The sequence below is a fragment of the Cryptomeria japonica genome, chromosome 7 (assembly GCF_030272615.1).
Source record: "Cryptomeria japonica chromosome 7, Sugi_1.0, whole genome shotgun sequence".
Lineage (NCBI taxonomy): Eukaryota > Viridiplantae > Streptophyta > Pinopsida > Cupressales > Cupressaceae > Cryptomeria > Cryptomeria japonica.
Window position 1 is genome coordinate 152,001,699 of NC_081411.1, and position 69,272 is coordinate 152,070,970.

The 69,272-nt window shown below is 37.4% G+C and overlaps 1 protein-coding gene across 1 annotated transcript; it reads left to right on the top strand.

Annotated features, from left to right (window-relative positions):
* Window positions 1–4,016: 4,016 nt before the first annotated feature.
* Window positions 4,017–60,382, top strand: LOC131078270 (uncharacterized). The gene is made up of 8 exons (XM_058015934.2): window positions 4,017–4,312; window positions 44,346–44,439; window positions 44,628–44,678; window positions 44,852–45,025; window positions 56,405–56,584; window positions 56,959–57,078; window positions 59,624–59,757; window positions 59,956–60,382. The coding sequence occupies exons 1-8, from the start codon at window positions 4,149–4,151 to the stop codon at window positions 60,011–60,013; spliced, it is 975 nt and encodes a 324-aa protein (XP_057871917.2). The 5' UTR covers window positions 4,017–4,148; the 3' UTR covers window positions 60,014–60,382.
* Window positions 60,383–69,272: the final 8,890 nt, after the last annotated feature.

Sequence of the window (69,272 nt, forward strand, 5' to 3'; positions counted from 1 at the left end):
CAGAGGAGCAATAAGGAGTGTGCGAACAAGATTTAGACAGATAGATAGATAGAGGATAGAGAAATAAAAAGATATAGAAAGAGGGAGAGAGAGAGAGAGAGAGAGAGAGAGAGAGAGAGAGAGAGAGAGAGAGAGAGAGAGAGAGAGAGAGAGAGATGCACAAAGAGGTAAGGAGATAGAGGTAGGGGAGAGAGATAGAGAGAGAAATGTGGAGATGGAGAGAGAGACACAGAGGAAGAAGGAGAAGGTAAATAAAGAGATATAAAGATGAATTAAATGTATTATATAAATTAAAAGAAAAATTCAAAATATAATTGTTCTAAAATAAATTTAAATTTTAATAAGATAAATAATTATAAATTAAATTAAGTGAGGTGATCCCACAACGCAGCGGTGAGCTGTGAGCCTCCTGCATGGGAGGTCTTGGGTTCGAGTCTACTCGAGGCCCATGTGTCCCACACACAAGTAATGGAGAGAGAAGGTGATGCCTAGGCGTGGAAGACAAGATGACACAAGGAGATATAAGGGTGTTCTTATCGAACATACATGACGATGAGGCCCCTCAAAAATATGGTCTCACTGGTTCATAGCTCCATTCAAAAGCAAACACTACTTCAACTATGATTGATTAAAAAAATTATAAATTCAATCAAGTCTAATAACTTTTTAATTATTATTTATAATTTCATAAAAATACATAATAATTAAAAATAAATTTCAAACTTAAGTCCGCCTGCTAATGGGCAATTAGGGTTAATCCTAGGAGGTATATGGAAGATGTGGAGTGGATCAAACCGGAACAAGGTTGGGTGAAGGTAACTTTTGATGGTGCCTTGAAAGGGAATCCTAGACCTTCGGGGGAGGGGTGTATTGCTAAGGACTTTGATGGAAACATCCTTGCCATAGATTCACATTAATTAGAGAATGGGATAAACAATGTAGTAGAGGTGCAAGCAACAACATTGGCAATTGATTTATCAAAAGGATCAAAGTTGATCAATTGCATCAAGAAGGGGATTCTCAAATAGTAATAAATGAAATTGCAAATGGGGGCGCCCATGATTGGAAAATTGACAAGTGGGTCAAAATTATTCAAAAAAAATTAGAAGGTTTCAAATCTTTCACTCTTTCGCATGTGTACATAGAAGGCAATGTTTTGGCCAACTTGTTGTCCAAGTTGGCGGTTGAGTTGGCAGGGTGAGCTTGATACCATTTATTTGACGTTGGTCTTGGTGATGTGTGGCATCAGTACGGGTCTTATTTCATTTATTTTTGGTAGCCTTAACGTAGAGAAGGACGAGATTTTTTGAGGTGGCAGAGTGTGGGAGCTCAGACATTATTGCCCACATGCTTTGAGGCTTTAGGTACGATATTGTGTTTATTTCTGATTTGTGTGCATTTGTGTTTGCTTGGATTTCGTCTGGAAATTTCCTGGAGAAGTGGTGTGTGGGTAATCTATTTCCATGGAGGCCAACTTTAGCATGAAAGTGAGTAAGCAACAAATGGCTTTTTGGGAGAAAATCACAACTGACCATTTGAAGAATGTATTCACTACAGATGACCACTTCTTTCTCATCCAGGTCAAGCAAGTTTTGGGATATTAATTTTTGCTGATAGGGTATATAAATACATTTTGTCCATGTTTTGTGCATGGGGCTTGGAGTGCAGTATTGTCCAAGAGGTGAAGAGAATAATGGAGCTTTGTGTGAAACCATAATGGAGGGTGGGATTGGATGCCTTGCTTGCATTGGTAGAGCTAGGATGAGGGTTTGTCAGGACTCTTAGTGATTAGGTGGCGGTTCCCGATTACCCTCCCAATGTGCATCCTTTCTTTCTATGGAAATCTATGGAGGGTAGAAATACTCGCAGGTGCATTGTCGTGGAGGGGTGGCAGAGTATCAGAGATTATATGATTGATTGGGAGAAAGTGTTGGCATCTGGACTGTCAAGGGAGATGATGGACCGGTCTCAACTCAAGTATACACTATCTGATTATTGGAGGGGTGGTCATCCACAGGGCAGAGGTAGGGGTTGAGGTGCGCATGGTCAAGGTGTCGGGGGGCGGGCATCAGACACAGAGCTCTTGCAAACAAAGTAATGCAGAGGTATTGCCTATTGATGGGGATGGTGAACAAGCATGAAGTTTTTTTAGTTGTTTGTTTTGTAAAAACTTTGTTCCTTTCCAAATAGTTTTGTTGTGGGTTCGTGGTAGCCTGGGTGATATTTTTTGTAATGCCCGCATGTTGGTAGGTAAGTATGGTAGGGTTTGAACTGGTTTTTGATACTACCAGTGATGTCATCTTTTGTATTTTGGACTTTTTAAATATTATTAATAAAATAAATATTTTACCAACCAAAAAAAAATAAATTCAAATTTAAATCTAAAATAAAAATAAAAATAGAATAATCTAAATGCAAAGTCAAAATATATAAGAATCAAAATATTAATAAAAATAATAATTTAAATTTTTTATAATAAATAATAAATATTTTAAATTAAAAAATAACTAAATAAAAATAAAACTACTTTTTAAAAAATTATTAGATCTAAAATATCAATAAAACGTGTACCTAAAAATATAATTAATAGATTGCAAACATTAGTAACATTAATTGAATCACAATGCAAATCCTAACCTTAAGATTTATCATATCTTAAATGATGCATAATGTAATTAGTTAGGCTATGTTCTTGCATTATTTAGATCAGATCTATTGTATTGTGTCTAATAACTTAACTATAATTATGATTATCTTTTTAAATTGGTTATGTGTGCAATGTGGGCTAGAATTAAACCATATCAAGTATTATAAGGGTTATGGTTAGGAGTATTATAAATTTAGCATTAATAATAAATATTTTATTTACTTTTAAGTACAATTTCATTTCTATGTGAGATTAAGTAATTGGATCTAAAATTATTAATCAAATCACCATAATAATTTTTAAGCTTACATTTAACTTTAAAATTAAAATAAATTGTAATTTTTAAAATTTATAAACATTTAGTATCTAATACAAATAAATTAAATGTCTATTAAAAAAATCAACAATGACTAATTATAATTTTAGAATAAGAAAAAAGACAAAAGCCTAGATTTAAAAGTAAACAAAAGTCTAGATTTAAAACTAACTTTCAATTCTAATTTATTCTCTTTTGTATGCAAATCATTTGAAATTTTAAATGATTAGTAAATTAAATAAAATTAAATATATAAAATGATATATATTCACTAAAAATCATTCTATTTTATTTAAAAAATCACTTTTAACAAGAAAATCAGCTTAAAATAAAAAAGAGTTTATGTATTTAATTATAAAAAAGCATTGTATTTTATCAAATGAAATTGTTTTTAAACAAAAATTTAAGTTAAATAAAATTTTGTGGGATTTATATTGCTTTAACATCTAATGGTTGTAAACGTTATAATCGTCTTGCAAGCCTCTAAGATGATATCAACCGTGGATCGTCCAATTGAGCTTGTAAATCTCACATAGGGAATAAAGACAAAAGTCTAGATTTAAAACTAAACAAAAGTCTAGATTTAAAACTAACTTTCAATTCTAATTTTTTCTCTTTTGTATGCAAATCATTTAATATTAGAAATTTTAAATGATTAGTAAATTAAATAAAATTAGATATATAAAATGATATATATTCACTAAAAATCATTCTATTTTATTTAAAAAATCACTTGTAACAAGAAAATCAGTTTAAAATAAAAAAGAATTTATGTATCTAATTACAAAAAAACATTGTATTTTATCAAATGAAATTGTTTTTAAACAAAAATTTAAGTTAAATAAAATTTTGTGGGATTTATATTGCTTTAACATCTAATGGTTGTAAACGTTTCAATCGTCTTGCAAACCTCTAAAATGATATCAACCGTGGATCGTCCAATCGAACTTGTAAATCTCACATAAAAGAAACGTCTTTGACCTAATTAAATTTTAGGTCTTGTAGATATTCAAAATCCTTCATTAAGGTTTAATTTCCCTCTCACACCCCTGCCCACCCAACTAAAAAAGCTTTCGAGATCTATTGAGTATTTTATATGGAAATACATCTCCTTTATAAAGAAGACAATCCGCTATTACTAAGTTGGAACTTCAGGAGGGTTTTTGTTGTTGTGTTGTCAAAATAATGTCGACAAACACAGAAGAGCGCAATGGATCTGCCATTAAAGCTACTGATAGTTCTCTTAAGGACCAAGGCAATGCGCTCTTTAAAGCAGGGAATTATCTCAAAGCGGCTGCTGTTTATACTCAAGCCATCAAAGCTGATCCTTTCAGTGCAACCCTTTACAGGTGCCTTTCTCAGAAAGAAAAATGCAAAACTCTTCCAATTAATTAAGTATTTTTATTCTGGAATTTTGATTTTTTGTTGGCGTGCGGTTTTTGTATTCGCTTCTAAATGGTTAAGTATTGTTCTACAGTATTAAACACAATTTCTGGTAGGGTTTAGTAATATTTCTGCTAGATATTAGGCGAGGATATGGGTTTCGTTTAACAAGATGCAGGGTAATTTTTATCATTAAAACTTATTCAATCTACATCTAGTGTACTCGGATAACCTTATGTCACGCTCGAATTTATGCCCACGATCGTAAACTTCGGTCCCTCTTTCACCCCTATGCACGCTCGTAATGCCATAAACTCGTCAAATCTGGGTCATGAGCTATGCTCTTTACGCCACAACCTTGTTAAACTTGGATGGCGCTCGAATGTATGCTAACATCATAACCTTATCAAATTTCGCTTGCGCTTGAATGTATGCTCATTATACTATAACCTCATTAAACTTGGATCATATTCGAATATATGCTCATCTCACCACAACCTCATTAAGCTTGGGTCATGCTGGAATATATGCTTATCTCACCACGACCTCATTAAGCTTGGGTCATGCTGGATATATGCTTATCTCACCACAACCTTATGTATGCTTGTTACACCATTACCTCGGTAAACTAGGATTGTGCTCAAATATATGCTCATCTCATTACAACCTCATTAAACCTGGTTCATGCTAGAATGTATTCTGTGTTCTGTACGCCACAATCTTACTAAACTGGGTTCAGACTTGAATGCACCCTATGTCCATTGTATCAGAGCCTTTCTATGTGTTCTCTGCAATAGCAGATTGTCTGATCACAGTAGAGCGATTTGAACCCAGGCCATGCTCTTAATGAGTCCCTAATTACTGAATGAATCACCATCCTTTAGAACAAGTTAAACGCTTGTTTGTAATGAATGTTGTAGGGTGAAAAAGATTACTACTTTAAAGCTCAAAATACATTATTTAAAGTTGGCAGGATGTGATGTATACACCCATTTGTATATTATCTTAGAAATGCTTAGTGATCCACTTGGCTATTTTCAAAGACGATTTGATGAATTTTTTCTTTCCCTATGTGCTTATGGCTGTTGAGTTGAATTTATCATTGCCATCCACAGTTGCAGGGTGATGAGTTGCCTTAATGCAATGAGAGGGATTGGAACTTGAGTTATGCTCTGATGTGTACCCCTTATAATACTACTCTGCAATCCCTTAGAATAAGTTACAACTTTCATTTTAGTGGATGTAGTAGAAACTAAAATAATTCCACACTAACGCTTGAAATGCATTTGTATAAGGTTGGCAGTGTCGGCACCATGCTCTAAAGCCATAACTTATCATAAATGGCTTAGTAATCCATGTTTCTATACGTAAAGATACTTTGATATATATTCTTTCCATATGTTGGGTATTTAAAATACTTTTGAAGACATTATTATACCTGTTCCTTTTGTATCTGTTCATGGGAATCGGGTTGAGCATATCCATACCATCCGAAGTTTCTCTGTGAATGCAAACCAGTTTCCCCAGGGATGTGTCCCCATAGTTTTCACCTTGTTCTTCTGAATAGAGGAATCCTGGGGGTGGCAAGATGGGGATGAAACATGTCCTTGCCCTGGTCCCACCCCCATAGGGGCTTGTCGTTGGGACAACACTGCACACATGAGGATGTTTTTGTGGATGCTTCCCCCACGGGGATTAAAAAAGCAGGCCCCTGCAACCAACAGCACCATAAAAGATTAAACACTAAAACCTAACCTTAGATGTAAAAGCATGTAATGTCCCTGAGCTAGAATGGCTGGATATTTATGATTTCTTTTTTTCTGATATTTTGAAACAAAGTAAAGAGAACAGTAAACTGGAAATTAAAAACAGGTACTCGAAAACCCTTAACAAATTTTCAAACAATATCCGTCATTAGATCTGAGTTGCATTACATCAAAAACAAGTGTTGGTTAACATACCTTAGATGCTCAAACCTATCAATCTCAATGACAAACATTAATTTCAATGAATATTATACTGCAGGTCTGGTATAAGCACCGATCACTTATGGAGGGATGATGTGATGAGTGGATCAAACCCTCTTAAATGATGACGGACTGTGGGTAATGTTAATTTAACACTTTCAGATTAACTAAAACTCAGAAAATCAGAATTTATTTACTAATTAGATTAATTAGATTAGAGTTTATAGTTTCAGATTTAACACAACAAGGAAAAATAAAGAAATAGAGACAAGACACAATTACCCTAGGAAAACCTCCTAGGAGGAAAAACCCAGCTAGAAAAGATCCTCAGATCTGATTATGGATTATAGTTATGCAAACATTACAACACTTATCTCATGTGCTTGTAGGTTCAGATTTTGCTGTCACTGGAGGTATGGTAGATCAAGGTGGCTGCCTTCAACATTTACTTGCTATTATGTGAGAGATGGATGCTGATGTTGCCTTAACCTAAATTGCAAACCTTCAAGGAATTTGCTGATTCCTTGTGGTGGATTTCACACCTCCTTCTAATGGCAGATGTTTGCTGTAGCTGTCATGATTTCGCACCTCCTTCTATATGTATGTCGCTGTAGCTGTCATGTATTTCGCACCACCTTCAATTTGCAGATTGTTTTAAGTGTAGATCTCTTGTGATTCCTTGGAGTTCGCATTAGGCATGTAGGTTTCCCATAAGGAAGCAGATTTAATTGATTTGATAATGATAAGATCTTTCCTTTACTTATATGTGGAGAGAAACCCTTTTGTGTAGGTCGGCTTCCTTAGCTTTAATTAATTATATTTGTTTTACTTAAATGCCTTGTAAGTAGGGTCGGCCCTATTAGCAACACGTTGAGTGTGTTTGTGAGGCGCAGTTTAAGGTTGTCGTGGGGATAGGGCTCTGCCCTATACGTTTGGGAAAAGGGCCCAGCCCTTTTGGGCGGATTCCAATGTTGCCTAAGGCAATTGGAATCCGCCATTCCCTAATTAATATCAACACTCCCTCTTAATTAGGGAGGAGAACCATAACTATAATCTTCCATCTTGCACACAAGCAAAGAATGGAATTACATAATGTAATCTTCCAACTTGCACACAAGCATAGACTGGATCCATCTTACATTGCTCGCAGAGGGTGGAGAGGATCTTTTCTACCATCTTACATTGCCCGCAGAGGATGGTCAATAATTACTCTTCTCCCTGAGGAGATTACAATACCATCTTACATTGCCCGCAGAGGATGGTTAACAATTACACTTCTCCCTGAGAAGATTACAATACCATCTTACATTGCCCGCAGAGGATGGTTAACAATTACACTTCTCCCTAAGAAGATTACAATACCATCTTACATTGCCCGCAGAGGATGGTTAATAATTATACTTTTCCATGAGGAGATTACAATACCATCTTACATTGCCCACAGAGGATGGTTAATATTTACACTTCCTTTTGAGAAGATTACAATACCACCTTACATTGCCTGCAGAGGGTGGTTTGATACAACATAATGAATTACTGAGATTGAGACTCCCTCTCAATTAAGGATTCATTTTCCACAATACCAAGTCTGTCCCTGAAGTACGCAAACTTCACTTTGGATAGAGGCTTGGTGAGGATATCTGCAACCTGCTCATCAGTGCTGACGTACTTCAGCTGAATAGCACCTCTTTGCACCATATCCCGAATCAAATGATAATGGGTTTCCACATGTTTTGACCTGTCATGAAACACTGGATTGACAGACATTTTGATACAACTCTGATTATCATAGTGAATAACTGTAGGATCCCAAGGTTGACCAAACAACCCAACAAGAAGCTTACGAAGCCACACAACTTCTCTAGAAGCTACACTTGCTGCAATATACTCAGCTTCAACAGTTATTTTCCACTGAGGATTGTTTTCTGCAAGCCCATGAGATCACTGCGGATCCCAAGCTAAAGCAAATACCAGAGGTAGTTTTCCTGTCTTTGACACTTCCAGCCCAGTCTGCATTTGAATAACCTTCCAAGGTTATTGAAGTGTTAAGTGGATACTTCAGCCCAAAACCAACTGTGCCTTGCAGGTACCTTAGGATGTGCTTGGCTGCGACAAGATGAACATGTTTGGGCATGCTCATAAACTGGCTAAGAGCATTCACAACAAAACATATGTCTGGTCTAGTGTCAACTAGATACATCAGTGATCCAATCAACTGTCGGTACTCTGATGGATCTGTAAAATCAGAGTTAGTTGCAAAAAGACTTAACTTCTTTAAGTTAGATTCCATAGGAGTAGACATAGGTTTACAATCCATCATTCTAAATCTTTTCAAAATGTCATTAGTATACTTTCCTTGACTTAGAAGAATTTCGTTAGATCTTTGCCATACTTCTAGACCTAGAAAATAATGCATTAGACCTAAGTCTTTCATTTCAAATTCTGAAGCTAGTTCTTCCTTGCATCTAACAATAAGTTCATTTTTACCAGTAAGGAATAAGTCATCCACATATAGAACTAGAATTAGCATTTCATCATTGACTGACTTAAAGTATATGTTAGAGTCGGCATCATTTTTATGAAAAACTAGACTTAACAAGTATTTATCAATTCTTTCATACCAAGCACGAGGAGCTTGTTTAAGGCCATACAAAGCTTTCTTCAACCTGCACACATGAGTTAATCTATCCTGAATCTCATAACCCTCAGGTTGTTCAATATAGACCTCTTCCTCAATGACACCATTAAGGAAGGCAGTCTTAACATCCATCTGATGTAGTTTCCAGCCTCCAGCAGCAGCAATAGCTATTATTGTTCTAATAAAAGTATATCTAGCAACAGGAGCAAAAGTTTCTTCATAGTCTATGCCTTCCTTTTGAGAAAAACCACGAGCAACAAATCTAGCTTTATATTTTTCAATACTACCATTAGCATTATGTTTAATTTTAAATAACCATTTAGAGGAAACAACAGATTTACCTTTGGGTCTGGGCACAATATCCCAAACATCATTTTTGATGATTGACTGATATTCTTCATCCATAGCAATCTTCCAGGCATGATGATTCTAGGCTTCTTCAACATTGCAAGGTTCAGTTCCGATGAGATTGCACATCAATGCAACGTAGTTGGAGAATACTTGTGGTCTCTTAGTTTCACGGAAGGTGCCACTGGGGGCAGCAAATCTTTCGGCTTCTTGAATGGTGTTTCTTACCCAAAGAGGCCTCTTTTTGGTAACGACAATGTCACTAGGAATATCAGAGGGATTCATGGGCTTTGGTGGATCATCATGTTCATCTTGAGGTGGAGGTTCAACCAGCTCCCTCTGAATCTCAGGGTTAGTATCAACATTCATATCTTGATTGTCATTAGCTTCATCAATAACACAAGAACCTTTTGATTTCTTAAAAGCAATATCTTCTTCAAATGTAACATCCCTACTTACCTCAACATACCTTTGACCAGGGATGTATATCTTGAATGCCTTGGAGGATTCACTGTAGCCGACTAGCATGCCTTTCTTTCTGGAGGGATCCAATTTGGATCGCTTTTCCTTGGGCACATGAATATAAACGGGACTTCCAAAAATTCCGAGGTGACTGATGTCTGGTTTGGATCCTGTGAAGGCTTCTTCAGGGGTCATGTTCTTTAGAACACGGTGAAGACATCTATTCTGGATATACATTGCTGTTCTAAAAGCCTCAGCCCATAGGAAGGTTTGCAAATCTTGATCGTGAATCATAGCATTTGCAGCCTCAACAATAGTCCTATTCTTCCTTTCAGCAACACCATTTTGTTGAGGATTGTATGGAACACAAAACTCCCTCTTAATTCCTGACTCAACACAAGTCATGAAAGCTACCGGAGGTGTACTCACCTCCATTGTCTGATCTTAAACATTTAATTCTTTTACCAGAGGAGTTTTCAGTTAATGCTTTAAATTTTTTAAATTTACTTAAGACTTCATCAGATTCTTTAGATTTCAAAAGTAGATCCAAGTTTTCCTAGAGAAATCATCTATGAAGATTACATAATAAAGAAATCCACTAGGAGATGCTATGGACATAGGACCACATAAATCAGAGTGAACAAGTTCTAGTTTGTCTTTAGCTCTATTTTCACTTTTATGAAATGGACTTTTAACATTTTTACCTATAGCACACCCTTTACAAGTGTTATCATGGATTTGACTGAGTTTAGGCATACCTTTGACTAGCTTTTCAAGGGATGGAAGAGCTTGATAATGCAAGTGTCCAAGTCTTCTATGCCATAACTCACAGGATTCAGGAACCTCATTAATGAGGGCTTGAATAGGGTTAGTAGAGAGCTTATAAAGACTATCATATCTATGACCAATTATACGAGCAGATTTAAAACTAGATTTCTTAGGCCAAGCAAGATCTTTTCCCTCAGAAAATGCAATTTGATAACCTTTATCTTCTAGAGTAGAAATGGAAATTAGGTTTCTTTCAATTCCAGGAACAAACAAGATATCACTGAGGTGCAAGAAAATACCAGAGTCTAAATTTAGAGAAGTAGAGCCAAAACCTCTTACTAAATAACGAGCGTTATCACCAATTACCACGTGAAGGCTGGTATCCTTTTCTACTAAGTCTGAAAGGTGATCACAGTAGCCTGTGATGTGTCTGGAGGCACCATTGTCAATCAACCATGTATTATTATTTGAAGGAACACTGCTAGACAGAGAGGAGATGAATAAGAAGTCATTATTTTGATCCGAGACTTCATTTAGGTTGGCTTCACTTTGGTTAGGGTTATTCTGACATTCTTTAGCATAGTGACCAAATTTGTCACATCTAAAACATCAGACACGTGAGGTATCTCTTGGTTTCTTCCAAGGGTGTTGGGAACTAAAAGGTCTGAATTTCCTATTTCTTTTTGGCTAAGGTTTCCTCCAATTTCCGCCTTTCTTGCATTGGGCTGCAAGCATGTGATGATCATCTACATGGGAACTTTTGGTTTGCCCTCTTGTGATGAGGCGAGACTCTTCTTGGATGCAATCATTCTTAAGGCGATCAAGGGTAGGTAACTCAGTCCTGCCACTTATGGTTTGGATAAATGACTCTCACGAGTGAGGTAGACCATTTAGGGCAATCATGACAAGGTCTTTGTCTTCCATGTTATGACCAATTTAACCTAGCCGATTCTTTAGTTCTGAAATTCTCATAAAATAGGAAATAACAGAATCTTCTTTTGCCATTTTGATATTAAGTAGTTGTTGTCTTAAAGTAATTGCCCTACTGAGATTGTTAACTTCATATGTACCTTTTAGATGGCTGAACATTTCCCTTGTAGTAGTAAATGAGGCAATAGAGGTGACTAGGTGGTCTTTGACTGAATCAATGAGAATCTTCCTGGCCTTGACAACATCCTTTTTGAATTGTTTTAGCTCAGCTGCATCTGTAGGTCTAGTTAGCTCTTTTGCTTCTATGAATTGGAGAAGATCTTCTTCCTCTAGAGCCAACTTGATTCGAATATTCTATGCAGTAAAATTGAGATTCCCATCAAGCCTATTTTCAACTTTCAGCCCCATTGACCTGACCTGTGAATGCAACAACAATCTGGAAATAAAGGAGTACTAAAATTCTAAAATCTGAAAGTTGATCTAGCCTATAGCTTTGATACCATGTTAATTTAACACTTTCAGAACTAAAACTCAGAAAGTCAGAATTTATTTATTGATTAGATTAATTAGATTAGAGATTTATAGTTTCAAATTTAACACAAGGAAAAATAAAGAAATAGAGACAAGACACAATTACCCTGGGAAAACCTCGTAGGAGGAAAAACCCAGCCAGAAAAGATCCTCAAATCTGATTATGGATTATAGTTATGCAAACATTACAACACTTATCTCATGTGCTTGTAGGTTCAGATTTTGCTGTCACTGGAGGTATGGTAGATCAAGGTGGCTGCCTTCAACATTTACTTGCTATTATGTGAGAGATGGATGCTGATGTTGCCTTAACCTAAATTGCAGACCTTCAAGGAATTTGTTGATTCCTTGTGGTGGATTTCGCACCTCCTTCTAATGGCAGATGTTTTCTGTAGCTGTCATGATTTCGCACCTCCTATATGTATGTTGCTGTAGCTGTCATGTATTTCGCACCACCTTCAATTTGCAGATTGCTTTAAGTGCAGATCTCTTGTGATTCCTTGGAGTTCACATTAGGCATGTAGGTTTCACATAAGGAAGCAGATTTAATTGATTTGATAATGATAAGATCTTTCCTTTACTTATATGTGGAGAGAAACCCCCCTTATTTGCTGTCTGCAGCCTGTGAATGAGCTGTTCAGGGCAGATGAGTGGCTGTTACATCAGAGGGTAATGTTGGTGCATAAAATAGGGCCTGGAATACGTAGATTCATCACAAATACCCAGTGTATGATCATCTCTCAATGATGATCCAGCCTTAATTCAGTCAAGATGTCATGAAAATACTCCCTATAACAGCTGTACTCACTTGAAGAGGATGATGTTGATCACTGTAGGTGATCAATAGTTCATCAAACTCAGAAACCAGCCATGGTGCCCTTAATATTTGCCTCCAAATCAAATTGGCCTGCTAAAAACTTGACATAAACTCTCCAAAATCAGCTCCAATGCAACCCTTGTATGAGGATGCTTTAGACAGGAATGATGGTTTTCATTTTCAATTCCAACCATGAAGTCTAAGAGGGTTTTTGCCCTCTCAAACCTCTGAACAGCCTAGGGTTTTCGTTCTTGGTTGTGAATTTAAGCACAAATGCTCCAAAGTGAAGAATACCGAAAATGAAATCTATATGCCAAAAGAAGCCAAGTGCTACCTTTTGTAATGTCCCCATTTTCAGGTTCTCTTGTAGTGCAGCTAGTGTTTGCTTTCTGGGTTGGCGTCAGCAGGATCAGAGGAGTATTTGATGTTGCCAGTTTGTTCAGACAGATTAATGGAGATGAACGACACACTTTGGAGTGATTTTCGATTTGTTTGGAACTTACTATATTTAGTAAATGTCAGTTCAGACATTGATTGTACTGTTGGGAGTTTTGGCTGACTTACTATTTTTAGCAATTATTATTTATAGTAAACACAATTTTTGGCGGCTGCTCATAGCTTCAGTCTCCTCTCAGCTTCAGCATGCAGTATCTTCAATTTCAGGGTTTGGATAGTTTTGTCTATTTCTAGCATATTACTATTTATAGTAAATGTTATTTTGGGTAAATGGTCTCAGTGTCAGCCTTTCCTCACCTTTAAAGTGCAGACGCTTCAGTTTTGGTACTTGGTGAATTTTCTAAGACTGGGAATATTATTCTATTATTTCACTTAAATATTTTAATAAAGTGGCTTTATCACTTAAGTGAAATAAAATTGATGTCAAAGCTAAGGAGGTAAAATAATATTTTAATAACATTTTTTGTGGCTTCCTAAAGTGAAAAGAAATTAAAAGATTAAAATGATATTTTAAAGAGCTAAAAAACACATTTCCAATAAGGCAGCTAAAAAGCAAAAAAATGTGTTTTTTTTTTTAAAATAGCAAAAAGGAAAAAAATTGTATTTCGGAAAAATAGTGAAAAACAAAAAATGCTTTTTTAAAAAAGCAATGAAAAAGGAAAAAGTGTTTTTTGGAAAAAATTGTGAAAAATTAAAAAAATTCATTTTCAAAAAGCAGCCAATAAGCTTGTATGCTTGTATGTGTTGGATTACTCCCATAGACTTTATCCCTTTGAAAAAGAGAAATCAAGCTATTTAGAGGTGATATTTATGGGCTATAGTAGCACAAATCTTTATCGTGCAGCCCCTCAAGTTTGAGCTTATCTCTCATGTTGAAGGCTTTTTACAGATAGCTGAAGACCTTAATGTTGGGTCAATTTCCTTGAGGCAACATTGAACACAAAGCCTCACATTTCTCTTGACTTGGTAGGAGTCTTGTCACATCAACTTCACATAGAGGCATATCATCATATCCCTTAGAAGGGAGAATTTGCAGATTTTGCATCATTCTTAGGTGGATACTAAAAGACGACGTTTTTAGGCTTTAGATTTTCAGGATTTTATGACATTAAGGGAACTACTACTGTTTTCTTAAAGATTATAGAGGTCTCCTATCTTGCTTTTTAGACTATTACGATTAGGGTTGCCTTGTCAAGAGGAAGTGATACTTAGGTGCAAACTTGCAAAGTTCAATTAGATATTTACTGTTGGATATTTTGTCATTGATGTCAAAGGATGATGATCAGGTTGTCTAGCAATTGCGTGTTTGAGTTGGTTGGTTGAGTTGTTTTAGCTACCTGGTTGAGTGCTTGAGCTACTTGCCTACTTGCTTGAGCTACTTGCCTATCTGGTTGAGCTACTTGGCTGTCTACTTGAGCTACTTGGGTGTCTACTTCAGCTGTTTGTCTGTGTGTTTCAGCTATCTACTTGTTTGGTTGAGCAGCTTGTGTGTGTGGCTAAGCTGGTTGTCAGCTTAAGTTGATTGTTTGTCTACCGCAACGGTTTGTCAGTTGCTTGCTTGTCTATGTGTGTGACAAGTCAGATTGACACATCATCGTTGGAGTTTTCTAAATAAACGATGGTCTGATTTTAATGTTAAATCAAGCAGTCTTAAGGAAATGGGCAGTGTGTGGAATATTGGTGGCTTCTTGAATGCAATATTTAGACTTCATGCAAGATGTAGTAAATAGAATAGTTATTAATGAACTGATGGTTTAAGGCAACAAGATCATTATTATGGCAAGCCTAATACATGTATGGGAAGGCATAGCATTCTCGTGAAACTCCAAAAAGAGGATGCTATAGCTAGATCGTGGGGTATTATTATTTTTATTCTTGGTGGAGTTGTGCGTTTGAATTTAACATATTTGGAGTAATATCTTTTAAGATTAGAAGATCAAAATGTTCCTTTTGAAACAAAACGTAAAGGAGATTTGACATTAAGCATATGACAACAAATTTATCATTAAAACGTATATTAATGAGATGTTTCGAGCCTTACTCGGATGTCGTTGTGAATAGGAATGAACTTGCTGTTCGATATTTTATTCTTGGTTATCATGTGTTGGTATGGTTTTGACAATGGAGTCAAGTTATGATTGCTATGGTGGAGTGGAGTGAGAACCTGCGGTAGCATAATCATATGCCTCGATAATAATAGTGGATTTGGTGCGCTGTATAGATTGTTGATGCCGTTTCAAAATGGCTTGTGAGATTGTTGGAGTATTTGAGCTGGAGTCTTATGTGGTTGTCATTTGATATATGTAAAAAATTGTATGCAACTATTAGTGCAGTGATTGTGGAGGCTAATTTTGATTTGTAGAAGATTATGAAGTCGAACATCATGTGAGATAGAGTCAAGTATATGTGTTATGAAGTCAAGCTTATCAGGGTCAAGAGTTGCTTTCAGAGTGTTCTTAGTAATTTTTGTATTGTTTTAGTCCATTTGAGTTGGTGCTCAACCTGAAGTTGGTGCCTCAACTGATCAAAGTTGGTGCTCTTTGGGAGTTCGTGCTCACTTCTGTAATTTGGGTTGGTGCCCATTTGTTAATGAAAACTTTGCGCGTCATGGTTTTTTACCTGAAAGGGTTTTCCATGAGAAATTTTGTGTGTCTCTTTTGCTCATTCTATTTGTTCATTTATGAGGTTTCATGCTCTTAGAAGTTTACAAGTTTAAAATACAGATTCATCCCCTCCCCCCCTCCTAGTATTTTCTGTGTGCTTTTCAATGTACATCTATTTTGACTTTCATTTCAAGTAGCACTTGCAATAATCTCTCTGCATTAGACATTTAAATTATTTGTTTGCTGTAGGTAAACTATTGGAATTGAATAACCCATAACTGAAGCATGGGGAGAGCCAAATTTAATTGCATCCAATCTTGCATCTTGGTGTTAGATCAATAGTTTTGTAACCTTTAGTATATATTCAGCCATGGATGAGAGCATGCAATTTGAGGATTGTGTATCTGGTCTCTCTTGGCTAGTCGGTCATTTCGGAAGAAATAAATTTCGTGAGGATAACTCCTGATTGGCAAATTTTTTTGCGATTATTTACTTATGTTGGATTTTACAACTCGGAGTACACTTTTACTAAGGTTCCTCGTTTAATATCTGTTGGAGAAGCCACCATTTTGTTTGTGTTTAATTTTAGAGTTAGTTTATTTTATTTGACATAATTTAATTTTTTTGTCTCTATGAAGTAGTTTGTTGTCTTATTGACTGATTTGGTCATTGACAGACATTAATATAATTTATTTCTTTTTGGTTGCTTGATTTTCTGTTTTACATACATTTAACCTTATTTGATGCTGTTCTTTCTTTGTGGAAATAGTGAATTCTATGCCTTTCTTGAGTCGTGCTCGCAATCAGTATTTCACTCAAGCATTTGTTGTTTCTATTTGTTTAGTAATATCCATTTCTTGTAGGTGCATTGGTTCAAACTGCAGTTGTAAACTTTCTGGTCTTGGCTTGTCTTTTTATGTTTTACATACATTTAACCTTATTTGATGCTGTTCTTTCTTTGTGGAAATAGTTATTGCAAATAATACTTTATTATTTTATTATTAATGCTCAATATTGTAAACTTAGTGTAAATATCTTAATAAGATCTTTCTCGATCTTATTGGCAGTTTCTTTTTAGAAACTTGCCCTCTTGTAATTCTTTGTAATCCTATTTATTGAGCGTTTGCTCATTGTTAATACATTCAATTTTTTACCAATTACTTGTGTAATATGGTATCAGAGCATTGGGTATTTTCGAAATAATTTTTCAATAAAAAAATTGTGACGATTTTTTTTAGTTTTTTTGAAAAATTTCTTTATTTGAAAATTGCTCCTAGTTCGTGCTGAAAATCCCGATCAGTATTGGACATCGTGGCCTATCTTCACGTCTGCAGTTTTGCGATTTTTGGATCACGTTTTTTCTTCTCTCCATGGTCGGTTTTTGTCTTCACATGATTACAATCCGCGCCCTTTTCCGCACTGCGATCTGCTTATCTCTACCCGTGGTCGTGTTTTTTCGAGATCTGTTTATCTTTGGCGGGTTGTTTTGTGATGGCCTCTGACAGTGCACGTTTTTTGAATCGCGCACTGGATCTCTTTTCGGCACACTACCCGCGATTCTCTCCTCTCTTCCGCTCGAGTTTGTGTCGTGATTTTTTGCTTCGACAAAGTTTTTTTTGGCGATTTTTTAAATCCGCGACGCGATTCCATGTTGACTGCGGATTTCGTCTTCCTTCTTCGCACGTACGATGTTTTCCATGTTTTTCGGCGGCTATGCTCATTTTTTTCATGACCTAGGGTTTTTGTTTTTCGTCTAGGGTTTATACCCTTTATTTCAAGTCGGAAATTTTTTTCAATTATAGATTCCTTCTGGGTTTTTCGAGATCTCAACTGGGTCGTTGTCAAAATGTCCTGGGTGCCTCGATTTTCGAGCCAACGGATCTAGATTTCGACAACAGATTCTTTCTGGGTTTTTCACAAGGATTTTTGGGCTGTTTTTGGATTTTTCTGGGTCAGCGGAATTTTTTTTCTTGAAATTCGTGCTCGTCGCATTTCATTTTTTGAAGTCTGTAACTGCATCCGCCTTTGTTCCTGCATTGGGATTCAATTTTTTTGAATTCCGTGCCAGCGCCTCTTAGTTTTTTATTTTTTCGTGCATTGGGAAACGTGCAAGATGGCGTCATTCACCAACTTGATGTTGGAAGGCAGTCAGCGATTTAATGGGAAAAATTATAACACCTGGAAGTAGCGCATGTTGACTATTTTTGAATATCGCCGCCTGGATAATCTTGTTTTGGGCACGGAGTCCTGTCTTTAGTCGAGAAGTTGTTATGCTTCTCAAGCTCTTTGTTACAGATGACCAGCTACCTCAGATTCCTTCGGGCAAGTCAGCTGCAGAAATTTGGAAGCATCTGAAGGAGTTGCATGAGACATCCGACAAGAGTCGAGCCTTTTTTTTGAAGAATCAGCTGTTCTCCATTATGATGGATTAATGCATGTCCTTACAGGAGCATCTTACAAAGATTAAGGACATTCGAGATCAGCTCGAAGCTATTGGTCGGCAAATGGAGGAAGAGGATATGGTAGTCATTACTCTAAAAAGTCTACCAAAACCGTATGAGCACTTTATAGAGACTCTCAACATTACTTCTACTAATGTTGATCTGAAATTTCCAGAGTTATGCACCAAACTTCTACAGTAGGATCATTGGAAACAACAGTTTGGTAGCGGCGCGACTTCAGCCTCCTCAGAACATGCCTTTGTTGCCAAATCCTTTCACAAGGATAAAGGCAAATCCCAGTCATCCCAGTCCTTTCAGCAGAAGGGCTCTTCTTAGTCTTAGGATGGTTCCAAGAAAAAGAAGGTGCAATGCAATTGCTGTCACAAATTTGGTCATATGATCAAAGATTGCCATACCAGATTGGCTTCCGAGCAGCAGAAGCAGGGAGGGTCTCAGCCTAAAGCCAATGTTGCTGAGCACACAAAGCAGAAAGAGTTTGCCTTTTATGCCATCATGGCTAAAAGGCTTGCAGATCATGTGAAGTCTTCTGCCTGGTACATTGATTCTGGTGCTTCTCGTCATTTCACTCATAGGCGTGACTGGTTTGTTGAGTTCTCTCCCTACACTGATTCAGTTATTTTTGGAGGTGGTGAAGAGTACACTGTTGTCGGCAAGGGCAATGTTCAGATACAGTCTGGAGGGAGGAATCTCATATTCCTCAATGTGTGTTATGTTCCTGGTATGGAACTTAACCTTCTTTCTGTCAGTCAGATTATGCAGCATTCTTCTCAACTGGATGTCGTTTTCAGTACACATAAGTGCTCGATTGTTGATCGTGCTTCTAGCACTACTGTAGCTATTGGCATTGAGGATCATGGTCTATATAGACTTGTGGATACAGGCGATTCTCATGAGCATGCCGTTGCAGCTAAATCTTCATCTATCAACAGTCTCTGGCATCAGCGATATGGTCACTTGAACATTCATTATCTTGCACAGCTTGTTCGGGAAGACTAAGTACATGGTCTACCTGATATTCAGATTCAGAATAATCGCGTTTGTGAAGCTTGCCAGGATGGGAAGCAGCATCGGACACCGTTCAAGGATGGTGACTCATGGCGAGCCTCTAAGGTACTGCAGCTGGTCCACGCTGATGTATGTGGTTCTATGAATACTACTTCTGTTACTAGGTGCAGGTATTTCTTGCTTTTTGTTGATTATTTCAGTCGTAAAATGTGGGTGTATTTCCTTAAGCACAAATCAGATGTGTTTACTGTATTTTAGAAATTTAAGGCCTTAGTAGAAAAAGAGTCTAGTTCTTATATTATTACTCTTAGGTCTGATACACATGGCATAAAACGTCAGTTAACCACACCATACACCCCTCAGCAAAACGACGTTGTAGAATGTCGTAACCGCGTACAGAAATGGCTAGGTCTATGATGGAACATAGAAACGTTCCTAAGAAATATTGGGCAGAAGCAATATTCATAGCAATCTATCTTCTTAATAGGTCACCCACTCATGCTGTTAAAAATAAGACTCTTGAGGAAGCATGGTCTGGTCGCAAACCTAGGATCAACCATTTGAAAGTTTTTGGTTCTTTAGCTTATGTGTGGATTCCTGATGCCAAGCGCACTAAGTTGGATTCCAAGAGTCAGAAGCTCATGTTTACAAGGTACAGTGACAACCATAAGGCTTACTGACTGATTGATGTAGACTCTGATCGTCTTATCTTCAGTCGTGATGTTGTCTTTGATGAAGAACGAGGACCATTTCTTCTTTCCTCGTCTCAGCATCATTTTGAGGATCAACCTTTGAAGGCTTTTAGGTATCTGTCTTCCATTCAGTTCACTTGATGGGAAGGATGATGCACTACCTGAGTTTCCTTCGAAAGATGCTAATCTTCCTCCTCCTCCTGATCCTGATCCGCTTCCTCTTCAAGTTATTCCTCCTGCTCCTGATGTTGGCACATCTACTCTTCGGCCTAAATGGTGGGCTAAGACCATCAGTGCTCTTCGTCCTGATGAGCTCATTGAGGGTAGAGCTTCCAAAAATAAGGGCAACCAGCAAAACACAGTTAATTTTGCTCTTATGGCCAACCTCCACAATATCTATGAGCCTCAAACATATGCAAAGGCCAAAGGGATTCCAGAGTGGGAACAGGCAATGGATGCTGAGTTCCAAAGTCTTCAGAAGAATCACACCTGGGTTCTTTCATATCTTCCTCCAGGGAAGAAACCCATTAGCTTTAAATGGGTATATAAGGTCAAGTATCATGCAGAGGGTACCTTAGATAAATATAAGGCCAGATTAGTTGCTCGAGGATTCACACAGCGAGAAGGCGTTGCCTATGAGGAGACTTTTGCTCCTACTGCCAAGATGAGTACTATTCGTCTTCTTCTCGCCATTGCAACTCAGCATGGTTGGAAAGTCCATTAGATGGACGCGAAGAGTGCCTTCCACAATGGTGAATTGCATGAAGAAGTCTACATGACGCAGCCTCCTGGTTTCAAGGTTGCCGGTTGTTGATGTGTCTTTTGTACACGACCAAACACAGGATAAAATACCCAGAGGTATCTTATCCTCTCTTGAGTAAAGTTCCTGATTGCTGAAGATCTCGCCGAAGGATCAATCGAGGCAACTCCAAGGTTCTTGTATGTAGGTTCTCTACGTGTGGATAAGCTCTTCGTGGTATGATGTGATTTTGCTGGAATCACAAGGGGACTTACATTCGATTGCCTGAGCGTTTGATTTGCTTTGAATATTACTGGAACACAGGATTTCATTGGCCTAGATTTTGAAAAAGGAAAAAAGGATAAGGGCGAGGGAAGGATCTAATTCTAATACTAAGAATGTAGGAGCAATGAATGGCCTTTGATGAAATTCTAACTAAGTCTTGTTTGGACATCCCAGGACCATCTCCACAAGGTTAGTGCGATCTTCGGAGGAAAGCTTCATGATGTTCAGATCATCGCTATAGGCATAGACACCATCAGGCTGATGCATATCAGTGAAGAAGCGGCAATTGAAGTTAAGCTTAAGCTGAATGATTCCAGTTGACTACACAAGGCAAGTCTGCAATCAACAAACTGCTAGTAGTATGGATATACAAATTTCACCATCAATCAAACACATTTCATCCACTCATCTAATAATATGAAATCAAATTTGAGAAGTATAGAGACCATGCAAATTGTTGAATCGACCCATAGATTTCACCATTCTTTCAATGAAGTTTACAAGTCTTTTACAACAACATCTTGGCAACAATCTTTGCCTTCTCTTTCTATTCTACTCTAACTGCTATTCTATTTGTTATCAATCATTAGCTATTCTAACCTCTATCAACTAATTATTCACCTTCTAACTATTGACTAACTATTAGCCTTTACAAATGAGGAGCCAAGGCATATATAGCGCTCACAATACAATTCAATGGCCCAGATCAATTTGAGATCAATGGCCAAGATTTTACAATAAAAACCCTAATTAGGGTTTGTTACAACAAACTCAATTCTGGCCAATGAAATAATTGCATTATTTGGACACATGTCTTCTCTGGAATATTCGACCAATGGATAATCGAGGTAGGTACATCGAAGTTTGTGTCATCTTTGATGAGTCAGGTACATTGAATCTGGACATGCTGAGGTGGACCAATCCGACTGGAGGAGTGATGACTGGGACGCCACCTTGTTTGACACTTGCAACTTGGTTGATGTTCAATTTGATGATGCTGAGAAGCTAACTTTAATTAACTCTTCCGAAACTATCTACTTCTTCAACGAACCCTTGCTTTAACCTCCTTTGTCTTTGATGTGCAGGATGGATGGTGTACCTTTCCTTCAAATGCTGGACTGGAAGAGGTCGTCCTTGATGATGCTGGACTGGAGAAGGTCGTCCTTGATGATGCCGGACTGGAGGAGGTCGTCCTTGATCTGGCCAAATTAGACCTCTTTTCAACATTACCTCACAACCTGCGCTTTGCCTGGCCCAAACAAGGTGAAGAATAGTAGTTTCAAAGGATTTCGCCCTGGACCCTTTGGAAGGGTCAGGAGCGATTTTCTTGATTAGGCCTCAATTATCCCATTTTTTCACTCCAAAATCTTCCGGAAGGTGAGCATATGCTAGTCTTTTCTCCACCAAAGCTTGGGAATCCATTTCTTGATCGTCATTGTGAGCAACTTAGGTGAACTTGGGAATTTCGCTCTGGACCCTTTGGAAGGGTCAGGAGCGAAATTCAAGTTTTAGGTCTTAATTCCTCATCTCCTTCACTTCAATTCATCTTGCGGGGCAAAGAAACATCATTTCAACCTCAACCACGCCTTAGGACTCAAAGTCTTGACCTTATCCAAGGAAAAATAGGTTTCTAGGAATTTCGCTTTGGACCCTTTGGAAGGGTCAGGAGCGAAATTCACTATTTGGCTCAATTCCTTCACTTTCAATGATTTCCTAGCGCTTGAAGTCATTCCTAAGGATCTCTCTCATCTCAATTCACTCTAGTCTGCAATTGCCTTGGCATAAAATTGAGGAAAAAAGATGGTTTAGTGAAATTTTGCCCTGGACCCTTTGGAAGGGTCAGGAGCAAATTTCCCTCTCAAGACTTGATTCTTCATCCTTTCAACTCCAATCCTCTTTGCAAGGTAAAATTTCATCTCTTTTTGCCCAAGGAACAAGGTTTCAAGTCCAAGCAAGGTTGGAAATATAGGTTTGCAAGGAATTTCGCTCTGGACCCTTTGGAAGGGTCAGGAGCGAAATTCACCTTCTTGGCTAAAATCCTTCACTTTTCAATGCTTCAAACATTCTCAAAGGCAAAAAACATGTCTAATCTCCCTTTCATCATGTCTTGAATGTCAAAATTTGGTCAAACAAGGAAGGGAATGAGGTCTAGGAAGATTTTCGCTCTGGACCCTTTGGAAGGGTCAGGAGCAAAAATCTTAGTTTAGGCTTGATCACTCACTTTTCCAACTTCACACTACCTCAAGAAGCAAACATAGATCATTTTCCACCTAAGGAACAAGGATTGGATCCTAAACAAGGTAGCAAAAGAGGTTTATAGTGAATTTCGCTCTGGACCCTTTGGAAGGGTCAGGAGCGAAAATCACTCTTAGGCTAAAATCTTGATCTTCAAAATCATCCAACTCCCTCTCAAGGCAAGAACATACCAATTCATCCCCCATCATGTCAACGCTTAGCCAAAATAAGGAGGAAAATAAGAGCTACAAAGATTTTCGCTCTGGACCCTTTGGAAGGGTCAGGAGCGAAAATCATGTTTTGGGTTTGATCCTTGACTTTTCCAACTCCAATCCTCTCTGAGAGGCAAACATAGATCCTTTCTCTTGCATCTCCACCAAGATCCTGAATTTGGCTAGAGGGAAAATGAGTGCTTTCAAGAATTTCGCTCTAGACCCTTTGGAAGGGTCAGGAGCGAAATTCCTAATCTTGGCCAAAATCCTTCACATTTTCACATCCCATCACCTCAAAACTAGAATGTTGGTCTAAACAAGGGAAAAAATGAGGTTTTCAAGAATTTCGCTTTGGACCCTTTGGAAGGGTTAGGAGCGAAATTCCTACTTTAGGCTAATTTCCATCATTTTGTCACCTCAAATCTCCTCTCAAAGACAAATGTGCATCAAAACCTTCCCATCACGCCCTAGAAGTCAACAAACTTGGTCATGTCAAAGAGCAAAGTGGAGAAAAATGAATTTCGCTATGGACCCTTTGGAAGGGTCAGGAGCGAAAATCATCCTTGGGCTCAAATCCTGACTTCATTTTCACATTTCCTCATTCAAACAAGCGTTTTTACCTTCATTCAAGCCTAGGAATGCGTTAGTTCTAGGTTTTGGTCAAAGTAGAATGTCTTATGGAGAATTTCGTTCTAGACCCTTTGGAAGGGTCAGGAGCGAAATTCGCTTTGGACCCTTTGGAAGGGTCATGAGCGAAATTTGACATTTTGGTCTCTTTGTCAGAATCATTTTATGTAAGTTATATCCCATATATATTGTCAGGATGTTTGAGATTGGTTTCGGACCTCCAGGAGTTATATTGCAAAATCTAGTTTTTGGAGGATTCTTCAGTTTTCCAGACTTAGTCAAATTTCAGAATCAGGACATTCCAGACAGCCAAATTTCAGGATCAGGACATTCCAGACTTAGCCAAATTTCAGGGCATTTGAAGATCAGGATGACATTCTAGACTTCATCACTCACCAACTTGACCTAGCTCGGACCTTCAAGAATGATACTCACTCACCAAGCAAGACACAATTAGCAACAAGAGCAAAACCAGGCCCTAAGGATGACTTTCAAAGAAACCCTAATTTTGGGGCCCCAAAGACTCACCTCGGCTCAAGCAGAGCCTGCCATCCTAGTGATCCCCTTGGCGACACTCAAAAAGCAAAGGCTAACAGACAAAACTCTAAAACCTAGAAAGCAAAACCCCACAAAGCGAAAAAAGTAGGGGTCCCCATTTGCAATGGGGCAATGTGTGAATACGTCACAACACTGGTTCAGAACTGCAAGTGTGTAGACTTCGGAAAGCACTCTATGGACTTAAACAGGCTCCTCAAGCATGGTACATAAAAATTGATTAGTACTTGGTTGCTCATGGTTTTCAGCGTAGTCCTTCAAACAGTAATCTGTATATCAAACACTCTGGTAATGATATTTTCTTTTTTGTTGTCTATGTGGATAACTTGATCATTACTGGGAATTCAGCACAATTGATTTCAGCAATCAAACAGGATTTGTGCAGCACTTTTGATATGACAGATTTAGGACTTCTTCATTATTGTTTGGGTGTTGAGGTTTGGCATACTGATAGCAGCATCTTCCTTTCTCAGTCTAAGTATGCCAGAAGCTTGCTTGACAAGTTTAGAATTTAGGATTGCAAACCTACTTCCACACCTATTGAGACTAGTCTGAAATTGTCAGCCAAGTCTGATTCTCCTCTTGTAGATGAAACACAATTTAGGCAACTAGAGGGCAATCTCATCTATCTCACTGCCACTAGACCTAACCTCAGTTTTGCAGTGAGCTACATCTCACGCTTCATGATGGCCCCCACGACTGATCATTGGGTAGCAGCGAAGCGTGTCCTGCGCTATGTGAAAGGCACCTCGGATTATGGACTTCTTTACACTAGGAGTGATGATCCTAGACTCGGTGGGTTCACAAATTCAGATTGGGCAGGCTCACTTGATGACATGAAATCAACCTCTAGATATGTGTTCAGTTTGGGATCTGGTGACTAGTAAGAAGCAGCAGGCAGTGGCTCTCTCTTCGACAGAAGCAGAGTATAGAGGAGCTGTCAAGGCAGCTTGTGAGGCAGTTTGGCTTCATTGGATGCTTGGAGATATGCAAATATCTCAAGCAGGTCCGACTCCCTTGTTTTCGGACAATCAAGGAGTTCTCAAACTTGCCAAGAATCCAGTCTTCCATGAAAGAACCAAACATATAGAACTTCATTGTCACTACATTCGGCAGTTGGTTGAAGACGGATCTATTCAGTTGCTGTATGTTCCTACCTCGGAGCAGTCAGTAGATATTTTCACCAAACCTCTCAGTCCAGATAAGTTTGTAAAATTCAGGGGGTCTATTGGTGTAGTTGATAGATTGAGCATTAAGGGAGGGTATTAGAATAATACTTTATTATTTTATTATTAATGCTCAATATTGTAAACTTAGTGTAAATATCTTAATAAGATTTTGTTCGATCTTATTGGCAGTTTCTTTTTAGAAACTTGCCCTCTTGTAATTCTTTGTAATCCTATTTATTAAGGGTTTGCTCATTGTTAATACATTCAATTTTTTACCAATTACTTGCGTAATAATAGTGAATTCTATGCCTTTCATGAGTTGTGCTCACAATCAGTATTTCTTCTCAAGCATTTGTTGTTTCTATTTGTTTAGTAATATCCATTTCTTGTAGGTGCATTGGTTCAAACTGCAGTTGTAAACTTTCTGGTCTTGGCTTGTCTTTTTATGTTTTTCACAGTGTAGCGTTGTAGATTGTACACCTTATTAGTGTGTCCAATTTCACACTCACCTAGCACCTATTTTAGTATTTCCCTTTCCTCTTTGCATTATAGGACTAGGCATTTAATTAACAATTTAATTAAACCTAAGTCCTTTTAATCAATTCACATTCCATAAATTGGACCCTTGATCTTAGGTGCACCCCCTTTTTATTATTTCATCTTGATTTAGTCTTAATCTCTATATAAGGCATCCCTTGCAATTCATTCTCATCATCTTATCTTATGCTAACATTATCATCCAATTCAAGAGCAATTCTTCTTTCTCAAGAGCAGATTTGATACAAGGAGCAGCAAACTACATTAAACCATCTTCCATTTATGTTTTATCTATGATTTCATGATGAATTTTATGTGATTTGTCATGTTATTGCATCAACACATGGAGGACTTATCCTAATAACATTGCATCACCTATTGAAGGTATAATCGTCTACATTCAAGCATTTCAATTTCAATTCTTGCCTTGCCCTCAAAAGGCAAGCTTTTCAATTCAATTCAAGTTCAATTTGTATTTCAATTAGGGTTTTAATTCCAAACTTGAGCTTTGACCCAAGGCAAACCCCTATCCACAACACCATTTTCTCTATCTTTGTGTGTAGGAAATCGATTTAGGTGCTTGGATCAAAGATTCCGACAAAACAAATGACGACAAACAGGTTCGGTTTTTATAGGTGCGAAAAGCGGAGGACTAGGGCGACCTACCACCCTAGTCTTGAGAATTTTGCCTGGTCTTCCGACAGTGGATTTTGAGCGTCTCCTTGATTTGGAAAACATCCCGCTTGCCTGCTCAAAAGTTGCAGGATCAGGGTGACCTACAAACCTAGTCTCGAGAATTTTGCCTAATCTTCTGATAGTGGATCTTGTGCGCCTCCCTGATTCGGAAAAAACCCTGCTTGCCTACTCAGAAGTTGCAAGACCGGGGCGCCTTACCACCTTGGTCCCGACAATTCGGCTCGGATTTTCAGCTATAGGTTTTGGTTCACTTTCTCCTCTCAGATCTTTGTCTGTGGTTCTATATGAAGTCTGGAACATTTTGTTATCACTGTTTATTCTCCATTTTTTTGCCCTAGATCCCACTCTACAATTCAAATCTAATTTTGGCTTTCTAAAAGGGGAAACAGCAAACAAGTAAATCCATTCAGCATCCTAGCCCTTTTATCTAATTGAATTGTGGCTAGATCTAAGGAATTTACAGCCCCTTTTAAATGTAAGGTTGATCTTGTGAAATTGGTGGTTTTACTAGCCTAATTGGTGAAACTCTAATTTCACCTACCATACTCACAGTAATCACGAACATATATCAGTGTTTAATTTCTTCGTGGTATTTTCTGTTGCTATAAACTGGCTAGCTATGTTCTAAAATTTGCCGTAAATTTTGGTAATAGTCTTAATATGTTTTTGACATGGAGCAAAAAATTACTTCTTTTTTTGCTCTCCTTCCAAGGCCTCACAAATTGCAATTTTCGTAATCATTATTGTAGCTAGAATTTCATGCATTGTATGGGGCAATGCACTCATTAGAGGCCATACAACTTATTGTATTCCTCTGGACAACTGTGATAGTTACAGTCATTGGCAGAACTTTTTTTGCTTTTAAATTGCCATCATATCAGATGAACAACCTGCTGCACTGCTGGATGGTGCTGTCACATACGATCAACAGATCTTGAAATAGAGTGATACAAAGGGTGTATGGTAGAAATTGGGATGTCAGTGAGTTTCACAGCGACCCCATGTTGTGAAAGACCATACGTTGGAGAAAGTTTTATCCTTTTTTTTTTGACACATTGCCTAATCACTTTTTTGTTTATTATTATTTTCTTCTGGACTCCATATTGTACTTATTTTTCTAACTTCTTTAATTTGCAGAACTTTTCTTTGAGCAACTTGTTGATTTATGCAATATGGGGAAGGTTGCTAACATTCGTTAGCACATGTATTGATTGGCCGTATATAAATATATTTTAACAACTTCAATGTTTTTATTCATATATTTAATAACTTCACTGTTTTTATTCATATTTTTGACATCTGTTAAGCTAGTGTAATCGATAACTCTAGCATTTGAGAATAAATTTTTAACTTTGAAGCATTTATGTCATTTGTAACATGAGAATTGCTAAACTTCTCAAAGTCGTGCTTTTAAATTTCCTCAACTTAAATGGTTTCTTTATTTGCTTCTCGTTATTGTATAGTTCGTGTTCATCTTCATTAATTCCCACGGCTTCAATACAACTGTAGTTGAACAAATATACTTAAAAGTCCTTCATTTACCATTGAACATGTAACAAATGGAGCTTGTTTCATCTTGAGAACACTAATCTAGTTCTAAGATTCTTTTAGTGTTCGGATTTGTTGTGACATTTTTTTTAATATTCCAGATCGTTTACAAATATTTTGCTCATATGAGCATCAACTTGAGACCATTACAAGACACTAATAATTACTCATATCGAGCAACCACAACCATGACACTAATACTAGCTCATTTTGAGCAACCACACTAGAATCAATTTGTGGAAGGCCAAGAGTCACAAATTAGAATCGACTTATTAGAAACCATCATGTTAGCTCATTTCAAGCAACCACACTAGAATCAACATATGGAAGACCAAGAGTCACAAATTAGAAGCCACTTATTATAAACCACGTAGAAGCCAACTGTGGAAGACTAAGAGTCACAACTTTGAATTCCATATTAGATGTCCCTTTGGGATTTGAGCTTTGATCTCTATAATGAGAACTCAATGCTTTAACCAATAGAACACAACCCCTTGGACTTTGTTGTGACATTTTCACACATCGCCCCATTGCAAATGGGGACCCCCACTTTTTCGCTTTTAGAGTAGGTGTTTTGCTTGGTTGCCTTAGTTTAGCAGGTAGTTTCCTAGTGTTTGCCTTTGCTTATGAGGGGGTGTCATGTCGAAATGTTGGAAGGATGTTAAAATTGTTAAAATGGTCCTAAGTGTCAGGTTGCCTCAGTGTGTTGATTTATCCTTTTAAGAGTTTCAATTTTGCCTTCAAATTTGAGTGTAAATATGTCTAAGTGTTGCAAGTCGGTGATATTTTTGTGCTTGAGCGACAAAAGTCCCTATGGGAGTCGTTTTTCTACTCCTTGGAGGTGAATTAGGTCAGATTTGCACATTGTCCCGATGGACACTTATTTTCTCCTAGTTAAAATAGTCCCAGTCTCTATGCATAACGATGAAATTTGACATGGCTGGATACTTAGTGGTACAAAAATCATCAAAGTCTTGATGTAAAACATGAAATTAAAGTCAAAATGAGTTTTCTAGATGGAGGACATTTTTTCCCAAGTTTTAAGGCATAAAAAGGATGTTTTTCCGATGGGTCATGATTTTTCCACTCATTTTCCTGATGAGGGACATTTTTTCCCAAGTATCTTGAGAATTGTCTTGATGGACCACGTTTTTCCATTGAGAGGCCCAAAATTTGACTAAGTGTTGGAAGTTTTTCCAATGAGGTGCGAATTTCCCCAAGAATGAATGATGAAGTTTAATACGAACAAAATTTTGTCCTGATGGGGGTCGCTTTTCTCCTGGACCAGTTTGTGAACAAATTTGAGGAAATGAATGTAGATGATTGTCCAGATGGGGATTGATTTTCCCCAAAGTGGAATTTTTGAGCAAAGTGAATGAAATAAGGCAATTTCATGTGTCCAGATAGGGGTCGTTTTTCCCGAGGGCCTCTTGAGATGAGTTATGGTGAAATTTAATGCAAATTTTTGTCCCAATATGATCGATTTTCCCTAGATGGCCCAAATTTAATGAAAGTAAAAGATTTTAAATTATCAGTGTGCCAAATTTAATTCTTTTTGTTTTGTTTCAAATTATTTAATGATTAGCAATAATTATTTAATGACAAAATGAATTATCCCAAGGCAAATCGATTTTCCCCAAGCTTTTATAAAAGGCAAGTTTTTATGCGACATTGCTTGTGGTGAAATATCAAGGTGAAAATGTGTATAAGTATGCCCAACCAACATTAAAATAATATTTTAAGTGTGCTGATGTGACAGTTGGGTGGCTGATTAAAGACAAATTAGAGGATTTTGGCACCATTGTTGAGGTGGAGTTGCAGATTGAAAGGGGCAATTTTGCCCAACTATTCCCAGCACCACCATTAGAGGAGAATTTCTAGAATTTTTGCAAGTTGCTGGTCACCATTGGAGACTTTGGCGATTTTTGTGTTTGGTACCACCATTGCTTGGGCCACGATTTTCATTGTGTGGCTGATTGCCTCACATATTGGATGGGATTTGTGCACATTTCATTTGGCGCCATGGCTGGGAGTGATTGTGATTTTGTTGGCCACCATTGATTGAAGATTCAGATGTCATTTCTTGGACACCATTGGTGGTCATTGCTGGAACATCCCATTTTCAGACTTATACTTCATTTCCAGCCATCCTTGGTGAAGGGGCGATCTTGTTTGGACATCTTTTTTGAGGAGTTTGGGGGCATTTTGTGTGGACACCATTGCTGGTGCAGGTCTGAAACTCCATTTTCAGAGTTGTCTTCAGACTGAAACTTCATTTCTAGCCACATTGTTATACCTAGGTGTGGCCATTTTTTAGCTTAGAAAGGTGGAACAACTTAAGTGCAAGTGCATGACATGGCTGTGACCAAGTCCAGCCCTTGATTTCCTTCATTTCCAGCTTGTCTCCAGACTTTTGGAGGCCATTTTCAGACCTTACCAGGGTGTATTCAGACTTAAACATCAGAAAATCAGACTTCAATACACCATTTTTTGAGTATTTTTAGACTTTGGAAGGCGTATTCTGACTCAGTCTTCAGAAAATCAGACTTTATTACAACTTCGATATAAAAAATCAGTCACTTTCGGACAGTATTCAGATTTCCAAGTGACATTTTCAGACCTGGGTATTCTTTTTTGAGTTTCAAATCAGTCTTTTTTTGAGTATACAAGGGTGTGTTCAGATTTGGTACTTAGAAAATCAAATCTGAAACAACTTTCCAGCACCTAAATCAACCATTTTCAGGGGTGTCCTCAGACTTTATACTCAGAAATCAGACCTGAGATTGCATCAAGCACGCCATTTTTTGAGTTTCCTGGGGTGTCTTCAGAGCTATTTATTGCAATCAAACGTATCCAGACTTATTTATTGCAATCAGTCTTATCTTAAGTCTGAAAATCAAGTTTTTTGAGGACAAATTTACCAGATTTTGATCAAATCCTTCGTATTTTCTAGAATCATGTTACATAGTTCCAATTTTCTGATTGAAATCAGAACCAAAGTTAATTCTGGAAAATTAATAATCAACTTACCCATCAGGAATGAGGACAAAGTAAGGAACATTGAAGTGTCCTGATGGGGTTCAAATTTCCACTCCATCGAACAGTGTTCAAATCAAACAAAATTTTCAAGGACAATGAGTCCCGATGGGGATCAGATTTCCACTTGAGGGCAGAATTACAAAGGAAGGGACAAATCAATTCAAATGAAGATCAATAACAAGGTAGTCCTTATTGGCATCAAATTTCCACCAAGCGAAGGAAGGGACAAAGATAATGTGGATGTTTTGAGGACTTATCCGTTCGTATGTGGATGGATTTCCCACCAAGGTTGAAATCAAGTTTATCCCATGGGTGTTTAATTCAATATTTGTTTGTTTTGCAGGTTTGCTACAAGGAAGGAAAGCACGATGATCAAGGCTTGAGGTGAAGGAGGATGCATATTGCAAGGAAACTCAAACAATGCGGATAACGAAGATCAACACTTCAAAGATTGGATGAGGATTTCAGGACAGAGATTCCAAAAGGCGAAGATGAGGACTATCTCAAACATGAAGAAGACTTCACCTTGATGGCGAACAAATGAAGGAAATCAAGTTCAAGACATGAGCACAAAGGATTTCATATCAAGAAATCAGGAACTACATCAAGGAATCTCAAAGTCGAAGAATGTTAAAGGAGGAAACAGTTCATGGAGAATTCTCTAACATATGGATGAAATTCAAAGTATCACAAGGAATTCTAAATGTCATGAAGAATGTTCAAGGCAAATTGATTACATCTACCAGGCAGGTTGAGGTGGCTTCCCAGTCACCATTCGTTCAATAAAGGGTACCGAGTCAATGCTCATTCAAGAAGGGAATAGGTGAAACATGGCACTACATCAAATATTATCTATCTTACCTACCCTCATCTCTTATTGGTCAATGTAATGGTGGTTGTAACAAACCCTTATTAGGGTTTTTGCTTTCGATCTTGGCCATTGATCTTGAATCGATCTAAGGCATTCATTGTAATGAGCTATCTATATAAGGATCGGTGCTCTCATTTGTAAAGGTTAATAGAAGAATAGTTAGCAATAGAGGAGTAGTTGCTAAGGCAATCAAGAATTAAAAGTTAGAGTAGGAGAAGAAGAGATTGTTGGAAAGACTTGTAAATGAATATGCTTTTTTTCATTGAAGATATGGTGAAATATGTTGTTTCAACAAGTTGCATGGATTCCAATTCTCATTTGCTTTTATGTTGATTAGATGAATGGAAGATTTTGTGGATGATTAGTGGTGAAATTCTTTTAATCCATACCACTTGCTTCTTGCTGATTGTAAGTTTGCCTTGTGTGGTCAACTAGAATATGAAAAGAAAAGAAAGTAGTATCAAAAGAGAAAGAAATGAGAAGAAAAAGAAAAAATGAATGAAAATGAAATATCAAAATTGGCTATGGGAACATGCGAGTAACTCCATCGAGGCTATAGACGCCCGACTGGCAATGGAGCATGATTCGTGAGATTGCGTCGATAACCTCGTCGGGGCAATAGACGTCCGATTGGCAACGAGGCTCTATCCAAGATGCTTATGAAGTCTAGATAAACTATGTAGCTAATCACGATGGAACGTGGAGGTCATAATCATCTCGTCGAGAGGAAATGAATACAATTGCCCACACATGGATAATCAAGGACTAAGTACCTTGATGCAATTCAGGATTTTCCTTCTTGTTTGTGTATACTTTCTAACCTTTTGATTCATTGGGAAGAATTCTCCGAAGATTCCAAGGTGTGGATTGGGTCTTATTCTTGAAATGTTCAAGAACATTTCCTTTGTGGAGTCACTAGATGTTGTGACCATTTCACAAAATCACCCCATCAAAATGGGGACCCCCTCTTTTCTTCAAGCCTTTGTGTCTCTTAGCATATCTCTCTTGCAAGTTTGAGTGAGTGGGGGTAAGAGTGGTCGTCAACTAGATTGATCAGAGCCTATGGTGGCAAAAGAAGTCAAATTGAGCGAAGAGAAAAGGAAGTTTGATGGAGGAATCCCTTAGATCAAGCCTAGTCAGATATGCAAGATTTCCTTCGTCACCCAAGTGAGCAGATTGTTTCATCGAGAGGTGAGTTGCAGGAGCTACATTTGATTAAGTGTGCGAAAATTTCCATTGCTCCTTCCTAGGAGCGAAACTCGCTTCCTTTGCTCCATTCTTGGAGCGAATTTTGCTTCCTTTGCTCTTTCTCAGGAGCGAAATCCCTCGCCTAGCCCCGCAAGACATCTAAAACCCCATTTGATCATCATATGACGTTTCAATTAGAGCAAGGAATGCAATCCTCGATCAATGAACCTTAAATTGGGCAAAGTACAAGGTCATTTCCATTGCTCCTTATCAGGAGCGAAATTTACTTCCTTTGCTCCTTCTCAGGAGCAAAATTCTCTTCCTTTGCCTTCATCTTGGAGCGAAATTACCTTCTTTTGCAAATTAGAGGGTAAAAGAACAAGTTTGTGCACCTTCAACATCATTTTGAACATCAAAAGAGATTAATGCATCATAATTTGGATAAAGGAAAGGATCAAGATGGTGAATTTGGAGTAACTTCCATTGCTCCTCTCTTGGAGTGAAAAACACTTTGCTCCTCCTTAGGAGCGAACTGCTCTTCCTTTGCCCTTAGTTTGGAGCAAAGTCCTCTTCAAGGTGTTTATTGAGGGCTTTTGATAACCTTTTGAGCATGGAAACTAAAAAACTTAAGGTATGAGTCAATGGAATGAAAGGTAAGTGGATGATTTTGAGCTAAGTGTCCACATTGCAATGACATCCTTTGCTCCCTCTCAGGAGCGAGTTTCACTTCCATTGCTCCTTCTTGGGAGCGAATTTCACTTCCATTGCTCTTGGTTAGGAGCGATGTTGATTCTAAGCCCTATCTTGAGGTTAATTCGACACCTTCACATGCATAGATGGCAAAATACCCAAGCATAAATTGATGAAGGAAGAACTTGAGTTCATTTCCTTTGCTCCTCTTCAGGAGCAAAATTTGCTTCCATTGCTCCTTAGGAGCGAATTTGACTTCTATTGTCCCATCCTAGGAGCGAAGTCATCATCAAGGCATTCGATGAATGAGATTTAATGACTTTTGCACATGATGACCAAAACCTAAGGTTTGAGATGGAGAAAATGGATGAAATTTTGGCAAGTATGAAAAAATATCCATTGCTCCCATTTAGGAGCGATTTGTGCTTCCATTGCTCCTTCTTAAGAGCGAAAAGCACTTCCTTTGCCTCATCATGAGAGCAAAAAACCTGTCTTAAGCACGTTGATGATCATTTGAGCATTCCACATAAGGAAAGGTGATGAACTCGAGGCATAAAAAGGTAAGATTGGTGAAATCTAGCTAAATGAATTGGGTTTCTTATCACTTCTATTGCTCATCATTTGAAGCGAAATCCTCTTCCATTGCTTTGATGTTAAAACATACTTTCCTTGCCTTGAGGATGGAGCGAATTTCATTGCCATTGCTCCCCTTTAGGAGCGAATTTGCTCAATGACAACATCTAGCAATTTGAAAAACACATTTTGGCGCCAGACATAATTCAAATTCAATAAGGGAAAATGCTTAAAACTTGCCAAGTCGGCCACCCTAAGGGAATAAATTTAATTTTATTTGCATAAGACGAAGTTGGCCTTCACCCTAAAAGACATACCTTTCCCTTAAGGCGCCTACATAAGGAGACTTCAAGCATTCATTTGATCATCATCTCAAAACAATTCACTCATCTTACCAGCGAATCTGATCAGCAGAGCAGCGATTTCAATCATCATTGACAGCGAAATGCATCAAGAGGACAGCGAATCTACTCAGCAAGGAAGCATATCTAAGCATATCATCAGCGAATTTCCTCTCTAACAGTGAATTTGAATAGCAAATCGGTGATTACAATCAGTGTCATTGGCAAATTTGTCCTAAGGTGCAATGAATTTATCATGAGGGCGAATTTGTTAACTCACCTTCAGCACCAGCAGGCTTGCTGAGTATTCTCAGTCATATCCTTTAATCAGGGGCGTCAATTCAAGGTCAGAAATAAAAAATCAGAGATAAGTATGAAATACAGATTGCTAAAGAACTAGGTACAGGTCTGATTTATGTCAAACTTTGATTATTTTATTAGATTAGACCTCTTTTATTGCTGCTAATTCATTAGAAAGTCTGAATAAGCATACTAAAAAATTAGTAATCAATAATGCTCAATCATTCATTTTCAGATTTGCTTAGATCATAGTTAACATTGAAGGCATTAATCATCATTCCTAGGCTTGAAATCAATAGCTTGAACGCTTTTCATCATAACCCTAATTTAGACAACTCTCTTAGGTAAAGAATGGCAATGCCAAAGGCAAGTGGAGCTGGTGCACGTCAAACACTCATCAAAGAAGATCAAAAGAGCGAGGTGCTAGAGACTAAGATCACGTCTCATTGGAGCAACATAGGAGATACCAACCTTGGAAAGTTTGATTGCAAGAGATTTCGAAGCTATTGATACAAGCAAACTCACTGCGACAACAAAAAGATGATGGATAGTGGAATCTTCAAGGTAGCTGGATTCTCTCCCGCAGTCCAATGCTATGAATTGATGGTCGAGTGTGCCAAACACTATGATTCCAAAACAAGGACAATAGTGTTAGAAGATGGAAGAGTGCTTGCTTACCTTTCAGAAGCTGCTATTAGTGAAGCCTTCCACCTACCTGAGCCTAGAGACATGATCTACAAAAGCATAGAAGGAGCTAAGGCAGTTTATGAGGATGATCCGGAAGCGTGTTTGGAAATTATCAACGAGTATTGGCTATTGAAGAGTAGACCTGGCAAGAGCAAGATGCCCAGCTGGTCACACAGAGTTGATTTCAAGGATGAGTTCAGGGACTTCATCACTCTACTTAATCGGCTTGTAGGTGCACTAAATGCATTCTACTTTGAGAATTGGATGTTCTTCTTCATAGAGACAGTCACTCATGGCAAGGATACAATCAATTGGGCAAGACTCGTCAACAATAGCCTAGATGTTCAACTAAGGAGACTCATACGCACTAAAACATTTAATATGAGCTCCTATTTCATATACTCTCTTGCGAGAAACTATGAATATGTTGGACTGATGTATAGAGGCGTAGTTGGAAGAAGACCTGGAGAAATAAGAGCTTGTGAGTCATACACACAACCGCACCATCCAACTAGGCAACATTATAGAAGAGTCATATCACTATGCATATCACAAGGATTCTTCAAGGTGGGATTCATCAACGGATGTCTCTGACGGCACAAGCATTGATCAAACAATTTGGTGCATGGTTCATTCAATTCCCGAAGTTCACCTACATAAGGATTCAAGGATGCCCTTCTCCTCCTTACATGCTACCACACTATCCGACATATAGGGTAGTGTTACTTGAGGTGACAAGACAGTTGGTGGCATATGCCAAGGCACTACGACATATACATGTGTCCAACATTCCTTTCTCCATTTCACTTGGAGACTCAATAGAAGTTTGCCCCTCCCTTCAAGCTGCTGAAAATGCCGAAGAAGAGTTATCTCTCTATTCACTTACACCATTTGCTCCTAGAGGTAACTTTGATCCTTATGATAATGTTAGGGGAATTGCCAACAAGAAGTACAAGCACATAATGGCAGTTGGAAGACTTTTGGATGAATGCTCAAAATGATTCCGAAGTTGAGAGAAGAAGGCATTCCAGTTCATTCGGAAATGCAAGGTCTTTAGCGTTGTCGATCAAGCACAAGATAGTGGCAAGTGTCTCCAACCCACCTACGAGAAGGAAGACAAGGAGATAAAGATCAATTGGATTGAGATGGAAGTCACAAATTTGAAGGAGTTGATGAAACAAGCCCTAGCCTATAGTCGCAAATGGATAGATATCCAACATCAGAAGTTGAAGGAACAAAATATGACAATGACATTAAACCTAGAAACAAGAGGGGATAATGAAGAAGACGCAAGTACGAGTGGAAGCGCTTCTCAATCAACTCATTCCAAAGGTTCGAAGAGAAAAGATGATCATGGAGAGAAAGAATTATCAAGAAAGAGACATAAGTCGAATTCCGATCATCCTTCTAGCACTTCCTCCAGAAATGAAGAGACGATCAATCAAAATGAAGGCCTTGAGAACCAAAGACTTGATAAAGAGTTGAGTCATGAGTTGAACGAATCCATGGAATCAACAGTTCAAAATGATAGAGGTAAAGAAAAGTTATCACAAGAACAAGAAGACCTTGCCCTCATATTCAAGTAAATGATGAAGATGAAAGAGAAGATGATAATGAGGCAACTTCCCCTCCTAGAGATGAGCAGTTGCTTGAACAGACACAAGTGGGAGAAGGGAGATCATCTATTCTTGCATGGCTTAGAGAAAGGCTTGCTAGAGCAGTAATAATAGTTGATGAAGAACTAGTAGGTGACTTGGATAGTCTCCTAAGACAGACTCAAGGAATCACCGAGAAGAATTAAGCCACAAAGATGTCCAAGGTAATAATGGATGATATAGGTTCTCAAAAGATACAAATTGCCACTCCCATGATTGACAAGTTTGCAGATGAAATCATGGCAGAGGAGTATGACATGGAGACTATTGATTTGGGTCCAATTAATTCGGAGCAAGCATTGGGTGATATGAATGATTTAGTAAAAACATTTCATGACATGCTTAGGATGGAAGTAGATAAAAATAAGAAACTGGAGCAAGAAGTGAGTGCATGGAGAAACTACTTCCAGCAATTCAAGGAGCCATTGAGACAACATGATCCATCAGTTACACCACCACCATTGCTTCCTCCCGAATCAATGGATCATATGGAGAAGATAAGGAATTCAGCACGGTTGATGGATGCATGGATAGAGAAATCATTCATAGTGGCTAATAAGTTCATAATAGATATGATGAAGATCCTTGATAGTGTCATAAAGGTTCTTGGGGGAACTCATGCTCTCATGGAAGCCTTTGATACGTTTGTCTACACTAGAGACACCACTATCCTTGTCTTGCAAGAAATAAGGAAGACATCTAGGGAATTTTTGGTGAGAGAAAAGATAATGAAGGATGGACCAGCACCAAGCTTTCTACATTGGAGAGCTTGCTTCACATGAAGAAGATCATCTTTGAGGATATCAGTAACAGGTGCAATCAAGTTGAAGAAACCATTCACCCATGGAACAGATGGCTTGATCATAGAGAAACAATTAGATGATATGCATGCGCTCATGGTGCTCATTAGCAAGACGAGATCTTGAGCATGGATGGAATACTACAATCATCACAACCTTTGAAGAAGTCATCCAGCTAGAAGAGCAGTTGAAGAATCTACTAGCAGTTCCAACAATTGAGATTGAATGTATGACGACCAGATTTATTGAATATGCCAGAAAGAAGGAAAAGGGAAACAAAATCCTAGATAACAACTTGATATGATTCTACGTGACAATTCATTTTCTTATTGGAGGACGCTTCCTCGTTATTTGTGCCAAATGATGTCATTTTCTCATTTTCTCATTGTTTGATATTTTGATGATTTTTATCTAGATAGGTTTTTGATTATATCAAACCCTAATTAGGGTTTAGGTGGCGAAATCTTAGCCCTTGATCTTCATTTGATCTCGACCATTCATTGTAGTCGGGAGTGCTATATAAATCCCACTCATTTCATTTGTATATAATAGATCAGATATAAGAGAGATAAGAGAAGGACTTGAACAATTGTTGCTATTTTGCTATTGGATTAATAAAGACATTGAATTTATGGTGTTTCTATTCAATCCTTGAAGCTTCTTGCATGGTTATTCAACTTCTCAAATCAATCTTCGAAATTAGTTTAAGTGTTTAAATTGAATGATAGCATGTTGTGTATGATTCGTAGTGAAACTCCTAATCCATACCACTAGCAATTTGTTGATTGCAAATTAGCCTTGTGTGGTCAATTGAAATCCTTGAAAGTGCTTTAGTTCAATTATTATTCGATCATTGATATGCATTTGATTGATGGTATCTGTGTTTTGATTTGAAAATCATCTAATACCCTTAGAAGATCGCATTAGCCTTGGTGGAGTTGTTCTTGTATGGCAATACTAAGACTAGTTGAGTTTCACTAGATTCATCCTTCATTCTTGCATTCTTAGGCATAGCTTAGTTTCTCTCAACCCTTATGCTTTTGCACTTTTTTATCAAACCATTAGAAATAGAAGTAGCAAATAGGAAAGAGCTTCATTGCATATCATTTGTAAATCATTCCTTGAAGTTAAACTTTCATCCCTTGAGAAGTATGTAAGACCCTTTGATGAAACAACAATCACAACGATCAACAGAGCTTATCCATACGTTGTGACCCGACATATTAAGAACCTTGGAGTTGTCTCAAGTGATCCTTGTGCGAATCTTCAACATTTGAGAGACTTTGAACAAGAGAGGATAAGATACTTTTGGGTATTTTATTTTGTGATAAATTGTGTCTAAAAAACACATCAACAAGGACCTAATTGTGCTTCTTTGTCCACTCATCTCTAGAGTCAGTATCTAATGAATATGAGGAAGCTTTTTCCTTGCTCATTGCCTAATTTTGAAGTCAATTATATATTTCCAACTGCTATTTTCAATTGAGATTACATTCCTTTTCCAATTATGGTCGACTTTGGCCATTTTTAATCAACCTTGACCCAACAATGCATTGTATATTTTTTGTCTGCTTGGGATGATGATGAAGTTAAGTAGAAATGTCGAGTTCCAGTGATTCCTATTTGCCCCATGAGAACTCCAAGCACTTCTATCCTTGTTGGTTTGTTCTTACCAACAAGAAAGTTGGTGTCGAAGTAGTTGACTTACCTAGGGTTTGTAAAGATATATCTTTTGGAAGTACATTTACTGCAAACCTATTATCAACATTGTATCAATGAGATTCTTTCCAAGTATCTCCATATGCACCGCTGTTGGATTTTTGTTGATTTAAACTGTCATTAACATTTGATCTATCACTCAGTCCTTGCATATTAGAGGTTCCACAATTAGATCTTCATTCTCTTCTCTAGATGATACATGGGCCATATCTGATTCTATCTTGTCACTCCCTCTTGCTATAGTGGAGATTGCATACCTAAGTTCCAAACTGCTTTATAGTAAGTCTACCATCTTGATTGGTACAATAGTTTTCTTGTGCAATATTTTGTGTGACTTCATCCAGTTGGTTGGAATCCTTGTATGTTTGTTGTCACAAATACATTCCTTTGTCATGTCATGCTCCACTTCTACTTGTGCTTCAACAAGACACTCTTTTGATATGTGGGTCCAAGTACATAGCCTTCTTAGCTTGGGCTCTAGTTATAACTAACACTTAATTGTTTCTCACTGCATGAATCATATCGATGCTTGCCTTCTACTTCAGACTTCCAACATAATTATGGTCTCTGATTCCACACCATTTGCTTAGTAATTTTATTTTGTTTTGGCTTCTATGGCAGTCCCTTGCAAAGTGGTCCCAATTACATTGCTGATACTGTATAATGGGATGGGCTTTGGAGTTGTACTATATCCAACTTTGATCTCCCCTTGCTATTGTTATTATATCTAAAATTATTACCTCTTTGATTTTGATAGTTGCAAGGAGATGCGTTTTTGTTATTTTGTGACTTTGGTGGAGTGTTGGGTGGAGTCAATTGCTCTCTGTGTAAATAGTAATTGTGTAATCTTACTTTCAATAATATCTGCATTCTTTGATTGAATGGCACATTATTTGGTAAATATTAAAGAACATTTTCTTAAGGCAAGTTTCTTAAATGTGGCATTCAACCTCGTGATATGTACACCATAGATCATTTGGCTGTTTGCTATATTCTTTGCCTGCCCTCTATGTTTTTACAGTATGGGTCATATCTATTCGCAATGCTTGTATTGATTTTAATTTGCTATTATTGTTTGTATTCAAGTTACCATCTTCTTGTATTTTAATAATTTTTCTTTTGGATTGTGAATAGATCTTGTTCTTAGTTTCAATGTCCACCACTTTCTTGTATGCTTTTGCATATGATGAAGGTCATAGTTTTTTTTTTCTCCCTCAATGAAGGAATGAGTCTTTCGATGCGCCATTCTTTCTTCAACTTGACGATTGGTTGTTCTTCCAATTTTGCTAACAATTCCTTTAGCCTTAAATTTAATTTCTCATGCTCTCATGTTTTCCTTGTTGGGTGTTGCAAATGTTAGCAACAGTTTCATTGTTCTCCTAGAGCAATCAAAATTCTCTTCACAAGCCTTTCATTTATTTTTGTTGTCTATTTGGCTCAATCTTTGTGTACTAGTCAATTGCTACACCTCTTAGGGTGGTTGGGAATGATCATAACTAATAGGGTTCATCATTTTGTCCATTTGTTGTCCAAATGGTTTCACAAGTCTTATAGTGACTTAGTAAATCCATTGGTCCATCTCTTGTGAACTTAGGTATTTTTTACTTCCTATATTTAGGAAGTCACCGTGCGGTCCCTACAAAATTTTGATTTGAACATTCTAGTGCTCTCACAATACTCTTGAACATGTAAGAATCCTGAACTCTTTGGAGACTTCAGTGTTTTGTACACTTGTATCACCTTCAAGTTGTCTTTTTTCCTCTCCAAACTTATGCCCCAAAGTTTTTTGGCTTGGTTTATTCTTTTGATCAACAATGTTTTAGTATCATGAAGATTGTGTTCATATGCTTCCCTCTTTTCGTTTGTGAAGAAGTTCTTAGTTTTAGTCTATTGATGAAGACCTTCCTTGTATAGAGGGGGCTCTTTTTGTTTCTCATTTCGAATTTGGTTTGCAAGAATCACTAACCAATCTTTTGGAAAAGGAATATGTTTGGTGATCTCAACTCACTCTTCATCTATATGTTGTAGCTTCTTGTTTGTAGTTGGTTGAATTTTTTGATGGTTGCTACAGCGTTGGTTTCTACTTTGGTTCTTGCTTCAACTTTCATTTTAGGCTGATGGATTTTTGGAGTTGGTTGCTTCTTTTGACTTCCTTCATTCTTGTTTTGGACTATGCACTATTTTTCTCCCACCTTTAGTCCTGCTTAAAGTTTATTAATTTCATCAGTCTCCATTGTAGAATTTCGATGGCTATTAGTTGACATTAGTTTCTTTGTGACTCAAACTTGATTTTGTATAGGTAATTGCACCAATTTACTACCAAGCAGTTACGCTTTCAATTGCAATATAAATTGGATATGCTAGTACATACCAAATAATTGTAGAAGAAACCAACGAATACATTATTGCAGGGTAGTGCTTGTACAATCCAAATGTTGACTTTGGAGGATTGTGTATACAGTTAGTTTGCCTTCCCTAACTAAAAGAAACCTATTTAAAGTGCCCAGTGGTTGCCATTTAGAAGACAACCATCACAACCATTTGCAACCAACTCTTATTTGTTAGATTTAGAACCAGAAAGATAAAAAAAACTCGGAAATCAGAATCAAGAATTCTTACAAGAACACAAAGACACAAAACTTATCCTGGGAAAACCCTCCACTGAGGGTGAAAAACCCCAGCCACACTAAAAATATTTTTATTATCAAAACAAATCTGATACAAAGCTGATACACTTAGTAAGATATGATTGTTATCAATTTAACAATCAACCGAATAAGTCAAAAATGACTTCTACAATGCATACATGTATCCTCCTTTACAACATATATATATCTTGCACATCAATCATTCATACAAAGGTTATATAGAAAGGATCAAGCAATACACAGAAGCTACTGAAGAATACCTTCTTCGAACTTAGTCACTACTGAATACATCCTTTGAACTTAATCACCAAAATACATAACATAAATAGAATGCCTGAACACGATCACAATCGGAACATGGAGATATATAAAATGAATTGAAGAATTATAACTCTCCACGGAGTGAAGATGAAAGACCATGCTCAAGGGAAAGACGGCAGTTACATGACCGACATCAAGAGAAGAGGACAACGGATGGAATCCAGATGGTAACGGCAGCCAACGCACAATACTTCCACGAAGAGATGCGAGCAACATATACAAATGCGGTGATGGATTTAAAAAAAACAGAATTATCACGAACAATCAGCAATACAAATCTCACAGACATTGTATGAAATGATGTCTCACGAAGTTACACATTAACATTAATGACTACCCACAAGCCGGCAAATAAATAATATAGGTGGTGTACATACTAACAAAACATAACAATTTTATTTATATGATCTACAAGCATTTGAATTCTGTTAAATGTATGAACTGGTGAACATTTCAACCCTCTACATCATAGGAGTTGGTATCTTAAGATATTTATCATATACTCTAACAAATATAACTTTATTATGTCACTGGATATTTTTGTGGCTAAATATCCCATAGTGGGCTGTGTTTGGCATAAAGCCCATGCAGGATGAATATCCCCCATGACGTGCAGATAGCCTAAGTGAAAATTGAAGACTTCTATAATTGTGGGCTATCAAGATTGCTATTACTTGAACCCAGTCTTTTTGCTGGCCCAAGATTGGCCTGTTTAACAATCTACATGGGGCTTTGTCCGCTGGGTGTTCCAACTTGGCAGTAAATCACAGTGGCTGAATCAATTTGTCTGATATGCTTAGCTTTTCACTTAAAAACACTAAATGCATTTTTACATTTTCTTTTGTGTTGTTTTATTTTTTCTAATATTTGGTTGTCATATTGCAGCAACCGATCTGCAGCTTTTCTAAATTTAGTGAAGCTCACCAAGGCTCTAGCTGATGCTGAAACAACAATCAAGTTGAATCCAACATGGGAAAAGGTCTGCGATGTAATCTTTTTCTATTCAGTTTTCTACTATCTTTTGACGGGGAGAATTACAGTAATTAAATTTTGCTTTAAAAGAGTAGTAGCTATGTTGAAAGCTTTTGTGACACACATTGGGATGAATTTTAAATTTAAGATGTGAATACTGAAGTATGACAGCAGGGTGATTGTGTGTACTGGTAGGGCTATTTCAGAAAAGGTTGTGTATTGGAAGCAATGGAGCGTTATGATGAGGTACAACTCTTATCTTTTCACTGAAACTGGTAGCTCATTCCATTAAGTGGGATTAGTCCCGGAGCTTTGATATCAATAGTTATGATTAATAGCATCTGAATGTCTCAGATTTATCAGAAATGAAATAAATGGTATCAATGATTTGCTTCTTCATTTCCTTGTTCGACTTGCAGGCTGTTACTGCTTTTCGAGAAGCCTTGCAACAAAATCCCCAGAGCACAGAGGTGTCGTCTAAAATTAAAAGACTCTCTCTGTTGGCCAGGGATAAAAAGCGGGTGCAGGAAAAACAAGCCATTAGAGCCAATGTTAACATGGCAAAAACTCTTGAATATTTGAAGCCTGAACTGGTAAGTAATCTTTGAGGATTTAAATATACCTTTTGAACATAGTATTATTCAGGCCTATGGGAAGAGCTTACATAAGTTTAGTTTCATCCCATGTTATTTTTCAGGCAAACTTTGGGTTGTTTATACTTTTAAGCACCAATAAAAGGTAAATTGCTGACAAACATTTGCACTGAAAACAGTGAATTATACAACAGTATCTATATAATCACTGAGACTAACCACATGCTCAGTTGAGTTTGATGCCCATTAGCTACTAAATTCATTGCCAGATTCTATAGGGTTAATATTTATTATTTTATATTTATTATGAATGTTTATGACATATGTTTGTTGGCAATGATTGATAAAAGCGAATTTTGGTAAAATGTTTGTCAATTCTCTTGTGAAATCTCAAGTCTAATGCAATGTATTAATGTCTGTGATGAATTCTTTACCATTGTTATGATATGCATATTTGAAATTTCTCTATATTTGTGAAAACCCCCCTGTTTTTTTAACAGTGTCCCCTGCCATCCCCCTGAAAATGACCCAAAAGTACCCCTGTACCGGAAACACGTCCTGGTGTCCCCTGCCGTCCCCATCCCTGAAACTTCGTGGATCATAGGTGTAAATTCTTATGCATGTATTTGTAAAAATGGATAGATAATATTATTATTATTAAATATATAGATGATAGATGATAGAATAATAATATTATTAAATGATAAATGGAATACGAGATAATAATAATATTAATAATGGATAAATGATAATATAGATATTATGGATGGATAAATAATAATATTAATGAATTAATGATGGATAAATAATAATATTTAATGGATAATAATGTTTGATAGAATAATGCATGAAAATGAAGTGGATCTACCCAGGATTAAGATGACAAATTTTATGTGTCTACAAGTTTATTGAGAGTTCCACCCTCATAAGTTATTTTTAAAAAGTGGGACATTTAGGGAGTCATAAGGGAACTTAATAAAATTAAAAAGGGAGATGTAAGGGGTTTCAAAATATTAATAAAATTAAAAGTGTGCATGGGAATCAGGGCAAAGTGGATGCCCTATTTAGGGGTCAATTGAAGATTAGATTATTCATTCAGGTTATTATCTTTTTGGGGAGTTTTGGCTGTAGCTTCTTCTGAAGGCAATTTTCTGGTTATTGAGGATGAAACCCCTCATTGATGACATTTTCTATGCTGTTGAAAGATACAGTCTGGGATATCTGCTACTTCTATCCTACAGGCAACAGGTGGATCCATCAAAACAAATAATCCAATCGTTTACAGGGCTGTTGTGGTCTTGTGAAGGCTGATTACACAGGTTTTGGAAGGGTTTTAACAGACCAAATTGGGCGGATAGGGCTGCAGGCAATCTTCAATCAATCCACTAGCATTTTGCACTCATAATTGAAGGTGTGGTGCTCAGAACTAAAGAATTGCAGGTCTGATTTTATGATAGTAGTAGTTTCCAGCTAGACACTCATTATGGGCATGCTTGAATTGGATTTGTAGGGGTTATTTATGAACTGGGTAGCTGTTACATTGTTAAAATATTTAGTATCTCGGTCAGCATTTAGATCTGGAATTGTCAGCTTCAGAATTGCATGTTGTGAGTGTATTTTCAGAATTCATTATTGGCTGTTATTTATTATTGTACTCAGGTGAATCATCAAGAAAACAAAAAAAAAAGACAACATACCCTTCTGCACCTTCTGTTTAGTCTGAAAAACCACACAAAATAAAATAGTATTTTTAATTTAAAAAGAACAACAGTAACAACTCATCACATCTTAAAGAAGGACCTAAAGAGTGCATGTTAAGTGTGGTGGTTGCAGATAAATGTTTGTACATCTCTAGTATCATTGACCATTCCTTTGATCCAATCAATTTTTCCCATGTCCTTGAGTGCATTGTTGTTGATGGTATGCACACAATAAGGAGTCCATAAATATGTTAATAATCTGCCTCAATTATTTTCTTTGCAACTTTGCACTTATAGGCTGCATTTGTCACTACTAGATCACATTCTGTGGCTTGACCTCTTGAATATCATCCTTGAGGATCTGAAATTGAATTTCAACATCCTTGCGATGCCCTGAACAACCAATTGCCTTAAGAAAAAATGCCCCCTTCGAACATGTAACCATGATATTGATGAGTGGACGATGCCTAATGTTCGTCCACCCACCCATGACTATACCGCATCCACTTGTCACACAACATTCCCTTTTCTCCATTAACACATTTATCTTGGAATAGTTTTTATCCAAGATTGTGGACCTCAATATTGTTTCCTTTGGTGGCACATATGATGTGCCTGCCCTTGCTAGCTTCACCATATCCTCCTTATAATAAGGAGAATGAGCCATGGAATGGAATGTTATTGGCAAAGAAGAATTTTCCAATGGCATCATCTGCCTCATCTTTCATCTACACATTGAATAATTCTACTAGTGGATTAGGAGTATCACTTGCAATTTTTGTTTCCCCCTAGCGGCCACTGCATGGGCCCTTGAAGTAGAGGAAGCTGGTGTACATGCAACTTGCCTTTTTAAATTAGAAGTAGAACTTTGTGGCTGGCTCTAATGACCTCTCGACCTTTGAGACAAAGAAGATGTAAGTGCAATTGCATTGCCTTCACCACCCTATAGCCTACATCTAAGTCACCGCATTCACCAAACTTCAAGTATCAAATTCGAAAATTTGGTGAATTTCTATAAAATATTAAAAATTCGTTCTAATTCGGTGGAAAATTTGTATGGAATAAAACTAGGGCCGTCAGTAGTCAAATGAGGGGGGCGGGCTTTATCCATAGATGATCTCGGGTCCTCGCTGCCTCCACAGTGGGCGGAGGATCCTCCATCAGCATGTGTAGAGTGGATAAAATATATGTTGACCTTGAGGCAATAAAATCGAAGCTTGGCACGCTTGGCTCTGCATAAATTACACAACACAGCCCTCGACCATTCTAATAGCTTGTCTTTTAGAGAAACATCATTTCCGTCAATTGTCGTACTCCCCTCTCGATCAGTTACTGTGCTTGCAGCCGCCGTTAAACTCAGCCTACGGTCACCTGGCAACACCAGACCATTGGTGGGCAAAACCCCTTTACCCTCACCACTACCATTTTAACGACTAGCAGTTTTTTGAATGCCTGTTTGTGAGAGATTGGGAATGCTCATTTGCGAGAGAATGGGTGTCGTGTTTGCAGGTGATGTGTATCCGACGAATATCACCACGAAAAATGCCTTCAAAACCGTGTTTTCCCTAAACGTGATGTATATTTGAACAATATTAAATAATAAATAATAAATAATAAATATATCCTAAGCTCACTATGGATGCAAAACTCCATTGCAAGCTTAAAATATATTTATTATTTAATACATAATATTCAACATATTTATTATTTATATATTAATAAATTAAAAAGTTAAAATTTTAAATATATTTATATTATAATGTTTTTTAAAATTTATTATAATGTATTAAAAATTTCCTAATATTGTTTTATTTGTAATAATTTTAATTTAATATATGAAAAATATTTATCTTAATTTCTAAAGTTTTATATAATATTATTTTATTTAAATAAATAATAAATTTGATCATTTTTTCTCAAATATATTTAAAATGTTAAATGAATTTATTATTTATATATTTACAAAAATTCAAATTTATATAGGCAAATTTAATGACAATTTTTTTTTCGAATTTTTTACCCCTTGTCGAACTTCATCGGAATTTTATTGTTGCCCTGGTGACTTAGGTCTACATATCTCAGCCTCCTAAATTTCAGGTTTTTCCCCAACTCCTCACATACATCTACACCTTTTCTTCGGATATGAAGGAGGTGGGCATTAACTCTGGTAAGCTGCCTTCAAATTCAAGGTTACAAAAGTGGCACTTCAACAACCTTGTTTCCCATTATGCCCCAACCTTGCTCTATAATTATGTTGCAAATTGTGGATGGGCAAATAATATTTGCAGTTGCACTTGCCATGGAATTCATGGTTTGGGTTTCATGGTCACCCCTCTTTGCTTCTACATTTTCATCAGCCCCAGGTGCATAATCAGATTTAATTTCACTTTGAACCTCAATCTCATCCTCACTCGTAGTGAAAACTCATAGTGACACTGCAATAAACAATATACAATTTATAAGTTTATAATTTAAATAATAAAATACAAACTATGCATGCAGCATGATGCAAAGGATTAAGACACAGATTTTCTTTTTGTTTTTAGGTTGCCCAAAGTGCAGAAGCAAAGGATACTCAAATAAAAATCTTTGTTTCTAAATTTGTCAACCAAGGATTTCAAGTAGAGGATATGCAAAACTTTTATCCTAGTTTGACAAAATAAAAGAATTGAACATTTAAACCAATAAAAGTAATTTGTAAAACTTAAATAAAAAAATAAAAAAGATGACAAGTCGTGTAATTAAAATTTAATCTTTTTTTTTTGCAAATTGCAAATTGAAAATAAAACTAATAACTATTTAAAAATCAAAATTGAGATTTGTAATTTAATATATGTTTTTTGTTTTATTTTCAAATTTGAATGTTGATGACAATGTGAATATGCAGCCATGTCAATGAATATGAATATGAAACTAACTTAAAAAAAGGTCACAAAATCCTACCTCTTGCTCCTCCTCAACCCAGTTGCACTATTTCAGTCTCACACTCACACCAGCAACTTGCTGTTGATATGTTTTTGTAAGTTAATTTAGGATCTGAGGGTGTTTTAGGGTTTGAGGGGCTTAGGTGGGGCCTTGGGCCATTAAGTTTCAGCCTGGATGCATGAATCAATTTTTTATTTTAAATTTTGAATTGCCTTTGTTGGCCATCTAGCTTTGGAAGCTCTCAGGAGCCCCTCAGATGTCTCGGTCTTGATGGCGTCTCCGAGGTGGTAGCTGTACAGCGTGTGATATTTCCCCCAAGTCCTTACATCCGATAAAGTTGGGGTTTTTTTTGGGGGGGGGGGGGGAATGTAATGTTCCCTTCTGTAAATGCCCTGGTTTTTGCCCTAAAATCACAATCCAAAGTAAACTAAGAAATGAATTAGGGATATCATTTACCAATTAGATCCTGATTGAGACCTGTTGACGTATTTTTTGGACAGCGTCAAACACAGAATAAAGTTACCAACGGTCAACTTACCCTTTTTGATCAAAATTAGTCCGTATGCTAAGATTGCACAAAAGTTCAAACGGCTAATTCCAAGGTTCCTCTAGTGTGTGGACGTGACTTAGTTGATTGATGGGTTTGCTGTAACCCAAGGGGCCTTATGTATGTTCAATTGAAGAGGATAATAAACTCATGCAAGCTCAAGGATTTTTGTATGAATGATTTGCAATGGAAGCCCTAATTTTGGATTTTTTTGTATTTTTGAAATATGCAGAAAGTAAATGAGAGTAGGGTAGAGAGAACTATGCTAAAGCTAATCTAATCCTAAGAACAGGAGACAGGATCACTCATGTAGAATCAAACCACGCTTCGCTTCGCCAACATAGCACAACTACGCGAAGACGGTGCGATCTTCAAAGGGTGTGTAGAGGTTTTTCATTTCACCAATGTGGACCATCGAATCGAACAATCTTTATTGATGATCGAAGTTAAGCGTAGACACATAACAAAAAGGCTTAGGTTAACTTTGCACGATATGCAACAATCAACTGCACACAAAAAGTATGAGCTCAGATTTTGCAACAAGTAATCCTGTCAAATCCGGTTCTCCTAACAACATGTAAGCAAATCTAATCTAACTAAAGAGAGCAAGACCATGCAAATTGCTAAAATAGAACAAGAATACACCATCAAAATCAAACAATGTATTAAGTTGGCTATTTCAACAATCCTGATGCAACAATCATAGATAATAATCTCCCCCCCCCTCTACAAATGAGGGGGGTCACCCCTTTATATAGGCTTTAAGCCTCGGCCACATGCAAAACCCTAATTAGGGTTTTCCATAAAAGATTCTCCACTCAAGATGCAACAAGGTGGGAATCAGCAATAAATACCCCATAAAGCCCATATACAATTAATTACAATCCTGCCAAAAATGGCACCCATAAAGCATTAATTAACCATTACATTCAAAAAGTGCCCACTATGCAATGAATGTACCCTTATGCAAAAATCGCCCATGATGCCATAAATGCACCATCATCTCCTGAACGTGATAGCTGCATGTAGAAGGAATCTACCATAATGCCATAAATGTGACGGCTGCATGCAAAGAGATGCTTCATTAATTCAGCTTTCGTTGACTCGGTTGCCACTTGGCAAGAAAAACCTTGGAGAGAGAAAACTTCAAGAGGGAGAATCTCTGATTCTGGAAGTATTTTTTTTTGAAGTTTCTCAACTTTCCTTGCCTTGAGGAGATTTTCAACAATTTTCCACCATCTCCTATTTTTTAGTAATTTTCCTAAAATTTAGGACCTGGATCCAGGAGAGGGAGTAATCTCTCACAAGTCCAAATTTGCAAAAAATTCCGGATTCCGACGAGATCTGGTGTCTAAAAATAGATTTTTCAAAATTTCTACTGAGGGGATTTCTGCATTTCCATTCTTTCCTTGACCCTCAAAATTTTCCTTTGCCTTGGAAATTTCCATCTCGGACTTTCAAACTTAGGCGTGGAATGTGGAATTCAGCTTGGTGTAAGGAATTTCACTATTTCCATGCCTTAGAAAATTCTCAACTTCCTGATTGGGCCTGGAATTTTGACTTTGATAGAGGAAATTCATCCTTTCCATGCTCTTTCCTTGATACGTTGACTTGGGCACCTGCCTTTGGACTTGGGCAATGATTCTGCATTGGTAAGGAATTTTGTGATTTTGAAGCTTTCCATGACCATCAAGTTTTGGCGTTCTAGTACCTTCCTTAGGCACAAATCTCACTTGGTGATGAAATTTTGAACCCTCTTGGATTTTCCACGCCTGGGACAATTTGGCGCCCTCCTGAGGAGTAGGGTGCAATTCTTCTCAAGGTGTGGAATTCACTCTGCCATGGAATTTCTTCATTCCTTTGATTTTCTTTGACTTGGCCGTTTCATCAACTTCTGAAAGAAATTTCACACCCCTTTTCAACATCCCCCTATTTTTTAGGGGTCCTCCTAAAATTTAGAAGCTCGGTTCATTTGATAGAGAAATTCCCCACGATTCCGAATCTATAGAATTTTCCACATTTTGATAAGATTCAGTGTTTAAAAATAGAAAAATCAAAAATTTTCTCGAGGGGATTTTTACTTTTCATTCCTCCTTGACCCCTAGACTTTCATGCCTTAGACAAATTTTCAATTTTCAGGATTAAGCATGGAATTCACTATGTCCTATTTTCCACACCTTAATCATTTAGGAGCACATCTTTGTGCACGGGCGTGGATTTCACTTGGGAAGGAAATTTCATGCTTTTCACATTTTCCATGACTACCTAAGCTTGGCGCCTGCAAGGAATTCACAAATTTTTTAATTCTCCTTGCACATTCCATTTTGGTGCCTTCCATTCATCTTGGGCGCTATTCCACCTAGGAGAGGTAATTCATAACTTTCTCCCTTCTCCATGATACTTCACTTTTAGCACCCTACCTAAGTGTTGGGCGGAATTTTGCATTGGTGGGGGAATTCATGCATTTTTCCATCTTTCCTTCATCACCTCCCTTTAGCGCCCTCCTTTCTCCTAGGGCACAATCTCACCTAAGTCATGGAATTCAACATTTTTTCTTTCCTCCAAGCACCCCTCAATTTGGCGCTTTCCATTAGTCTAGGGTGCTATTTCCATGTGCAGAGGAATTCATACTTTGTTTGGGATCTTCCATCACTTCCTTGTTTTGGCGCCTTCCTCAGTGCTTGGGCGGATTTCCACCATGGAGGAGGAATTCCACATTTTATCCTTCCTCCATGACACTTCCATTTTGGCGCCCTGCTGAGTGTTTGGGTGGAATTTTGCCTTGAATCCTCCAAGGCAAAATTTCATTGAATGTTGAATCCTCCAAGGCATATCAACTTTAGCGCCCAATTCCATTTCATGGCGCTATTTCTTCACTTCCATGGATTCTTGCAATTTTCGATCTTTCCCTGCAAGCTTCATTTTGGCGCCTGTCCTTGTCTTGGGGCGGATTTTCACTGTGAAGGAGGAATTCAACATTTCACGCTTCTTTCGGACTTGGATGGAGTTTTTTGAGTTTCTTCCGGATCAGACCACCATATAAGAATTTGGGGTGATTTCCCAGACTCAAACAAATTTCTCGAGCTTTCCACTTCAGGAATGGGTTTCTAGCACTTAACCATTTTCTGACTCTCCCTGTTTGCTTTCTCACTTTCTGTAATTAGAAGTAGTCGCGAATGCCTGATCTTTGTCACCTTGCCCGAATGGTCCTGTCATAACAAACTTTCCAAAAATAGAAACCTTTAAAATGTCAGCGTTAGATCCCTAGACAGGACATAGGAATGACTTACTATAGATAGAAACTTACTAAAGATAGAAATTACTAAAAATAGTAAGTTCGAATTTTGGCAAAATGATGACATTCCTGGACTCGGTAAAATCCCTAAAAAATAGGAACTTTCTAAAAAATAGAAAGTTGCTTTGTTTTGGCTCAAATTTTATTGGGAGGTTCTTTGAAGGGTCCTGATTCTAGTTGTATGTTTAGTTTCTTCAAAACTCTAATAGAAACCCCTAAAATCTAGGTCTAAAGGCAGAAACCCTAAAATTGACAAAACAGGTCCTAGACTTCACCAAATTCGCTCAAACGAAAAGCAGACTAAATCAAAATGACCCTCGAACACTTGCAAAGCGGAGAGACTAACAAGATTGCCACCAAAACCCACAAAAACAAAGACCAAACAACCAAAAAGGGCCTAAAAGGTTGGGGTCCCTATCTGGGATGGGGTGATGTGTGATTAGGTCACAACAAGACCCCTTAACCATGTTAGATATAAAATCGATCTTTCCTACTAGGGTTAGGAATATTATCTTAATCATCATTGTAGATTACATAATGTGCACGTAGGATTCAATAATACTTTTCCCAACAATCCATCCAAGTTATGGAGTCCCTTGGGAGATCATACAAGACGCCTCAAGCCTAGGAGCATAGAATGACACCCGCCATTTGGCCTCCCAGTTACACATACATATACTTTAAAGAATCTTACATATATATACTCTTATATGCATAGACATCCTAATGGCAAGAATATCAACATATAAATATATATCAGTAACAATACAGTTATCTGCACAACATTCCTACTTCCTCTCAAGTGGATGACAGATAACAATTCAGCCAGATCAGAATTCCATGTATTATGTATCATCCCAAATGCTGGAACAGCATATACATCTGCTGTCTAGTTTACTTAATGGTGAAACTATAAATCTATTGCTTGATCAAATATTTTTTGTTTCTTATTCCATTCGATGCCCTTCTTGGATGCTTGGAATGGATGCTTATATCTTCCTATTGAGGGTGAGAAGTCATCATGCGGTTACATCTGCTTGTAAGAGAGGCAACCCCTTCTTGTTCGACCATTGCTGTTCATAACTCATTACTGGCTTGGATTGCTTTGCTTAAGTTATTGAACCACCTCTTAACATTAATTCAAATTGCACCTAGCAATATTCTTTATACTCAATTGATTGTTTATTGCTGCTTGGGGGAAATGCTGTCATTAGGAGAGGAGGGATGATCTAACATTATTCAATGTGAAATAATCCTTATTAACGTGGCCTGCTTGTAGAAATCGAACTTGTTACTAGTACTACCATCATCACCATCGCTGGGGCGGGGGGTGGGTGTGGGGTGGTGGGGGGATTTTGAAGTCTTATGTAATAAGACAATTTTCTGAAAGGATAGATATATCTCCTTTATCCATTACTTATTTGTTTACACTTTAAGGAGGTTGTGAGGAATGTCATGGCGGGGGCATGACAGGGACGCGTCCCTTTGGAACACTGGCCAATCATGATGGTATTAACGCATTCTCTAAAACCAACTTCTTCCATTATTCTTCCAAGGCTTGTTATGGTTCATTATGATCTTGGATTTTCCATTAAATTTTATCTTATCAAATTAAAGTCCATAAAATCATGGAACTTTGGTTGTAAAAGAGGGACTATTTATATGTATTTCAAGTAGTTTGTTAGTGATTGAAATATATTAGCAATCAAATGATGACATTTATTTTGAGGCTACTCTACTTTCTAAGAAACTTTGCCTGATAAAATGATAGAGGCTAGTGGGCAAACCATTTGATAAAAATTAATAACAATATTTTTTCCCTTGAAAATGTCTTTGAGAAATTGCAGTGGACCGTCTTGTAGAGAGATTCAGTCTCATCAAGACGTTGGGTCAATGGGTTCCAGATAGAAGGTAAACAAAAGAATACCATTTCTGAAGGTGAAGTAGACAATCCTAATCTTTTGCCTAGAACTCCAGAGCCCATCATACCATATCAACTATGTATTGACTTCCGATGTTTGTCAGATTCAAGGACACAATTAGTTTTGAATCCCTTTATCGCAATTTCTCAAAGAAGCTCTCAAATCACTTGCAGCGTACTCAAATTTTTCTGGATTAAACTCAAAGAAGCATGCTTAACTCCTGGTTGGTTCATTGTGACACACAATTCCACCTGTAATTCACAGCCCGGTTAAGCCCATATCCTACATGAAATTGCATACTTATAAGAAGCAAGTTAACTGGCTGGTGAGCAAGTATGGTTATTTGCTATATGTTCTTATGCCAGAGGTCAAACAACCAACTAAGCTTGATACTCTGATTATAATCAAGTTTAAATTTAGTCCTGCCAATTTTGCCATCTCTAGTGCCACTTTGTAACAATAGAAACAAAGACTTGAGTACTGACCATAACTTGACTGGTTCGAAAATAACAAATTCAGCACCCATTTGGCTTTCTGGTCAAAACTCACAAAAAACTAGGTCAATGCAAGTAATTTTTGCAAATAAGTCAAGAGGCAATGAATTACTTGGGAATAACTGGCCAAGAAAATCCTTGAAAAAAAAAAATTGATATAATATGCTGTATGTTAGTACTGAGCACACTTTTAATACCCTTTGACCACACACATTCAATTCCAACTGTGAGTTGGGCTGCTTATATTCTGTTTGTTAACAATTTTTGCAAGCAGTATATGTTTTTGTTCTCTTTATTATGGAGTTTCCACTCCACTGCAATGATAAGAACCTGACTCTTGTCTGTGAGAGCATAATGGTTATGTGTATGTATGTATTTGTGATGCTTATCAGTTCTTTAGCATGATAGACTATATCTGTATTATTTTTGAATAGCAGCCCATGGATTTCATCATTTATCTTTTTGGTAATAGTAACAACTGCTTTCAACACTTCAGGTTCAGAATGTTGGATCCCAAGAAATTGGTGAAGAACTATTTTCTTTCATTACCAATTTAATGGAGACATCTGTAAAACAGTGGCATGCGAATGGAATTGTAGATGCTAGAGTTACTTATCTATTTGACAAAACAAAGGATCTCCCTGATGAGGCTACCACAGTTGTAAATGTTGATAAAGTAAGATTCATCTATCGCTTTCCTTCCAAATGCATGAATTTTGTATTTTTTTCTTGTATGCCATAATGTCCCTGCGTGACATGCTACAAGAAGAAAGAAAGGCAAACTTTGTTAATTCTCTTCTTATCCCTCATTTCACATCGAATAGAATTACTTTCTAAAATTTACGGGAAACAAGTGAGTGGTTCATTTTTTGGATCATCTGTATAAATTTAGTTGCAGCTTTTATGCAGGAGTCTATGGGTTTAGATTATGTATTGACTCCTAATTATGCTTCTGAGCCTGATTTAGTTGTTGTAGAAGTGTGTTGAATTATATTGCTGAAGGTTACTGTGAATCTTTAATGTGACTAGAACTTTATATTTTGTTTTCAGGCATTTGAGTCACCGGATACTTTAAGAAGCTGTGTGTCTTTTCTTAGACAACATGCAGTGGATGTCTCATCCAAAGCAGCCTGCTTAGTGGTGCCAAAGAAAGTGATTGCATTTCCCCAGGTAAATCTTCCTTTAATCTCTTTTGGTGAGTTTCTATGAAATTTTTGCAGTCACACCTATCCTAAAATCGGAGAATTATATTATGTTAGAATTAATTTTATCGTATGTAGCTTTCTTTTCACAAGTTTAATGAAATTTCAAGCTCGGTGTATGATGTCAGTGACTTGGAAGGTTGATTGTCTCGCTTGTATTTCCACTCTGGCTGCTATTTACTATTAACTTACCACCATTTAGCAATGTTACTAGGACTGTCTCTCTATTTTGTGCAGGACGTCAAGGACATACCTCTTTAACCAACTTTTGGATGCTAGAGTTGACTGTAATTTGATTCCAGTTCCTCATGAATTGCAAACTGCAAGAATGTTTCGCAACATAATTTTACTTATGTTAATTAGTTTTAATATTTCCATGTGGACACAAGATGGTGAAAGAAAGGAAGAAATTATATTAATATTCATGGGTGACCAAAAGTAGGCCAATGAGCCCAAAAGGGGAAGAAACAAAAACAAAAACACAATACAACTCTAGAGTACTAACAAGATCCCCAAAGAACAAAAGCTGAGTGAGTATTGGAGAGACAAGAGACAAGTCCCAACGAATATCTTTGTCTAGGCCTGAAATTGAAAGCCATTAATGACATCGGTGATCACTCTAAAAGGACCAATACTAGGTCTTGCAGTGCTTATTGAGGATTGTCTAATGCTAGGAGGGTTGAGTTGGGAAATTCTAAGAGAAGGCACTCCCTCTAGGACCACATCTAACCACCGAGATGGTTTTAACTTATATTATTGAAGAAGCTTGCAATATACTTTCATCCCTATGCATGGGGAGATGGCTAGACTGGACTAGATCTTTGTTGGCAAGGAGTCAAGCTGCATTGCTAGATAGAAGCACCAATTGAGAGAAAACAAAGTTGGTGCCAATTGTTATTGGTAGGAAATCATGGCCAGTACCATCAAGTAGGTGGACATATCTAAACTGCACCTTTATGTTAAACTAAGAACCATTGGGCATTGAACTCAAATAGAGGAAACGGCTGTTTCTAAAAATTATCATTTTTATGTGGGTGCTTAGAAGCATGCAACAAATGGCCATGCCGAGTACACAATTTTTATATGTTTGGGAACCTTCCTTAGCTCTAGTTTCTTGAGTGGAAGAATATGGCATTTGATGAAGGTAACCCTGGCAATGTGATTATTGCCGTAAGAGAGTAGTTTGCAACCTATATCTAAGGTGTTACTCATGACTGGTATCAAAGAGTGGTGTGTCAGATGATTGATAAAATTATTGTTCTTGGAAGACAACTGCCCTATTTTTCCAAGATTTATTAATGTTGGGTGTGCTATTTTTATGGTGGTTCACATGTTTTAGAGACCAAAGTTCAATGTGGGCCATTATCTGATTAATATGCGACACACCAGTTGTTTCACCATATAGTTGATCAAAGGTCATGGTGGGTAAAGCTGGAAGTGGCTTAAAATAGTAAAAAATAAGAACTATTTGATGAGTCGAAGTGCCATGAAATATTGTCTTGTTCCAAAGTGGTTTGTGCCAATAAATCAAGCTTTATATTAAATGTAGGAGAAAGCTTACAATATGACCCTTGCTCTATCCAGAGGGATCTGTAACAGATATTTGTAGCACAAACAGATTTGAGCCATTAGTCTGTCTGCAATATATCCATTTCAGTCTACACCATTGCTAATCTAAACAGCCTTTAAAGTAAACAAAATTAAACAAAGACAGCAAACAAAAAACTGTTAATGTGGTTACTGACCTACGCTTTCCTTAATTGATCCATCAACTATTATATATCGCTCAAGTAGGTGTTTGCTAACAATACATTTTAGCAGACAAAAAGAGCACCTCTTGGGTTGAGATTTAGGATCTCATGGATTTATAAAATCTTCGTAATTAGTGTTGTTGTTTACCAGGCACAGAGGGGGATCTATATATTTTAAGATAGAATATGAAATGTAAAAATTGTAAGTCTCAAATTTGAAGAAAAAAAGTAGAAAGAGGTCATGGATTTGTTGTCAAGACAAATGTCCTGTTTAGAAGTTGTTGTGATCAGTGGTTTATAATTTGGTATATGTAAATCATTTTAGATGTTAATTTATTACCCCTTGTTCAAATGGAAAGAGTTATCACTTATATCCACAGAGGTTAGAAGGGTAGGGTTGGGTGGTAGGCTCTGAATGCAACAGTTGTGAGTACAACTGTATATGGATTTTCTTACAATTTTTTTGATTGCGAATAGAAGATTCACTTTAGGGGACCTTCCATGTAAATCCAACATGTAGATTATTGTGCTGTGTAAGTGAGTACAATTGCATATGGATTTTTTACAATTTATTTTAATTGCAAGTAGAAGATTCCCTTTAGGCGACCCTCCATGTAAATCCAACTGGTAGATTAGTATGCTGTGTAGCTACAGTATCCAAGTTGTATTTGTTGAACTGAGTGCAGCATTATAACAGTCATTTTTTATACTTATTCCTGCATCAAATAGGGTAACTTAATTAAATTAGTTTTGCGATTGCAGGTTTGGAAGGGCCAAGGGATCAGAAAATGGAAACATGGGCAGGGTGATGGTTTTTTTGTCCAATTTGAGTCGCCTGTTATACATAAATTGTGGTTTGTTTCCAGCTCAATTGAGAAAGGACAAACTTTGTGCAGGTATGTTTTTGCTTACGCCATGTGTATTGGAGAATTGGATTAGCCTGATCTTGAACGTTTTCTTTTAATTGCTTTGCATTTTAATGCTTAATATGTTTTTGAAAAATTTCAAGTGAAAATTAACTAGTGTTACTTTAATTTGGTATGTTGGAGATGCTATTTAAGCATATTCATTAACAGGCTTTTATTTTATTGCAGGGATCCTGAAGCATTAGATTTGGATGCTCACCAAGTGCTTCCACCTCTTTTCAGATAGAGAGAGCACTTGTTTTCAATTTTTTATACTGTACCTTGAAGAGTGTATTTACAGTTTTTAGTTGTCAAGAAAGCCCTCAGAGCTTGCAGCTGCCTATCAATATGAGGGAGGAATAAGGTGAAAGCTTGAATGGCTAATTTTGTTGGCCAGCTATCAGTTATCATCTTTAGAAAACAAGAGGACTGATCTATCATCTGTCATTGTATCTTTACATATGAAAATATCATTCAAAAGAATTTTGTATTTCTAGCTATGTTGTGCCTGTCATTTGGTCTCAAATCCATCCCTGGTAATTTTGTTATTCCCAAACATGCATTGTGAAGGTAGCTTTGCAATTAAGGAATTTTGTCGATTATTTTCTCTGGAACAGTTTCTATGTCATATTTGGATGTTTAAGTCTTGTAATGGCATATGAATCATCTTAAGAACAAATCTGTTTTTTGTTTTGATTGTTGGAAAATGGAAACATTAAATCCATATGTAGCATAATGATTGACTGAGTTAAGTAATTTGAGGTTTGTGGCTAGAGATCTACTGTGGATGAAGTATTGAGGTTTCTTTTATTTCTTTTCATCCTTACCCCATTTCACATGAATATATTTGAAAACATGCAAAAGGTTGTAGTCACTGTTAGTTTAAATAGTCTACTAGCACTAACAAATGTGACGCAGGACAGTCTGACCCTGGGTATATCTGCAAAATAAGCATTCCAAGCTTTGCTGAAACAAGCATACACAATAATGTTGGGTGGATACATAGTTTATGAAAAGAAATCACTTTGTTGCCCTTGCTTTTGATATCAAGAAATGACTCATATTGGGGGAAGATGAAGATGTTCTACAAGTGTATGCAAGCATTTGGGTTGAGAATTTTTTGCAATCATTTATATGATTACTGTGGGGTGTATCTCAGTGAGTATTTGGATACCAGCCTATATATATGCGCTTAAAGAAAGATCATTTAATGTTACTAGCTGTTTGCTTTTATTTCTCTCCCCTTTATCATCTGTTATGGTGTACCAGTACATCCAACTATTACAGCTTTTCTAATTGTTCATTTACCCTTTAAGTTCCAACTGTCCAACTGATTAATCATTTGCTATCTACTGTTTACAGCTGTTCTAGCTCTCAACTATTTGATGCCCAACTACATACGTTTGCTTGTGAACTAGCGTTTGCTTGTGAACTGTAGCTTACTTTTAAAAATACCGGGGCGGGGGAGTAAATTTTTTGTTTTACCCTAAAAAATTAGAACGACCTTTTAGCTGTGAACATGACCCACGAGAAAATAAAATCTGGCAGTTTGTGAAGTGCATCTGAGCCACAAAATTAATATATAATCCAAATGTTTGATGGGAGATAGTAATGAAATGTTTAATGGAACTCTTAGGATTGAAATATCAGTGAGATTGTAATGAAATCTATGTCAATGCGAAGTTCCAAGCTCCATAAATTTGCACGAAAGATCTTTGTATTATTATTATTGTACTAAGAAAATGTTGTTTTTGGGTTATGAATAATTAACTGAATCAGTGATGATTATATTGGGGGAGTGTCTTACAAGAACCTCTATATTCGTTGGTCTTTTTACTAATTTTAGTAATTGGTAAAACGATGGCATTGCAAATAATATAATGTCTATAAGCAACTATAAAATAACAAAATGATATGACATTGACATCTCCTCGCCTCTCCCCAAGGATGTTGTTCTTATGGTTGGGGATAGGCCTTGCTCTCAGCCGTTGGATTATGAGGGCTTGCCCTTCCATTGTCGAAAATGTTTCTCAACGAGGCATCTTGCTTCAAACTGTTCTCTTCTTCGTCATAAGGGTGCGGCTACTTGGTGGAAAGATGCCACCATTGAACATTTGACTATCAATGCGTTGGATATTACTTGTTCCTCTCATGAGGATGATGTTTCCTCTTGCTGAACCTTCTACTGACCCTCTCACTGTTGCTAAACTTTCTACTGACCCTCTCACTGTTGTTCAACAACCTTGTTCTACTACTGTTGAGCCTGCTTCTGGTGCTGTTCTGCTTCGACAGCCTACCTTGCAACAATCTGCCGTTGTTTCTCAGCTTCAGGTTGCGGTTCTACAACAACACTCTGCAACTACTTCTTGCCACAACTTTGTTGAATCACTTCCACTTGATCTCTCTCTTGGTCCTAATGATTGTATCGCTTGGACTGTGGTTCGTCGAAGGCGAAAGGGGACGTCTTCCCCCCTTGTCCGAACATTTTGATGAATAGATAATAACATTGGGTGGGACATTTTGACGAATAGATAATAACATCGAACATCATGATTGTAAAAAATGTAGGTGTTAAATACAAGACAAATGTATTAGGGACCATGGCATTGGATTGATTTTTATTATAAAAGCAACAAAACAAAGGTGCCGGCCTTATACAAACTTTAACCCAAACTATCTTTCTGCCTATGACTAACAACAATCCAGGCAATATTGTTGTTAGAACATCATTACAAGAGGGATTAAGAGGGGAAATCCCCTTAGAGGGCTTGTCAACACCTAGAGAAGAATGTTGACCATCAACCACCAAAAACTGGAGTTGAATAGGATCAATTGGAGTGAAATCCATAGGGCAAGTGTGTTGCAAGGTGTGCGCCCTTGGTCTCCTTGTGCTGTGCATCGTAGCGCTCGGGTTTGTGACATGGCTTAACTGCCACCTGTGGACTTTATAAGTTTAGTGGTTGTATCGGGTATTAATAGGTCGATCTTTTGGTGCAACGACAACCACACTTGTAACAAGTGGTATCAGAGTTGGTCATAGGTTCAAACTCCTCGTTTTGGGGGGGTGGGGGGATTGTTGCACGCTGTGCACCCTTGGTCTCCTAGTGTTGTGCAGCGTAGTGCTTGGGTTAGTGACATGACTTAACCGCCTCCTGTGGATTTAATAAGTCTAGTTGTTGTATCGGGCATTAACAGGTTGATCTTTTGGTGCAACAACAACCACACATGTAACAAAGAGGAGGCCACACTAGAAGCAATAGGTGGGGCATGATCCACGAGAGTCAGAGGTCACACTAGTAGTGAGAGGCTAAACATCACCCTAGGAAGAGTCATCAACTTGTGAAGAGTAAAATAAATTGAAGCCTCAATAGTCAAGTGATCACTATTAGTATCCTTCTACCAAGTAGCAACACCTTTACGACATGAGAGGACAATTTATAGGTAGAGAAGCATCTACGATATCAAAAGGGGAGGCCCACATAGTTTAGCAATTGAGTCCATGGTTTATCCCCAACCATAAGAAACATGTCGCTAGGGAGAGGTGTAGAGATGCCAATATTGATTAAAATGCGAGCAAAAATAGAATGACCCATGAATGAAGTGGTATCAAGCTTCAAGAAGCAGCCAATATAGTTACTAATGGCCTCATAACAAGAATTCTGTCATAAATGAAAGGGAAGATTGGGAAGACGAGCCCACACTAGAGATACATTAAGTGGTTTAGGAAGAGGGTTAAAAGAAGTTGTCTAGGGTTCCATCATGAGATAGTTAACCCCAAGCCAACAACTTGCTCAACACCAAGTCACAATCATCGACAAGCAATACAAAAACCCTTAGCACAAGGGAAGAGCTCAATGCTACTAACAACCAAGGGCTTCCAAGAATCCAACACCCAATGATGCAGATCAGGGAGAGGAGGCCAAAGACCAACAAATCTAAACACCAACCCACAACGTTGGTAGAAATCCACATTTTCAACCACATCTTGGCCACAAACCATAATAGGGGATGCCTTGGCTCAAGAAAGATGATGAAAATTCCCCTTGGGGGGGAGGGCACCAACAAATCTAGCAACGTGAGCAAAGCTCTGCTCACTAGCAGTAGAGAAAAGGCCTTGGAGGGGGGGCCTTAACAACTACTACACCAACCATAGGATGCTGACCAACATGAGGAACCCCCTCATGAGTAGGAGGAAAAATTGATTCAGAAGCACCACCAACCCCCACCAAACCCACTAGAGAAGTTGAGGCGAACCCCACGACACCACCAAACACATGCAAAGACTCAACAATCGTAGGGGCAGAAGCTGTAGCACCGAGAAACTAATTCTAAAAAGATTTTGCTGTTGGAGTGTGAGTGAGAGCCATTCCATGTTATCAAAGGTACATGAAAGAAGAGATTATCCACATGAAAAAAGCTATTATCCACATATAAAGCTAAAAATCTACATGCATACTTGATCTCAACAATTTGAGTAATCGAAAACTCAAAAACATATTATAGAAAGTACTAAAGTTTTGTTAGATTCCATCGTTAGGATTTAATACCAATCGATATGACTATATTACTATGTGTGCTTTTTGGTGAATATTTATATAGGAAAGACTATGTTTATGGTAAATGATTCAAAAATTGAGCTAGTAGGGGATTATCGGAGATCTAGAGCATTACTTCAATTGCTAAGGTAAGAATTAATAATTTTTTATACTTGGTAGTTGTTAGTAAGAAATCTAGGATGCAAAATGGAGTTTTGTACCCAAAGGATTTCTGATGTCGTAGTCTTCTACCTTGAACTCAATCCTATTGAGGCGATAAGGAAATGTATTCCGAATCCTATTGAGGCAATAAGGAAAGGTATTCTGAATCCTATATTAGTTGTAAATCATAAGAAAATACCATATACATAATATTTTAGAATTTATACTTATTTGTATTAATATATCAGTATGTGCATTACATCCTTATATCTCTTTATTTTCTATATTCTCCTTATTACATCCTACTTATCATTCTATTGGAGAATACATCTTACTATCTACTTATAGTTAGAATAGGGGACGTGACACTTAGATAATATTTCTAGATTACATGTTATCATTCCAAGCTCATTATGGACCCTTGTTTTTTGTTAGATATCTCTGGATAGGTGTTTGTACAATGTTTTTTTTGCTAACATCATCCCTCTTCAAAACTATGACTTTTCCTCAAATCAACCTAATCAAGTATCACAATGGTATTATTTTAACCTTGCTCCACTAACATAAAACTGTAGGATGTTGCTATCTAAAGACTCCAATTAGATTGCTCTAGAATCTAGAATATTATTGATTTTATATGGTAGAATATTATTGATTTTATATGGTCCTAACCATTAGACTTTTGAGTTTTCCTTGCTTCTTAAACCTGTTGTCATATAACTGTACAATATCTGCAAGTTACAATTGTTGCCCTTAGGTTTATGTCATGCAAGGTTTTCTTGCCTTCTTTGTTTTGCCCATAAGTGTGGTTCGGCCAATTGCCTTTCTTCATCCAACTTTTTCCAATTCTTCTAGCCTATGTTTTTATAGATTCTTCATTAGTTAGTCTTCATGTGAGGGTTGTGCAAAGATTATTGACTATAAAATTAAGTGGTAAGATAGCTTCTGTGTCATACACTAGGTCGAAGAGTGTATGCGATGTTGCTCTTTTGTATGTAGTCTAGTAATCCCAAAGTATTGCCAATATCTTAATATCCCAATCAATTCTATTTGCATTGCATATCTTGGTGAGAGTGGTTCTAAGGATCTTATTTAATGCTTCACTTGCCCCACTTGCTTGTGGACGGTAAAGAATGCTCTAGTTATGTAGTTTTATTGAGAGAATGCTTTCCCTGGTCATTTGTGGTACTAAGGGGCACTTGAATCTAGTAATAATATCATTGTACACGAATTTAGCATTGGTATATGTAGTACCGTTTTGGTTGGTTCAACTTTTGCCCATTTGGTCAAGTAATTGACACCAATAACAATGAATCTCGCTTTGTATAGTTTATTAAAGAATCAATAGGGTCAATGAAATAAATCACCCATTTTCCAAGGGATTTTGTGCTAGGACTGGTTGTAGTGGCATTTTATCACGAGCTGTAGGGCATCTGGTTCTCTGACATGTATCACATTGCGTGGTATAATGCTTACCATCTATATATTATTGGCCACCATAATCCTGATAACAATATCTTTCCGGTTGTAGCATCTCCACAGTTATGCTCTCTTTCTATTCCCTCACACGCTTCTCTAAGAATCTACTTGCTTTCGTGCTCATAGATGACTCTTTGAAGTACTTCATCTATTTCTTTCTTATACAAAGCTCCTTCAACAAAAGTAAATGGTAGTGATTTTCTTAGCTACAGTTGTTTGTCATGGGCATTCATATCTGAAGGGAATGTTCTGGTAGAAAGTGGCTAAATGACATCATGTAATTCCTCTGATACTATTGTGATCCATAAAAGGTTTGTGCTAGGTAGGTCTTCTTCATTAGCTTCTTTAGGCTCCTCCTTTATATCAATCTTCGATAAGTAGTTTGGTCCTTGATTGTTTCTCATGGGTTTGACCATTATAGTAATGAAACAATAAGAGCCATCTACATATATACGTCCTTGTATCACTGGTTTGTTTAAGAGGAACTTCAAGGTTGCTTCTAGCTCCTGAACATAGTGAAATATGCTCACTGGGATTTTACACTGACTTAATGCGAATTCTATGTGAAGAAAGGTTACTACAAGATTACAAAGGATTGGTTCACTATACCTAGGAAGGGGCAATCCAAATTGCCAAAAACCATCTGCAAATCCTTTTTGGAAAATAGAAATCCTAGATATAAGTGTTTAATTACATAGGCTCAGAGGATATGAAGATACATTTAATCTCGATGAATAAATTTTCTTCTTTGTTCAAGTTATATGTGTTGGAGAAATGTACCTGGATTGGGCAGGTTTATTTAGTGAGTGATTGTGTTATATGATCACTTAGTTCATGCTAAATAAATCTTTCTACACGTCATCTTGTCTTTTCTATGCCCTATTGTAAAGTGGAAAATTAGGAACCTTAGCTAAATTCGCCACTTGGGAGAAAGATGGGAACTTAACTAAGGTTCAATTTTCACTTGGGGGACTTCACATTCAAAAGAGGGGGATGGATCCACTAGATCCAATTCCAAAGGCTGTAAGGATTGAATACTAAGTAGATTAGAATGGAATTAACCCTCTTTTGTAAGTTCATTGATTGAATTAAGACAAAGTACTGAAAATGGAGACAAAGTATGCGAAAACAGTGAGTTATAGATTCGAGATTCAGCCATGCACCTGGATCTGAGAAGTTTGAGATGATTTGGAGCTGCTGTGCAAAATTCGGAAAAAGTTGTAGGGACCATGTGTCTAGACATGGGCACCCTCCTATCAGTCCGCTGAACTTTCCGTGCGTCGAAAAGGGTTTTTCTGTCTCTGTGAATAAAAATTTAATTCTAGAAGTATAGTTGTGCACCTATTTCCCGCACACAGGGAAATGTGTTGGGAATATGGGTTTGTCTTTAGATCAAACCTCGATTTTGGAATTAACCAAGTGGTTGAAATAATGTAAATGAAATAACTGAAAGTAGAAATCCTTCTCTTTGAGAGGATGTTGAATTGATTGAAATTGAAATGCTTATACCTCCTTGTGAAGTTTTGTTTGACTCCACATGGAATTAGGGTTTCATGAAGTAGAATGTTGATCTCCTCTTCAATGCCTGAAATATTGTCTCTATTGTTGCTCCAAAGCTTCAAGGAAGACTGAAAATGCTCAATTGCTCTCGAATGCTTGATCTCTTGGATGTTCAAATGCTTGATTAAATTTCATGTATGTTCAAATGAGAGGGGAAATCCCTCTTATATACGTGCCAGTGGGTTTAATTGACTGATTTTCTGACTTGGGCTGACATAGGGGGGATTTTCTCGCTCTAATTTGAGGTGAGCACAAGGGCGGGGGACCCCAAAATGGGTCCCAAATAAGGGATCCCAGGGTGCCACGCCCTAGTCCCTGTGGATCCTAGGGCGCCACGCCCTTGTCCTGCCCTATTTTGGGGTAGGATCAAGGTGCAGACAAAGTGCAGTGTTGAATTGCTATGCATTTTTCACGTGCATGAGCATATTCAGGTCTCCGATTAGACCGAGGGGCACAAACACAAAGGTGAAGACCCAAATGCAGTCGAAAATTGCAAGGGGTGCAATTTTAGGATGTTACACCTATCTTGCACACAACACTGGGTAGGTTTAGACTATGCAAAAGAATATGATGATGGCATACAAACATATGAATTCTACTTGAATTTGTAGTTATAGAAGAGTTATGCTAATTTTAGGAGAGTGAACATGACACATTCACTATGAAATTGGTACGAGAGTTACAAGGACATCCAAAGTGGCAAATTTCACTAGAAGTGGCCATGCTAATAAAATTATATGGTAGTTATTTTCTATAGTTCCCTACCTTCACATACATAAGGGTAGGAGGCTTTGATGGTTTCCCCCTAAAATTGCCCAGGTATGTGGAAGATAAGTTCAATTTGATTGAGTTATGTAGATAGATTTGTGAAGTCAATATGAGGTGTGCTAAAAGAAGGAAAATAGGCATTCAATTCCCCATTTATCTAGGAATGTATAATTGTAAAACACATTCAAATGCCTTAAATATTTTAAAGGCGAACAAAATATACTATGGACACTTATGATGTCCTTACACTCAAATTTGACAGTAAGGATTTTGTTAGAAATAATTTGCACTTGGGCCCTAAATTTCATCATGTATCTCGGTTGGAGGATTATTGGGAGGATTGCACAGACGATTTCAAGGTGAGAAAAAGGGATGATTGGTCAAGAATGAATTTGAAGCAAATAATAGATTAGCAACTTGGATGGGATGTTCACGGTGTCATTGACGATGGGTTTGACATGATCAGCCCTACAAATGCTTCTCATGTATAGATGCAACCCCTAGACTCATTTGATTAGAATTGACCCAAGGAAGAGGATGTGGCTAGAAGGACTATGACAATACTAAGAAGAACTCAAGTTTGGGTGGATAAGAAGAAAGGTGAGGCCTCCAAGACCACCCCAACAAAGACAAGGAGATTAGTGGGGCAGAGTAGAATCAATAATGTGAACTCTTCTTCTATAACTCCACCTACACAGGCAACACCCCAACTAACCCGAGAGGAAATGGAGTGAAGAACCATCGAATAAGATCCGAGCTCCCAAGAAGACATGTGGGGATGGCTCATCATCAAACATTGGAATAGAGGAACAAGAGAAAGATACAGATTAGAAGGAAAAGAAAGGAGAAGGAAATAAGACAACCAAAATTGAGAAGGTTAGGGTTAAAGGAAACCAGATCGTTCAAGAGGCAAAAAAAAATTATGTTGTTAGTGGTAAGCCCAAATGTCCATTTCCTTTTGACCTGCAAAATGCAGTAAAGACCCATCTTGTGAAGATAACT

Coding starts and splice junctions, on each gene's coding strand:
- LOC131078270 (XM_058015934.2), top strand. CDS start 4,149: ATGTCGACAAACACAGAAGAGCGCAATGGATCTGCCATTAAAGCTACT. Junction 44,679..44,851: donor CAATGGAGCGTTATGATGAG/GTACAACTCTTA, acceptor TTCGACTTGCAG/GCTGTTACTGCTTTTCGAGA. Junction 59,758..59,955: donor AAAGGACAAACTTTGTGCAG/GTATGTTTTTGC, acceptor ATTTTATTGCAG/GGATCCTGAAGCATTAGATT.